Raw genomic sequence first — 71,327 nt, 5'->3', positions numbered from 1 at the left:
CATAACTTTTACATAGTCTTCAGACATAAGATGAAATTCAGTAAAGGCAGCGGTGGGCTAACGATACAGCTAAGTACATGCCCTCGGGTGCTTCAGCTAGATAAAAAAATAGAAACTAGATGGTCAAGAGAATATTCTCCAACTTTACTGTGCCTAGGAAACACAAGGCTTGCTCGTTAAGGAAAAACAGGTCTCTCTTCCTAGATTCCAGGTCAGTTGCCTGGGGTGAAGTCTAGAAATGCTTACTTTAAACATATTAAATAAACACCCGGGTCATATTGGATGCAGGTGACCCCGGAAGTCCGTTTGGAGAAACATAGACCCTACAGAAGTGCATCATTGCCAAGTCCCTTCACATCTCGCCTAACTAAGCGCTTCTCTTAGCATGCTGTACTCTTAGCAAGATCTTGTAGTCCTGGAGTTCCGAATCAGTAGTCTTCGAACGGAGATATGCATAGCCCTGACCTTGCACGGAAACTTTAGAAGCGCTTCTCCCAAGGTGGTTTTCAGACATTTGCTTACAGGTAAATCACTTTCCCTTTGTCCTCTTATCTAAAATCCTTCTGCATTGAAGGTGCGAGGCCACCAGGGGGCGTCTCACTCCCCACCCTCTCAATCCCCACTCCCTGCCAGGGCCCCCAAGCCTGTTCATTGCCCTGGAGAGCGAAACTCTCTGCGGTAACTGGCAGAAGAACAGGTTTGTGTTGGTGAATGATGGACTCCAATGTCCGGGTAACAGATGCTTTTGCAAATCAGGAGCAAAATGAAAGGAGAGATTTGTCCGCTGACAGATGATTGGCAATGATGATAGGATAGACCATGGTGAAGTTCTCCGTGTATCATTACAGAGGAATTCAAACACGTGGATAACACTTTGGTAACAACACACCTGGCATTTCCACTTACTTATGTGAATGACCTCTTTGCTTAAGTCTTTTTCTGTTTTTAAATATTTTATTTTTGAGTAATCTTATACCCAACGTGGGCTCTGACTCACCACTCAGAGATTAAGAGTCTATCCCTCTATGGACTGAGCCAGCCAGGCGTCCCTCGATGAAGTCTTTAATAAGGAAAAATAGGAAGAGATTGAATGCTGAACCTTATTTTGTTTGAACTAATTTTGATCTATGGATACACAAAGTTAGCGATAGAAGAGCCACATTCAATTAAGTGAATGATGTCCTTCCAATGCCTCTTCACTTCTTATGTTGACTATCACAATTTGAAAGATACTGATGTTGCTTTGTTTAAAATTATTGTACTACTACTTGTAAAGATAATCAATCCAAAGGAAAAGAAGCATAGCGCTTAGGGTTCTATGATGACAGGCAACAAAAAAAAATGCAATTTTCTATTTAGATATATGTATTTTGATGGCCAAGAAACATGAAGCATGGTTGAAAAAAGACGTGTGAGCTTTAAAAAGTGTTGCCAAAGGATACAATTCTGCAAGAAATGAAATGGCGTGGAGGAGAAAAATAAGTAATGTCAAATGTCTTACTATGAGAGGAGCTCATGCATATTTAAAATGAGTCGTGGTGGTTATTAAATAGCTAGAGTGCTTGGATTCTATTGAATATATTAGAAGACTGAGAATTTTATCTCTAAATGTCAGCATTTACAAATACATCAGAAATGACATCTTTAGTAGCTCCTTAACTGGGATGAGGAGATATCTGTATCAGCTTAACCAGGTGCAAGGAAGTGCCTAGTTTTTACCAGATTCTGTTTGAGAAGTGAAAAAGTTGGTCATTCTTCGAATCATGGGCAACCCTAGAGTAGGTCTCTTCCTGGGAGGGCTTGGCTACAGCCTGAGCCTGGTGGGTAAGGAGGGGGGTATGGTGGAAATCTGCATGTATTTGCATAAGAATTTTGTTTTTATGTCGCATAGTACAGATCACCAAAAAAGCATCAGTTGTCCATATCCTAAGAACAGCATTAATAATTTTATTGTAGAATTAGAGGCTCTATGGGAGTTTTTCTCACGAGGTTTCTATTGATTCATTCCAACAAATGAACATATGCTTGTTGGGGCTTGTGGCCTTCTCACTATAATGTAAGAGACATAGTTTTTGCTGGAACATTTCTCTCGTGTCTCTGCCCCTCGCTCACCTCCTGGGATGACCTCAGTAACGCTTGGTAGACCCCCTGATTCGGAGCAGGAGCAAGGAGCTACAGCAGGGGCCTCCAGAGAGCAAGTTACCGCTGCCTGCGGTCATCTGACAGATACTGATTGGTTATCGAGAATTCCACCCCGTATTGGAACTGTGTGGTTGGAGTTTAAGGAATTGTGGCTGGAGATTGCACACTCCTCCACAGGAAGGTGATCGCCGGTGTCATGGGCCGTCTGAGGTTCTCCAAACCATTCGTCTGGGCTTCGGGCTTCTCTGCCCCCATAGAAAATGGAAATTCATTTAAAAGCCTGATCTTAAGTAGGTTGTTGGGATTTTGATTTTTTTTCACACTCTCTCCTTCCTTTGTTTTTTGAAGACCATGTCCTTATTTTTTCAATTTCTGAATTCTTTTGGTTTTCAGACGTGTACCCAAGAGGGCAGTGCCTGCTGGCAGAGGAGATGTCCTACCGCCCCCTCCACCCCTTAATTCGCAGAATTATGCCTCACCATGAGCTGAAAAGATGTGAGGCGCTTTGGATTTTAATTTTGGATTTTGGAAAATGGTCTGAACTGTCTGGTACTAGAAGCTGACTATGAGGAAAACCTCTGTTTCTCTCTCCCTGGGTGCCTCTCTCACTACTCCCACACAGCCCTTCGCTTCTGAGCTTCTGACACTTCTGGCCACCGATTGTGCACGTTCCTGCCCTGCTTCCTGCCATGATTCCCTGATTCATTTACCCTTCACCTCCCCTTGTCTTCTAAAAAAACTATCTGAGGGGTCTATTTTCTTCTTTTAAAAAAAATATTGTATTTATTTATTTGAGACAGAGCATGAGCAGAGGGAGAAACAGACTCCCCACTGAGCAGGCAGCCTGACAGGGGACTCGATCCCAGGACCCTGAGACCATGACCTGAGCCGAAGGCAGAGGCTTAACCTACTGAGCCACCCAGGTGCCCTGAGAGATCTATTGTCAACACTAGTCCTGATTTTTAAAAATATATAAGCCATCAGATTTTTAATTTCCAAAGCTTTCCTTGTTCTTCGTTCTTTTTAAGGGTTTACACTCATCTCGTTTCGTCAGATGCCGCGCTGGCTTGTGTCTCTGACCATATTCAACATTTCCATGGAATTTTCTTTCACTCCCTGCATTCTCTCTCTGTTTCTTCTGAATTTCTGACTTCTACTTGTTTATTTTTGTCTTTTTTACTTCATTTTTGCTTTTATGTTAGATCTTCTCCTGAAATACTCGGAAAGTTGTGTCCGGCTGTGTATGGGAGGGACTTTTTCCTGAGCTGATTGTCAGTTGCGTGTCTTCTGAGCACAGTGTCTGGTGGGCTTTGTGGTAGCATGGCTGGGAAGGGGCCTCGATGCTTTACTGCTTCGCTGGGTGACAATACCTCCCTGGAAGGATGCACCGTCAAGCCCAGCCTCCTCAACCAGGTCTGCAGGTGGACAGACCTTGAGCAGACGGTCCAGAGCCCAGCCCCACACTTGCTCCAAAGGTCCCAGGGATCTGAGTGCTCAGTCCCTGGATTTAAGCCGGGCCATGTCTATTTCCTATGGGTCCCGCAGGCTGCTCTCTTCATGAAGCCACCTCGGTCCTTTCTGCCGCTGGGTGAGTGCGGTCCTTGGCGAGGCTGGAGCAGACTGGTGTTCCAGAGCTGAAGCAGGGTCAGAAGAGCCCCAGTCCTTGGCCTTGGCCTGGAGCAGTCTGGAGAGGAGACGCAGGGCGGCCAGTCAGCTGGCTCCTTGCAGGAGGAGGTCTGGGCTGTGCACCTCCAGGGCCCTCACACTTGGGAACCTTTGTCATTCAGAACTTTCTCATCCACAGGGCACCTGGGTGGTTCAGTGGGTTAAAGCCTCCACCTTCGGCTTGGGTCATGATCCCAGTGTCCTGGGATTGGGACCCGCATCATTCTCTCTGCTCAGCGGGGAGCCTGCTTCCTCCTCTCTCTCTCTTCTCTCTGCCTGCCTCTCTGCCTACTTGTGATCTCTATCTGTCAAATAAACAAATAAAATCTTAAAAAAAAAAAAAAACAACCAATTGAAAGAACTTTCTCATCTTGCCTCACTGCATTGTTCTTTTAGCCTGTACAGTCATTAGCGACCATCATCGTTAACCTTGATGGGGCATCTATGACAGCCAGCTGGTGCTTTGTTTGCAAAAGAGAAACAGATTGCTCAGGTCTCAGACACAAGCCCTTCCCGTGAAGTTTATCAGTTATTTTTTCTATCTGAATTCATACTTGGGCCCACACGCCATGGAGAGTCGAAACGCCATGTTAGCCAAATCAGGTTTTCTGCTGCGAATTCCAGGGTTCTCACTGCTACCCCTCACCCCCACAGCATTGCATCTAAGTTCCACAGGGGGTTCAGAGTCGAGGTGCGTGTGGGGGCATCTGGTGCCTCATCTGGCATCTTCTCCATTTGGGGGAAGGGATGCCTGGTCCTGCTGTCTCCCTGGATTCACGCAGGAGGTAAGAGAGGGGCTACTTCCAGTCTTCAGATCTTCAGCTCCTCTGGGGGCTTTTGTTATTTCAAGTCCTACGGTTAATGTGGGGACAAGGGATGTGGACTTAGAACCTCCTTCTCCTGGTCACCCTGTTGCATTCTCCTGTTTGCTTCCCTTCTGCTTCTCTCTGCCAAGCCAACGGGAGCATCTCTTCTGGGATAGAAAACTGGGTCAGCAGTATTCTTTAAAGTTTATCACTAACGTCCGTGTCTTGGCTTTTGCGAAGCACTTTGCATATATTATCTCAATTGTGAGATAATAAGGAGTTTATAATGTCTACATAGAGGCTCAGAGAGGTGAACTGGCTTGGCCAAAGCCACACAGCCTACAGGTGTGGGGCTGGGTTTGAGACTTCAGAGCCTGGGCTCTTTCCATTCCTTGAATTTCCCCTGGAATTATCAGTACTTTCTCCTTGAGGATAGGCTTTACTTTCTCAAATAACTTTTACGGATTTTAGAAACACAGGATCCAATAAATATTTACTCTGTAAAAGGGATTTAAATGAAGCTGGAGAGTTGTTACTTAGATGTAAGAAAACATCGTATCTGCCCTAAAAGGCAAAACACAGACCTGTCTGGGTTCACCTGCCTGGGGTCAACACTAAGACTTTGGTCAGGAAGATCTTTTTTTTTTCTTTTCTTTTTTTTTTTAAGATTTTATTTATTTATTTGACACAGAGAGAGCAAGAGATTACAAGCAGGCGGGGGGGGGGGGGGAGCAGGCTCCCTGCTGAGCAGAAAGCCAGATGTGGAGCTCGATCCCAGGACCCTGAGATCATGACCTGAGCTGAGGGCAGAGGCTTAACCCTCTGAGCCACCCAGGCGCCCCATGATCAGAAAGATCTTTAAGAGGAGAATAACCCAAGGTGGGGGCTTTGTCACTTGCCACAGGCAGGGTTTGAAGCAGGTGGCTTCTGCAAACTTCCAGCTGCAGGAGTGCACAGATGCTGAGCAGGTGCAAGACAACAGAAAAGCAATAGCTTTGCACACTTTATAGGTACACGCAGAAAGAAGTGTTCTCTTGACTTTTCTCCTCCCAAAGGTGTAAGGATTTATATGTCCAGGTTTGAATATAGAAACGTGGAGGAATAAATGTAATATTTGCACTATGCGTCATCCTGCTAAGTGGGGGCTATCCTGAGGCACGTGGGGCAGGGAGAAGATAGAATGAAGCCAAGCCAAGCAAAAGGCGGAAAACTGGGTGAAAGTGGAAAAAAGTAAGAAAATATAAACTCTGAAACCCATACCAATAAAAAGAAAGGTTTGTATTACCTTTGTAGTTTGGGGAAGCTATCAGACCGTTTTCATGAAGAAGGCATCTGAAGAAGGAAGTGCGGTAATGGACTGGAGACGGACGGTGGTGGATGATAGTGTACCGCGCTGCGCCCCGCCCCGCCCGCGGACCCCGCACGGCCCTGTCGGTGCAACCACCGCATTGGATCCTGGTTTGCTTTCTGGGGCCAACACAGCTCCAGGAACCTGTTGACATGAATGAACGGGGAACAGAAGGAAGGAAGGGCAGGGAGGGAAGAAGGAAGAAATGAAGGAAAAAGGAAAGAAGGAAGGAAAGAAAAAAGGGAGGGAGGGGGAGGGGAAATGGTAATGTCCTTTACCCGAGGGGCAGCTCCCGGCAGCTAGGGCAGTCACCTCAGATGGCCCTTTTACTCATCTGACATGAGTGAACTTAGCAATGTCATGCACCCAGTTGCTCCAGTTTCTTTTTAAGATTTATTTATTTATGGTGGGGGAGGGGTAGAGGGAGAGAATTTTCAAACAGACTCTGCACTGAATGAGGATGCCCTGGGGGGATTGATCTCTGCACTCCGGAGATCAGGACCTGAGCTGAAACCAAGAGTCAGACACTTAACCCACTGAGCCACCCTGGCGCCCCACCCTAGGTGTTTTGAATGGGACATTTCTCTATAGATACCATCAGGAAAATAAAATATAGAAAAGCCTCATGGGGAAAGGACATTTTTACCATTCGTGGTGGAAGGGTGGTCGTCCTGGTTGCTCAGCCATGGGGTGATCTTCCCAGGTACGTGAGCGAATCAAGCACGTCATACTATCAAGAGCTGTTGACTCTGAAACCCAAGATTTGAGTTTGAACCTGGGGCTTATCATTTACTAGTTGTATTATTTTTTTTTTGGACAGGGAACTTGATTTTTCTGAACCTTGGTTTGTTTCCTTGTTTGTAAAGAAGGGGTAAGAGGAGCCATCTGATTGTGAGGAGCAGGTGGGATGATGAACGGACGAGAGGTCTGGCTCAGAGGAAGCGGGAAATAGATGCTGGTGTTTCCTGTGAATTTTGTCATTCTTATTTCCACTGGGGGGGTCGGGGTGGGAGGGGTGTGGCCTCATCTCAACCTCTGGCTAACTCAGGAGGGGTAGTGTGGACTACGTGGAATTTCCAGGCTGAGAATGGGTGACCCTGGGAGTCTACACAGGGGTCATCTCAGGGCCTGGGAAGATGTTCCAGGTATGAATTAATTGTTCCATTTTCTCCCTGACACATAGATGTATGTCTGTAAGTCCTGGATACACACCATATTCACTGTGCAAGATGCAGCCCATACCGGTGTTTAAGGGACCATTGGGCAACTGTGAAACAGCACCAGAAGGCAAAGTGCTGTGCCCAGACTAGACTGTAGGTGGCAGCAGAAACTCAGACATGAAAAAAGGAGCCAGTCCCTAAAGCCTTCCTGGGAACTGTCCTGTAGGGGGTTCTCTACTTGCTTTTAGTAATTTATAAAAAAGACCCGGCAGCTTGTAACAGCCATAACTTTAGTAGATCTGACACACCATTTGAAGCTATCTTATCTTTTCTTCAGCATGAATGAAGATATCTGAGATCAGTAGTACAACTCCCCCAAATCATGCATTTGCGGTTCTTTATGTTAAAAAGAAAATCAGGAGGACATGAACAGACATTTCTGCAAAGAAGACATCCAGATGGCCAACAGACACATGAAAAAGTGCTCCACATCACTCAGCATCAGGGAAATATAAATCAAAACCACAATGAGATACCCCCTCATACCAGTCAGAATGGCTAAAATTAACAAGTCAGGAAATGACAGATGCTGGCGAGGATGCGGAGAAAGGGGAACCCTCCTACACTGTTGGTGGGAATGCAAGCTGGTGCAACCACTCTGGAAAACAGCATGGAGGTTCCTCAAAAAGTTGAAAATAGAGCTACCCTACGAACCAGCTATCGCACTATTGGGTATTTATCCTAAAGATACAAACATAGTGATCCAAAGGGCCACGTGCACCCAAATGTTTGTAGCAGCAACGTCCACAATAGCCAAACTATGGAAAGAACCTAGATGTCCAACCACAGATGAATATATATATATTGCAGCCATCAAAAGAAATGAACTCTTGCCATTAACATCGACATAGATGGAACTAGATGGTATTATGCTTAGCGAAATAAGCCAATCAGAGAAAGACAACTATCATATGATCTCCCTGATATGAGGAAGTGGAGATACAACATGGGGGGATTTGGGGGATAGGAAAAGAATAAATGAAACAAGATGGGATCGGGAGGAAGACAAACCATAAGAGACTCTTAATGTCACAAACCAAACTGAGGGTGGCCGGGGGGAGGGGGGTATAAAGAGGATGGTGGGGTTATGGACATTGGGGAGGGTATGTGCTATGGTGAGTGCTGTGAAGTGTGTAAACCTGGCGATTCACAGACCTGTACCCCTGGGGCTAATAATACATTATATGTTTATAAATAAATAAATAAATTTAAAAAATCAGAATGCCTTCAGCAATAGAGCATTATTAGGTTAGGTTCAACATTTAATGAGGGATCGCTTCCAAATTATGGCCTGTGGCAGCCATCATTCATGTTATTCATGGTGAGACAAGTCCTCCCTTTTTAAAAAAATATTTATTTATTTATTTTAGTGGGGGAAGGGCAGAGGGAGAGAGAAGAACTCAGGCAGACTCCGGTGCTGAGCGTGGAGACTGATGCGGGGCTTGATCACACGAACCTGAGATCAGATCTGAGCAGAAACCAAGAGCTGGTCACTTAACCAACTGAGCGCCACCACCTGGCCAGGCACCTCACAAGCTTTCACTTATGGAAATAACAGAGACCCTCTGAGGGGTAGACAGAAGATGGGGAGGTCTACAATGATTTCTCATCGCCTATAGACCCATGTGGCTCTCCTACAGGTAATCTCAAAACAATTGCCTTGGAATTTCCTTTCATCCGATATTCTCTGGTTTGCATATGTCTGATTAATATTTACCTTTCCCTTAATTTTCAAATTTTCTGTGAAAACATGTACAGTATGTGTTTCCTAGAGAGCGTAAGAGCGCCATATTGTATCTTTACGCAGCCCCAGAGTCCCTGTCGTCTGGTCCTGCACTTGCCTCCATTCCCATCTCTTGTGGTAGTTTGATTCCTTCCTTTTTACTGTATCTTTGCCATTTACTATATTTATTGTTGTTCATGCTTCTCCCCTTTTCAGATTTCTTCCAGATTAATGGGACATTGATGGAACATTCATTTTTCAAATTCTTTTCCCCATCCTCCTTTGTCTCAGGCAACACACCTGTTACTCTATAGCTCTTACGTTTTAAGTCATCTTTCAAGTTGGAAGTCCCTACCTGTGTGCTGGAACCACGGTGTCCCCTTGACGCTCTAAAGATTTAACATCATCCTTGTCTTCTTGGCCAACCATGCCTGACATCTACATTTTGTTTGTAAAATTAGAATTCATAGTTGTGGATTCTTTCTTCTAATTTTTTTTTTAAGATTTTTATTTATTTATTTGACAGAGAGAGATCACAAGCAGGCAGAGAGGCAGGCAGAGAGAGAGAGGAGGTGGGGCTTGATCCCAGGACCCTGAGATCATGATCTGAGGTGAAACCCACTGAACCACCCAGGCGCCCATCTTCTAATTTTTTTTTTTTGAAAACAATTTTACGATTGGAAAAATTGGAAAATTAGGAAAGCCGGGGGGGGGGGGGGCTGGCTGCCTTGGTTGGTGGCCCATGTGACTCTTGATCTCAGGGTTGTTCAAGCCCCACATTGGGTATAGAGATTACTGAAAAATAAAATCTTAAAAAAAAAAAAAGGAGAAGAAGAAGAAGAAAACTAGTACAAAAAGCATCTGCAATGCCCTTTGTCAGACTTCTTATTAACATTTTTACCCCAATCTCCTCTATCATTTACTTTCCTGTACACACACACACAAAGGGATATAATTATTTTTTGAGGGTAAGTTACATATATACCCTTCTATCTACTCTTTTTGTGTCCTTACTAAGAATGATAGTCTCTTACAATTTCCATGGCAATACTTATCCGTTTTGTGCATTTTGTTAAAATATTTTAATTTAATGTATAGTTAATATTCATGTTTTGCCAGTTGACTTCCGGCAGTAATGTTTTCTAGGGCATTCCCCACCCCCACCAGTGCAGGGTTAAGTATCACATTTGATTGTGCCTCTTTAGCCTCCTTTAGTCTAGAAATTTCTATAGTCTTTCTTGGTATTTTATGACATTCACAGTTTTTAAATTGAAGAGTAATTAACACACAGGGTTATAGCAGGTTTCAGGTGAACAATATAGTGATTCAACAATTCTATACATTACTCAGTTTTCTCTTAATCCTCTCACCTATCTCTCGGTGCCCCCTCCCACCCCTGCAACCATGAGATTAGTCTCTGTATTTAAGTCTGTTTTTTTGTTTCTGTTTGCTCTTTTTCCTTTGTTCATTTGTCCTTGTTCTTAAATTCCACATACGTGTGAGATTTAATGGTATTTATCTTTCTCTGATTTATTTTACTTAACATTACATCCTCTAGATATATCTGGCAAGATTTCATTCTTTTTATGTCTAAGTAGTATCCTTGTGTGCGTGTGTGTGTGTGTGTGTGTGTGTGTGTGTGTATTTACCACCTCTTCTTATCCACTTACATATAAATGGACACTTTGGTTGCTTCCAATCTGGGTATTATGAATAATGCTACAATAAACATAGGGGGGCCTATATCTTTAGGAATTAGTGTCTTCATTGTATTTGGATGAATACCCAGTAGTGGAATTACTGGATCATATGGTAATTTTATTTTTAATTTTTTGAGGAACGTCCATACTGTCTTCCACGGCAGTTGCACCCGTTGGCATTCCCACCGACAGGGCACAAGGGGTCCTTTTTATCCACATCCTCACCAACACCTGGTGTTTCTTGTATTGTTAGTTTCAGCCATCCTAACCCGCATGAGTTGATCTCTCACTGTGGTTTTGATTTGCATTTCCCCTGATGAGTGATGTCAAGCATTTTTTTAGGTGTCTGCTAGCTATCTGGATGTCTTCTTGGAAAACATTCACATTTTATAGGATCAGAGTTTCCCTTGACATTTTAAAAAATAGAAGGTTGCTTATTTTGTGCTTGTCTGAGTCTTCCGTCATGATTAATTCAGATTACACCTCCTCATCTTGCTCTCCTCAAGGGAGCTTGGGTCTCCCTTAGCTCCTCCCATCTGCCCTCACACAATGCGGACCTGGCCTCCGGAGCTGATGTGAAGTTCAATCGCCAGTGCGGACCACTGTCTTGTTTTCTGTTCTGTCCTTATGGTTTTCTTTCTCTCCCTCACCACTAATAATCAGTCAGGAGTGCTCTACCTCACTGCTATGCACCTGTCCTGCTCCTTATCAAAATCCCCCCCAGATTGATCATTCACGGATGACTCTTGCCTGATTCAGTCATTACTTCTGATGCTTGCGAAAGAGTGATTTTTCCAGCTCCGTCACCCCCTGCACACTGACCAATCAGCTCCTGGCATTCTGCTGCAAACTAGAGCCCTTATTTCGCCTCTCTATTTACCTATCAGTCTAATCAGTCTAATCTATTAGCATGGACTGATGAATCCCTCTGTTTTCAATGGAGTGTAATTCAGTACTGTGCTTCGTTATTTTGGCACTCACATTGTGTCAGATCTGGCGGTGGGAGTCATATCTGTGTGTCCCTTCTTCCGCAGTGAGAACTTGGCTCCCAATAACCAGCGCGTTTAGTCTGCTCCATTTTTGAATCCAGCTAAAGTAGTTTCAGAATTACTTTGTCCATGCCGCTAAAATAAGCAAATCACTAAAAAGAGTTCAAGATTCATCTTCAATTCTGCCTTCACCTCAATGGCCTGGAATGAGGCAATGTGGGCAAATAACCATGTTCACAAGGTACTTGGATTCCTCTCTTCCTTCCTCTCTTCCTTCCCTCCCTCCCTCCCGATACATACATACATAATAACAATTTGAGCAAAGAGATGTTTAAAAAGTAGTATTGGGAGAATCGAGACGAGAGGCGGAACTCAGGATCCGACAAGACAGCGGGGTTGCCCCCAAGGGATTATCAGGGAAACAGCATTTGCTGGCAGAACCAGTTCCTGGCATAAAAGCAGAACCAGATGAGAACCATGCCTGTTATTTTCATAGAGTCATTGTTGGACCCCCGGGGTTCCCCCTTTGAAAGAGGGACCTTTAAGCTTGAACTATTCCTACCAGAAAATTACCCGATAGCAGTCCCTAAAGTATGTTTCATGGCCAAAACTTATCATCCAGACACGTTGGGAAGAATATGCTTAGCTATGTTGAAAGATAAGTGCTCCCCGGCCCTGCAGATCCGCCCAGTTCTGCTGGCCATCCAGGCTTGGTTCAATGCTCCCAATCCAGACGATGCATTAGCAAATGATGGAGCGCAGCAGCGGGAGACCACCGAAGCCACCGCCGGAGAGCTGGAGCATGGACTAGGTTGTCTGCCGTGAATAATTTTTTTTTTAAGATTTATTTATTTATTTATTTGAGAGAGAGAGAGAGAGAGACAGTGAGAGAGCATGAGTGAGGAGAAGGTCAGAGAGAGAAGCAGACTCCCCGTGGAGCTGGGAGCCCGATGTGGGACTTGATCCCAGGACTCCAGGATCATGACCTGAGCTGAAGGCAGTCGTCCAACCAACTGAGCCACCCAGGCATCCCAATAATTTTTAAAATCGATCTGATCCTCAAGTGGGCATCACTTCTCCTGTTCTGCCAAGACGTCTTCCTTTTAACGGACACAGTTTTAGAAACATTACAGAATAAAAGCCTGGACATCCTCAGCCCTTTGGCGATTAAATGCCCATTAGCAAATCTACCTCTTGTCCTGAGTCACTGCTGGAAAGCAGGAGCAGAGGCCAGAAGTACCATCTGGACTGTGGTGAGCTGTTTAAAGGCAGTGACCCTTCTCTTTTTATTCATGTCCCCCACCCTGGTTTAAGCATAAAGCACTTCAATGAAGGTAGTTAGCTGTCAGGGTTAGTTGCCAGGGTGTGGGTGTCTTGTTTTTTTTTTTTTAGGGGAAGAGGTAGTTTTATTTTAATTTTCTGGGCTCCTTTCCCCCCTTTTTATGGTAATCTAATTGCATTGGTTAAAAGCAGCGAACCAGTTCTTTCGAATATGCTCTCCAGCGAAGTCTAACTTTATTTAGATGCTGTAGATGGACGAGCTTGATTTGAACCAAAATGGGAAACGAGACAGACCTCGTAGCCCTCACTAATAACACTGCGACTAGAATCCTTCCCTCAAGAAGAAGCTTGGGAGGCGCCTGGGTGGCTCAGTGGGTTAAAGCCTCTGCCTTCGGCTCAGGTCATGATCCCAGGGTCCTGGGATCGAGCCCCACATGGGGCTCTCTGCTTAGCGGGGAACCGGCTTCCTCCTCTCTGTGCCTGCCTCTCTGCCTACTTGTGATCTCTGTCTGTCAAATAAATAAAATCTTTAAAAAACAAACAAACAAACAAAAACCAAAAAGAAAAAGCTTGGGACCATTTTGTATGGCGTGTCTGGAAACGTCTGTAAATCTTAAGTTTTAGTAAAATTGTTTTTTGTTATTCTAAAAAGAATAAAAATAAAAAGTAGTATTGGATTAGGACAGAAGGTGTAAAGTAAGAATCCCTCAGTTCCTGTTGATATAAATACGTGCTTGAAGAAAAAAGAGAGGGAGGAAGGAGAGACGGCACAACTATATATCATTTGTGCTCATTTGCATTTAGCCTTATCGTTTTAAATTTATACATTTTATAGGAATATATATGCTTGTCACGGTTTTTTGTATTCTCGCTTTTTTTGTCATTAAGTTTTGGAATCAAATTAATTTTTTTTTTTTTTTTGAGTATTGTGTGACTTCCTTGGTAACAAAACAAAGGTGATACATTCCTGAATTCTTGAACGTCTGCAAATCTCCTTCTTCCGCTCACATCCGAATAGCACGTTCCTGTCCTCGGCTCCCAGATCCCAGGCCTGGTCTACCAGAAGTCTGCTCGGGAACCGTTTGCTCTTAGCCTAGATTCTCTTATTATGCAAGCAGTGTTTTCTCTGTCTGAAACATTGCATTTTCTCCATTCTCTGGGTTCAGAAACTTCAGTGATGTATAGCGAGATAGAAGTCTGTTCTCATTAAGTTTGCCTGGGAATTGGCAAGCACCTTCTGACAGAAAACAGTTTCTCTTCAGCTTAGGGAAATTTTCTTCTATATTTATACAAGCATTAATTTCTCCCCTTCTAGTGCTTTTTCTCCTTCAGAAACTCTATTATTCACATAATAAATCTCCAGGCGAGGCCCATTCTTATCTCTTCCTTCATTTTTTTCTATTTCTTTGTGTTTTGTTCAGTGGGCTCAGCTCTTTTTCTCCCATTTCTTCTCCCAAAATCTGAGTTCGATTCTTGACAGGGACCATTGTATTTCTCATGTCTGCTGACTTTCTAAATTCATAATCATATTTTGAACTTCTGAAAGTCTTCTATTTATTCCAATTTTATCTCCAAAGGGCTGTTTGTATGTATTTATTGAAATGTCCTTCTGTCTCGTGTGCTGATTCTACCTCAGCAGAAGCCCCCTGTTCTCGACCAGTCTGCCCACTCTTCCACACGCACCGCCTGCTCATGGGCTTGGGGCACATCTCTCAGCCCTCACCGAAGTCAGGCTGTGGAAAATCACAGCAAGGGTGAACCGGCAGGACATTTTGAATGACATGGCAGATTAGTTTGATAGTGGATGGGGGAGTTTGTGGTTTGGGGAGAAGGGAAGCCAGGCATGTTGTGTGGAAGAGTTCCAGGGAGAGGGAAAGTTTCTTCTGGAGTCAGGTGGAGAGCAGTTCACTCCTTATGGGGCTCAGCTCAGTTCTGAAGTCTTCCCTGGGACCACATGCAACAAACACGCAGAGTGCCAGAAAGATCCATCGGAATCTCTCAGGTGGGCTTTCTCAGACCACCTCAGCTTCTGCAGTCTGGATCCTGAAGCTTCTCTATGGGAGACACAAAGTTTTCTGCCTTCCACCAAGCATGTCCAAAGTCAGTCTCTGCACCTATCCAGCTCCTGGAGAATTTAACCCTCAGACGTGCTCAAGAATCCCTCAAGGGACCTACGCATGCCCAGCAGCAGCTGCCTTACCTGGGAGTTAGAAATGCAGATTCTCATGCCTCGCTAGGAGAATTCCTGAAAAGGAATGTACAAAATAACAAGACCCCTAGATCATCTGTCTCTATTTTAAAGCATTAAAAAACCGTGCCCTGGGCCATGGACCCCAGCCATGGACACCTGCTGGTACGTCAAAGTCATCTTGGTTGTTGGGTGGCCTTGGAAAGGAGGTGGGAGGCTGGAGGGTCCAGAAATGTACACTTCCCCTGACATTTTCTCAGAATTCCATCCTTACAGGTTTGCAAGAGTGTTTTTAGATGTGTGTAACAATTTGGTTTTCAATTCATAGAATAATGAAGTTTAGAAAGATCTGGAAGAGAATCGGTTTTCCATCATCTGATTTTCTACATGAAGTCCAAAGAGGCCCCAATGTTTAATAACTGTCATAGAGCAAATCAGCAGCAGAGCAAGGGGAAGAATTCAGGTTTCTTCATTTCTAGACCATAGTTTTCTTCCCTCACTTCACCACCGAGATCGTCCTGGGCGGTAATTTTTACCGATGTTCTATCAACAGATGAGTATGATCTTCAAATATTACTAGGACAAACCTAAACTAGAAGCAAATCAAGACAACAAAAACCACCACCACTTGGGGTGCCTGGGTGGCTCAGTAGGTTAAGTGTCTGCCTTCAGCTCAAGTCATGATCCCAGGGTCCTGGGGTAGAGCCCTGAGTCGGGCTTCCTGCTCAGCAGGGAGCCTACTTCTCCCTCTGCCTCTGCTGCTCTCCCTGCTTGTGCTCTCCGTGCGGTCTCTCTTACTTGCTCTTGTTCTATCTCAAATAAATAAATAAAATCTTAAAAAAAAAAAAAAGCCAAAACACCACCACCAGAAAAGATAAAAAAGAAAAGAAAAAAAGAAGGGGGAGAGAAAAGAAAAAAAAAATCCAGTTAAAAAACAAGCCACACTTCCAAAAGTCTAATAAAATCAGATAGCTGTATCTTTCTCTTAGTCACGATCTTGCAGTATTTGGTAAAAAAGAAACAGAGAAAGAAAATTTCGGAGACAGCAGGGTCTGTTTTTAATTGCATGGAAGAACGCTTATGGCCGGGTTGGAGAGCAGCCTGCGGCAGGGACGGGGCGGCTCACAAGTACTCTGGTGTCCAGCACAGACACTGAGCACAAGCCTCTGAGGACACATGAGGGACACCACAGGGGCCAGAGCTGGGGTGGGGCCAGGGGACATTGCAGGGGCGGGGAGGGGGGCGGAGGGAGAAGCCGGTAAAATAGGTAGAATTATTTGACTTCATGAATACTTGATTGAACCAGCAAGTCAACTGTTAGTAACTCACTAACAAATGCTTTTCTTCTTCTTTTTTAAGATTTTATTTATTTGAGAGATAGAGCATGAGAAAGCACAAGTGGGGTGTAGGGGTAAAGGGAGAGGGAGGAGCAGGATCCCTCCCCACCGAGCAGGAGCCCGATGCGGGGCTCGATTCTAGGACCCCAGGAATGTGATCGCAGCCAAAGGCAGACACTTAGTGGACTGAGCCCCCCAGGCACCCACGAATGCTTTTCTTGTTAGAAACTTAATATGTAAACAGAACACACTGGCACAGACACCTCGGAAGTCTTGCTATATCTGTACCTTCTGTGGTCCCTGCTTGCGATGATTCCATTCTGACAGTTGCCACTGTTTTTAAGAGAAAGACTCATAATGCTATTTAAAAAAATAAATAAATGAAATGCCAGTACGGGACTTACTATTTTTTTCTGCTCTATAACTTCAAGATCTTTTACTCTCTGTGTTTCAGGATGAGTGCCCCCCGGATGTACTCTTTGGAGAAACACAGCAAAAGGAGTTAAGAAGACTCATTTTTACCAGGGACAACAGCATTTGAAGGACTCTTTAGAAATGGGAAGTCTGACGTTATAAATGGAAATAATCCATGACACACGTTTGGGCAAGGAGTGAAATCAAAGGATCTTTAGAATGGAGAGCCCTCACCCAGGAACGCGGTTAAAGTCATTGGTGGGAAAGCAGGTCGCCGTTTTGGAAACGTCTCTTGTCACACCAGATTATATTAGCAATCTGTTTATCGGATGGCCCAGATGGACACCCGCAAGGGAGGCTGGGAAAAGGTGATTCTCTGATATTTATACTCTAACAGATGGGTGCGTCCAACGTGCTTCAGCTTCCCGCTGCTGCCAAATTAACAGCCAAGGAGATGAACACAGATCTGACTTCCTGTATAAATGATCCTCTGTAGCATGTATTTTCTTCTTTCAAAGGGCTGCTTGAATTTTACCTCTTTCATGAAATCTCTCCAGGCTAATATCTCTTGGCATGTCATCCTTTAACATTTATTCCTTTTGGCTGCTTGACTTAACGTGGACACCCACACGACTCTCTGCTACCCAGCTTTGCAGGGGAAATCAGCTCACTGACGCAGATTCAAGATGCTTAAACGTACACAAATTAGCAAATCCCACAGTTAGGAGATAAAATACGTACGACACTAAATTAATAACTTTAGTGTGAATCATTGGTATAAAGCTTTGGAGCAGCTTATCCCATCATTTTATTATTAATAAAATAAGAACAGTAATTATTATAATAAGAATCACAAGGGCCGATCTGGCCACAGCATTGGCTGAGCAATGTCTGTGGGGGCTGTAGGGAGCAGAGGGACCCCTCAGGCATTTTTACTTGACAGGCTGAGGCCAGCCCAAAATATTGGTTTAACATCTGCAAGTCGATCAATATAATCTATCATACTAGTAGGAAATAGAAGTTTAAAAAAACCACGTGACCACCTCAATAGACTAAAAAAAAAAGCACTTGACAAAATTTAACTCCTTTCATGATAAAAATACTGAACAAACTGGGAATAGAAGGAACTTTCTCAACCTGTTAAAGGGCATCTATAAAAAAAACCCATAGTGAACATCTTATATAATGGAGAAAGCATGAATGCTTTCCCTTGAGACTGGGAATGTTGCTGGCTCAAAATTCAGTCCCAGGGGAGACGAATCAGCCACGTCTGGGTCACCTACCTGCTCCCTTAGCCTACTGCGGAGGACAGAGAAAGAATCTGACTCTGGCCATTAGTGGGAGGCAGGGACGAGGCTCCCATCGAGATGCCCTCACAGCAGGGAGGAGGGAATTCCACAAATTCCATTGGCTTTGTGGAAAGTGTGGCTGTTTGGTACTATTCAGGTCTCCTCACTCCAAGTTCTTTGCTATGTCACCACATTTAAGTATATCTTTGATAGTTCAAAAAGATTTTTTTGAGATCTTAATTATGAACTTCAATGTTATTAAAGAGTCTAAAGGGGCGCCTGGGTGGCTCAGTGGGTTGAAACCTCTGCCTTTGGCTCAGGTCATGATCCCAGGGTCCTGGGATCGAGCCCTGCATCGGGCTTTCTGCTCTGCAGGGAGCCTGCTTCCCCCTCTCTCTCTGCCTGCCTCTGCCTACTTGTGATCTCTGTCTGTCAAATAAATAAATAAAATAAAATCTTTAAAAAAAAAAAAAGAATCTATGGCCAATGGATTTTGAAATAAAGGTAGTTGTCCATCCTTGCCTCCAGACCATTCCTTCCCTGGCAGATTCCATGTCTGGTGACTCTACCCTTCTCCTGGCACCAGGGGGAGGGAAGCCAGAAGTATGTGTCTGGTTTCTTACTTCTAGTTGCTGGACCAGGCATCCTCCACTTAGAACTTCTAGAATGGCTGTACCTGCAATCCCTTTACCAACATGTCCCCTCCCCACTGGATCTCCTCTTTACCTCTGGCAGCCTCAACCTGGGTCTAGTTTGACTCTCTGTACTCCTATGTGGATGTCCAGAACTTTCTACAGGTTTGCTCATCAGCCATCTCATGCTCTGGGATCCACCTGTCTGTCCAGCTTCCTTGCCTGCTACCACCTCATGAGAACCCTTCACTCCAGCAATTCTGGATTAATGGGAATTTCTTAGAACACATCTTGGCGCCTTCATATATTCTACTCTGTCTGCCTGGAATGTTCTTTATACAGATAACATGTCTTTCAAAAATTAGCTCAGCATCATGACCTCTCTGAAGCTGCCCTGATGGTGTGTCTCCCAGGTCAACCCCTGTGTCCTCTCTGCGTCCATGACATACCTGGGTGTTCCCACTGTTATATTTATACTATATTTGTATTATATTATATTATATTTATATATATTTATACTATAGTCCTTGGTAGGCTGGTAGGCTGGTGTGTTACCATTGCTGTAAGTTGTACGACACACATCCTAAATTATTTTGAATCTTCACTTCTCGGTGCTCTGTAAAATTCTGTAAGTGTCTATTGCCTGGAGCGCAGAGTTTCACTTCCTGGCATTTTTTTTTTTTTCTTTAAATCAACCAGAGCTGAGAGGGAGGGCAATTTTATTAATAACAATCAACTAAATCCATGAAGCACTTTAATTTTCATAAAACAACCCGTATTTTCTAGATTGGATCAGAAGGCTGAGGCATTAAAATACAAAGTGAAAAATAAGAAAAAAAAAAACCTTAACAGAAGAACAATCATTACGAGCAGTTCAACTTAACATTTGTCACATATATCCTGCAGGCAAGACACTGGTTAGTTACTAGGATATCGGTTCATTTTTACTAGATGTGGAACTTTGGAAAAAAGTAAAAATATGAAGTTTCAGAATACCTGTGTGCTAGATTCCAGTTGTGAGAGTTCAGCATTGCAGATTATATTGCATAATTCTTCTGTCTTGTTTTCCTTATATGGGTTGAAATTTTGGGGCATAACCATATATGCAAATCTCCTGTTAAGATATGTATAAAAATAGGAGAACCAATATAAGATTCTTCTAGACAGAATCTTGAACATGCCAAAAAAATTACCTAATAAAACTCTAGAGGCCCAGGGGTTGAAGTCTAGATTTTGGTTATATATATGGTTCAAATTTAGGGTGATATTCATTCAAATTTCATGACACTGATAGATTCATCAGGGTTCTCCAAAACAACAGAACCAATAGGATATATAAATAAAGACATTGATGTAGATACATAGATAAGAGGAGATTTATTGTGGGAATTGGCTCACATGGTTATAGGGGTTTATATATACCACGATTTGCCATCTGAAAGCGGGGGATTGGGAAGCCAGGGGGACTGCTGGTGTAAGTCCTGGAGTCCAAAGGCTGGAGAACCAGGAGTTCTGCTGTGGGAGTGCAGGAGAAGCTGAATGACCCAGATCAAGACGAATTAGAGAATTCTCAACTTCCTCCATATTTTTGTTCTGATCGGGGTCCTCAGTGAATTGGATGATGCCAGCCCGCATAGGGGAGGGTGACTCTTCTTTACTCCATGTACTGATTCAAATGCTAATCTCTTCCAGAAACATCCGCACAGACATGCCCAGAAATAATGTTTACCGGCGACCTGGGCATCGCTTAGCATCTCAAGTTAACACATGGAATTAACAATCATGACCAGTTCAGATCGCCCCTGTAGATGACTGCAGGATGTGTCTTGTAGGGTCACATCAAAAGGTAGTTAAGCATTTGACTACCAAGTTCTGGAGCATGGTTATGGAAGGACATGTCCTCAGCAGGGAACAGAACGGCCGGGTCCTCTCCTTTAAACGTCATTCACCCATGCACCAATCACAGATTCTTCTCTTATACCAAAAATGTGCTATGGCTGGTTGGTGGAGCTTAAAGATGATGAAGAAGGGCACTTGGGCCGCTCAGTTGGCTAAGCATCTGCATTCAGCTCAGGTCATGATCCCAGGGTCCTGGGATCGAGCCCCACATCTGGCTTTCTGCTCAGAGGGGAGCCTGTTTCTTGCTCTTTCTCTGCCTGCCACCCTGCCTACTTGTGATCTCTCTCTGTCAAATAAATAAAGTCTTAAAAACAATTAAAAAAGAAATTAAGGTCGGGGCACCTGGGTGGCTCAGTGGATTAAGCTGCTGCCTTCAGCTCAGGTCATGATCTCAGGGTCCTGGGATCGAGTCCCGCATCGGGCTCTCTGCTTAGCAGGGAGCCTGCTTCCCTCTCTCTCTCTCTCTGGCTGCCTCTCTGTCTACTTGTGATTTCTCTCTGTCAAATAAATAAATCTTTAAAAAAAAAAAAAAGAAATTAAGGTCTTTATATCTAGAAACATATATATCTTTGTATTCATATTAATAAGAAATATTCTAATATACTATTTTAATATTAATAGAAGTATTATGTTATATTTATCATATATTATATTTAATATTAATAAAATCTGGTAAGTTTTTATAGTTTCAATCTATGTCTTATACCTTTTATATTTCAAGTATTTTATAGATTTTATTTTTATAGATATTATTTTTTTGCATTTCCATTTCCACTGCTTTTTTGCTTCAAAGAAGGTTATATTGTTTCCACCCATGTTAGCAAATTCTCTTACGAATTTTATTTTAACTAAGGGTTTGTGAAGTTTTCTGTATATAGCACCATTGGTAAGTAAAATATTTCTTTCTTTTATAATACATTTGATCGTACTGCCTATTTTGTTTCCCTGTCTTATAGGAATAGCTGCTGAATTTCATCAAAGGGTTTGAGCATATATTTATAAAACATATGGATAATAGAACACTAATCCTTTAGTTTTTAAGATAATTAATTATATTAAAGATTTCCTAATGATAAATGAACTTTGCCTTACCAAAATAAATCATACTTGTTATTCAGTATTATATATTTTATTTTATTTTTATTTATTTATTTATTTATTTTTTTAAAAGATTTTATTTATTTATTTGACAGAGAGAAATCACAAGTAGATGGAGAGGCAGGCAGAGAGGAAGGGAAGCAGGCTCCCTGCCGAGCAGAGAGCCCGATGCGGGACTTGATCCCAGGACCCTGAGATCATGACCTGAGCCGAAGGCAGCGGCTTAACCCACTGAGCCACCCAGGCGCCCCTGTATTATATATTTTAAACAACTTGATACAATTTACTTAATTGTGTTTAGACTTTTTGCCCCCATTTTCATATGTGTCTGTTATGAATTATTATGAATCTTTAACCAGCTAAAAATTTTGGTCATTTAGCTCTTTTTTTGAAAACAAAAAGCTCTGGCCAGTTTTATTAAAGAAAACTTTTGCATGATTTGCTTTTTATTCGGCTGTTCTGGCATGCCCCCAATGATAGCAGAATCACCCAGATCAATGAGCGACAATGCACGTACCATGTATTATTTCCCACACGCTGGGCCCAATTCAATATTATTGCCACTGTTAATGGCGGACACCAGTTCTGGCCAACATGGTATAGTATTCTACCTCAGATTTCCTCAAGGTTGGATAGGCAGTTGTTGGCAAGGATGACTAGTTTTGCTTTGTCATGCTTGGTCATTTTTGGAGTCTGCTCGTACCCCAGCACATACTTTCCATGTCTCATAGTGAGGTGGAGCCTAGAGTTGATTGACCGCAGAGACTTTGGTTTTATTTGCAACCACCATCTTCCTGTGTTAACAGCCCCAACCTGGAGCAGCTGCCACGGTGGATGGGAGCAAGAAAGGAGTCAGCTGGCTTCTTATTATTGAGTTGTAAAAGTTCTTTTTATATGGTGGATATGAGGCCTTTCTGAGATGGTCTATGTATACCTGTGGGTCTGCAAAGCCTAAACTATTTTCAAAATAATATTTGCCTTTTTCATTACATTGACATTTGCCCTGATGATAAACAAACAAACACACACTAATGGTGGGTAAAACTGTTGCCCCCTTACCATGACTCAAGATGGTGGCACCAAACTGTCTTAGCCATCAGTATATTCTATACTACCATATCCTTGTAGCTTTAAAATATGCCTTAAAAAAAAAAAGTAAGAATGTACTTCATGCAGTACAAATGGTTAATTTTATTAAATTTTAGCCTGATAGTATATAGCTTTTTAATGTTCTCTGTTACTAACTGGAACATTTGCATTAAGCCCTTCCATGGCGTACCAGCGTTGGTGGAGGAAACCACCTGTACCACCGTCTGACTTGCAAGCATAATGAACCCCACTTCTCACCAAATACCATTTTTACAGGAAAGAATGACTGATAGACATCTGGTTATTCAGACTCGGGTACTTGGCAGACTCGATCCTCAAAAATGAGTGGTGCATATGCATCACTTCAAGGAAAACAACTGGCAGTATTGGTTGCCAATGATACAATTCAAGCTTTCGAGGGAAAATTATAGTTTTTGGAAACTGGAGGCCACCCTCATGAGCTTACCAGCTTTTCAACAGTCAAACCTTATCTGATGATATCAGTAAGGATGGTCGGTCACAAAGCTGACCTACAAAATATTGTAGGATAGAGACGTCAACATTTGGAATATCAGCATAACTTAGTGAACCCTTTATTTGGAAATGATCAAGGCATGATGTTACAAAGTCATGTGTGGGTGAAAGATCCACTCAAAGTACAAAATAAGTTGATGGGTTTTATTTTATTTTAAGTATTTTATTTATTTATTTGAGAGAGAGAGAGAGCGTGTGCACCTACATGGGCCAGGGGAGGGGCAGAAGGAGAGGGAGAAGGTTCTCTCCCAAGCAGGGAGCCTGATGTGAGGCTTGATCCTTGGACCGTGGGGTTCATGACCTAAGCTGAAGGCAAACGTTTAACCGACTGAGCCACCCATGTGCCCTTAAAGTGATAGATTTTAATTAGAATAGTATGAAATGCTCATTGATGTGGTTCTGGATTCCGCACTGCAGTTAACTTTTAAGAAATGATCACTTCTTCAGTTTTGGTCTTTGTATCTATGCTAATTTCATAGGAATGACATAACAAACTACCAGCAACCGGGTGACTTAAAACAGAAATGTACTGCCCACATTTCCGGAGGCCAGACGTCTGGAATCAAGGTGTCCATATTCTCTCTGGAAGCTCTAGGAGAAAGATCCTCCTGGCCTCTTCTATCTCCTGGGAGCTTCAGATGCTCCTCGGCTTGTAGAAGCATAATTCCTATCTCTGCTCCATCTTCACATGGCCTTCTCTCTGTGTCTCTTCTCTCTGTGTCTTCCTTCTGTATATATCTGCGTCCATATTTTAACGACACCAGTCACATTGGATATGGTCCCACTCTAATGCTCTCCCCTGAACTTGAGTAAATCTGCATAGACCCTTGTCCAAATAAGGTCACGTTCTGAGGTACTGGGAGTTAGGACATCAACATAGTTTTGGGGAGGCAGAAAATCAAACCAATAACAGCATCAAAGAATATCTACAGCTTAATTGGAAAGGCTGTTCCTTTTTCTGTAGCCAACACTCACCTGGGTGAGGCCAGATTTTCTTCAGGTCCTGCAACCAGAACAACAATAAATCACATTTTTTACAGGCTCTGGGGATTAGAACGTTACCTTTTTCAGGTGGCAGTAGTGGTAGGACATTATTCTGCTCACCACGGGCTGACAGGCGATTAAAAACGCAAAATGGGGGGACAGACCCAGGAGAGGACAACACATCACTAAGAATGAGTCAGAATATAAGGATTTAAGGATTTATAAGGATATAAGTCAGAATACAAAGTATTGTATTTAGCAAATACAAATGTTACTGAAATTCTTACTTATAACACGCATATCTGTGGCTTTTTTCAGTTGGTGTAGGTTATTAAGAGCTGACATGGGCTGTTCATAACAATATAGCTGCCATTTGTGTCCACACGTCACTTCATTTAGCTGAGACTGAACCCAGGTCTCCCACACTTCAATTCCAGGAACTCAGCCCTAGCCTCAGAGCCTTTCTGGGAGGAAAACTAGTCTATATTCTTAAAACTCTGAGTGCTCTCTTATGTCACTCAAGACCATTAAGCATCTGAAATAATCTGGTTCTAAAGCAACAACCTTTCAGCAGAAATCAATATGATACACCAGGAGATTTTTGTTAAAAGCGGAGGGGTCCTTTTAAGTGGCTTATGCAATCAGAGCATACAACGAATTTAAAGAAAACTTCAGAACATATGGCATTCTGATATCTTCAAAGTGTGGTTTGATGGGACCAGCAGTGAACATGAAGAGGAGGTATGATTTAAAGAAAGCTGTTGGAGTACTGTGTTGCAAATAAATTCTAAGAAGGCACTTTGCAATTCAGTTTTCTGTTTCTATTTTTTTTTCCCTAGTGTTTTATTGCTGCCTTGCACTCCCAAACACTATAAATGTTCCTTGCCAGTTTTACATTCTAAAATTCTAACTCAGTCGCGTTCTCTCCAAGAATCTGACACTCACGTCTCCCAGTGTACTGGAAAGAAGGAATGCCACAGCTTAGCTAAATAAGGGTAGGGGAGGGTAGTCTATGTCCTTGGTAATGTGTCACCAACTCTCATTTTTATCCATCATCTCATCCCAGAATGTCAGTTTTTGCATAAAATGACCTTCAAATTCTTTCAGTCCCCGAAGTCTGAGACCCTCCGGGGATTAGGTTTGACTCTGGTTTAGACCCTCCAAATGGGCTCCGCGTCCTTGTTTATGAGAGCATCTCATTCCTGCGACCCAGACCGAAAGAGGAATGGTGTTTCTCAGGGCTTTTCATACTGTTTGTATTTACAGTATGGGGGCCCGGACAAAGAGCACTGAGGCCTCAGAGTCATCCGCCCAGACCCAGGTCAGGAAGGCCAGCTGCTGCCAAGGTCGCTGGGAAGAGGCAGAGAGGGGCACCTGGCGTCCCAGTGCTGCCCTAGTTTGGAAGCTGTTAAGCCCTGGCGTTTCCGTGTGAGGTCTGAGGGCCAGCAACAAAGGCATTAAGCGATGATGATTTTGTTAGAGACCCTCAGGCCCCGCTTCAGACTTCCAGGATCAGAGTCTGCCTATTAAGGAGAGTTCCAGGCGATTCCTGTGCTCATTTAAGTTTGGGAATCCTTTGGTTAAGCATGGCTGAGCGCTCCCGCTCTGCCCCTCGGCGTGGCAACGGCCGAGTTAGGCGACGGTGTTCTATCCCAGGGCTTGTGGGGAGACTAGCGGAGGGGCGGGCGCGGTGCTCCCCGCAGCCTGGCTGGATTTCGGGCAGCGCCGCCCGGGGAGCGGGAGGCGCAGGTGCTCCCACGCCCCGCCCACGGCCCCAGCCAGACCCAATGAGCGGCGCGAGCGGAGGAAAGCCCGCCCCCGGCAGCGCCCGCGCTCCTCCCGCCAGCGCAACGCCGGCCGCGGGCGCACAGTCGGTTCCCCGCCATGGGGCGCCGGGCGCTCCTTCTGCTCTTGCCGCGGGTGCTGGCAGCGCTGGGCGGGCTCGCGGGCTCCGGGACCGGTGAGTGGGGCCGCGGGCGGGACGCCCGGGAAGGGACCGCAGCCCGCCTCGCGAGGTGCAGGGGTGGCGGGCTGGGGTTGGGGGGCGCTGCACAGGGCGGGAAGGGAGCTTGGGGCATCCTGGCTGGCGAGCGCGACGCCCCCCACCCCGCCTTCTGGAGTGACTTTCCATAGAGGGGAGTGACATCGGGCCTTCTGGGGGGCCGCCAGATGAGTCGCGTGGTCCCCTGCTTCTTTGCACTTGACTCCCCGTCCTGCTCAGTGGGTGGAAAGGTAGGTGGGCTCAGCGGACACCCTTGGGGTCTTTCCTTCATCCTTCCCCTAGCGTGTGGGAGGGAGCTCTCTGCACCCCTGAGGGCAGGTGCACTCTCTTTGTTCCCCCAACGGCCTGGCCTAGTGGGATTCGCTTTCTAGCCCTGGTCTCCGAGGGGACCTCCAGCTCAGGGTTCCCCAGAGAGCAGATTTACCCTGGGTGGAGGCTGGGGGCCTCCGGAAGACGTGCCCTCACTCCGGAAACAGCACGGGGAAATGGGGCTTGGGTCAGAGGTGCAGTTGGGAAGCAACTCTCTGTGGCACTTGTTGATAACACTCAGGTTTAGGCAGACTCCAGGGCAGAGGAGAGCTGAGTTGATGCCCCAGAGTGACCAAGACATCCACATTTCCCAAGTGGTGGGTGGCTGGTTGGCGGCTTAGCCATGTCTAGGAGGTGCCTAGCATTGGTCAAGCTGGCCTGCAGTCTGTCCCCACAGGTGTTGTCAGTGGCCCTCATAGATTGAAATCTGGTTTTAAATAATTTTCACTTAGCAGATTCTTGGTCAAGGGGGTGTTAACTAGGTCGGAGGATGTGCCGCTTAATTGAGTTGTTCGTTTTCCAGGGGGAATTCTAACCCACAGGATTTTTGCCACAGACGGTGGGGCATCTCTGCCGTGATGAGAAGTCCTTGCTCTGTGTGGTCTTTTTGCATCACTCCTGAAGCATCTTTACAGTTGCTTGCATTTTTTATTAAGCAGTGGTTACCAAAGCTTTCTGGCATGTAGCCCTCTTTCGGATGCCCTTTCTAGAATAGCATGTGATCACCCTACTTTGCATATTAACAGACTCTGAGAAAGCTACCTTATACTTAACATTTAAGTAAATATGTTAATACATTTCTTATTTATTCACAGCAAGCATCTACATAAGTGAAAAATAATGGTTTGAGATCCACCTGCAGACGTGTAGAATCTGTATGCACACTTGGTCTCCAGACCAAGAATCAGCAGGGCAAAATATTATTCAAGGTGTGACTCACCTGGAAGTGTGAGTCTTTGGGGGCCGACTGGACCCCTAATTGGGATCCTTCTGGAAGGATCTGCTGGAAGTGGTAGCAAAAGAGTTAATGCTTTACGAAGATTTATATGGTGGGTATAGGGCACCAGGTGGCTTTGTGCCCATTTATTCTTTGAATCTTTCTCTTCTGATCACTTATTTATTAGTCTCATTTTATAGACAGAAAACTGAGATCCCGAGAGAGGAAGTAACTCTCCCAAGGTCACATTGTTAGTAAGGGGTCTCACTAAAATGGCAACCTACGCAGCCTGACAGTTAAGTCTGTGCTTCCGTATTAGTGGCTGGTAACATCACCTGCTCTCCGTGGTTTTGGTCAAGCTAAGTGAGACTGCTTGGATGGCATGTGAGTAGATGGAGAGTCGTTAGGTACCCATTAGTCACCAATACTTTTTGCATATTTAAAATGTTTTTTATACACCAGCCTCAAAAAAAAAAAAAAAATCAAACCTTGAGTAGCTAAGCTAAAATATTATCTTAGAAGGATACAAGTAAGACTAAGAAATGGTCTCTTAGCAAATCAGGTGTGGTTTACACAATGGCCTTCCATTATCAACTTCCATTACACAACTTTGCATCGCGCCTTCCATTCCATGTACAGATTGTTCCTGGGAGTAGGACTGTGGGGTGGGGGGAAGTCTTTACTGGATCTTGCAGAGACTCCAGTACAGGCCATGTGGTTTATCTTTTCTAGGAACTAAAGATTGGCTTTTTCTCTTTGAAAGTTAGGACAGTATAGTAAATTTGCTATAGTCAGGCCTTCCTGGTGCTTCCTTCTGAGGAGCACATTCCAAAACAGGCTTAATTTTGACCATTAATCATTCAAGGCTGATAAATAGAAGTTCATGACTTGAATAAGACACAGTAAATCAATCTTAGGCAAATCACTGAGCACTTAAATATTTATAACCAACCTATTAGAGGCATTCTTACGAAGATCGTGTGTAGGATCTAAAATCCAAATCTAATTTTTAGATGTGTCTGCACATGCTTAAAAGTAAACTAGAGTCCAGACATTGAGCTTAGACTTCTAAACGTGCAACTGTTTGGAGTCTTTAAAATCAAACCAGAAGAAGTCGCTGGGTCTCTTGGAGCGCAGTGCACGATGGTCCCATTCCAATGGGAAAACGGTGGCGAATGGTGATTTCCCAACCCCACACCACCAGAAAGAACAGTATCCAAGGATCATTAGTGCAGAAGTCCATTGGATCTTTATGGTCCTGAATCCCCCTAATGTTCTCCTGGGTATTAGTTGAAGGACCTCCCTCTGAATAATCTTTTCAGTACAGCTTCTCCTGAAAAGGTGCTCCCATGGATTTGCTTTTTGTTCATCCAATGCAGATGAAGCAAGGTGTAACATGACAAGGCAAGCTGCGTGTGGGGACAGGTGCATTCCCGTGGCCTGGCTCTGCGATGGACAGCAAGAGTGCCCTGATGGGACCGACGAGCAGTGTGGTGAGCACTCCTCGCCGTTTCGTGTCCTCATCCACGAACAGCTGTGTGCCCGGCTGACAGCGTCAGGTCCTGTGGTTTTCACTCATAGCGGGTATTCAGAAATAGGACGTGTTCTGGCTGGTGGCAGGCTTTCAGCTCGTAAGTCTAGGGATGTGGGTGTTGGTAGCACTGTTGTCAACACAAGTGTGGAAGGCTAGTTGGGATAGAAAATCCAGGACGAGTCTGGCTTCTCGCCTTCAAGTCTAGCTTCAACACATGGTGGGTACTGAAACTGGACTAACACAAGATTGCTCCATGGGCAGCCCTCACTGACCACAGCACACACTTGTAAATAGATACACTCAACTACTTTAGCTTTACTTCGAGCTTTTGTACAATGAGAAGACAATTTTTCAAATGGAGGACCAAAGAAAACTATAAGACAAATAGAAGCCAAGTTAGCCATTTGGTAGATGTCTTCCTGAAATCCAGCTCAAACACCTCCATGCTAAGAGTGCTCCCAGCCTCAGAAGGGACACCTGACCCCAGGAGATGAGGAAAGCCTTTTAACCCATGATTCACATCCTTGAGCGGTGAATATGGAAGAAGAAAATTCCTGAGTAAAAGAGGAACCCCCCCCCCCAAAAAAAAACTTGAGGAGTGCCCCATTCCTTTTCTCTACCCTGTTTGCACACTCCTGGGCTGGCCATTTACTGTAACTAATTTAATATGAAAACTTTGATATTAAAACCTGTACTATTACAGGTTCAAATTACATTTTATACTTGCAGAAGTGCCTTGTGCTCTGCTCCCCCCATACTTCCTCCCAGCTGTCCAGGTTTACTTGCATCTGCCAGGAGGCGTACTTAGGTGGAAATATTCGAAGGTCCCATTAGACCCCAGACTGACAGCACCCAGACTGTGTTCGCTCTCAATATGGTCTCAAATGCCAAAGGGGTTCCAAGAAGTGACACTATACGGCTGTACTGGCCCATACAGTAGCCTTTAGCCACATGTGAAGATTTACATGTATTTAAATAATAAATATAGCTCTTTTACCCTACTAACCATGCTTTAGAGCTCAGTAGCCCCACGTGACTAGTGACAGCCCCTTTGGACAATGCCTCCATTGTCACAGAAGATTTTATTGGACAACTTCATCATTCTAGCAGCGTGACTGGGAGTGTAAGCGATGTTGGGCTGCTAGGTGATTGGCCCTGAGGCAGGGTATGGTGTGTGGTTAGGGTGGCACGGACCCTGTGGCAGACGGGGAGCTCATTGTTGTTCTGCTAATGAAAATGCTTCATACAAAACCCCAGCTGAAAAGTTATCAGTGCCCTGGCAAACCGCTCTTCCTCTCTGCCCCTCGAACATTCCCCTTGGCCCGCAGAGGAAGCGTGTCACGGACATCCACAGGCCTGGCAGTGTGACGACGGGAAGTGTATTTCTAGTAGCCGGCTTTGTGACGGTACCGGGGACTGCCTGGACGGCTCCGATGAGGTTAACTGCGGTAGGTACAACCTACTTTTTCTTCGGACATGACATGTCAAGTTAGCTGCCTTGATGAATGAACCTCCACGGTATTAAGTGACACCAGCAAGTCCCTAGGTAGCCTTCTGCTGGACGGGGGCTAAATGCCCGTGTTCAGTTGTCGCTGGGATGACAGGTGACCTTTTATCCACCACTGCATTTTGCAAAATCACCTAAAAGATTCTCGCTTCTGTTGGCTTTTTATACTCCTTTGGGCTGACACTTTGGGGTGCCAAATTGGGGCCATATGTCCAGTGGCTGGCCTCCTGCTCAGTTCTTGTAATTCTGGAGACCAAAGCGTGAGCAAACCGTGAATACCCAAGGGCACAAGCTGGCAGATCAGGCCTTCCACCTCACTGGGCCAACGCCTGCCTTTTACAGAGACTGCTGTGGTGTGCCCTGGCCAGAAAATCCAGTGTCCGGGACAGTCTCAGTGTCGCGAGCCTTGGGAACTCTGTGACGTCCCCCGGGACTGTGAAGATGGGCTCGATGAAGCACGCTGCTCCCCGAACCACTGCCTGGCGGGCCAGTGGCTGTGCAGGAACGAGCTGTGTGTCCCGGAGAGCTGGAGGTGCAACGGGGTCAACGACTGCGGGGACTCCTCAGACGAGGCCGCCTGTGGTGAGTGCCCCTCCCCCACCCCTCCTGGCCTGGCTTGGAAAGCGGAAGGTTGTACCATGTGGGCTGCTTTCTGCAGGTTGCCTTTTAATTCCTACGGCTGAGACGCCATCCTATATCTAAAAACAGGATGTCTCCTAGCAGTAACCAAGATGTAGTTACCCATGGAAACATCTAGCAGTGCTCGAATAGTAACTCTGTGCTGGACACTCAAGGCAATGTGGCCACGGCACAGAACACTGCAGTGTCCGTATCTGAAGGAGCCTCCTAACGGTACCTCATGTCCTTGTGGGGTCCTTGATGGGGAAATTCCTCATTCAAAGAGGATCCCCTGCTCCGCTCCCCCAAGCCCTGCAACGAACTCATTGAGTAAAGTGTTCCTTTTCTTGACCCCACATACACAGTGCAGTGGAGCCTCCAGCTTGTCAGTAAACCACAATTCCACTCGATCTTTGTAGAATTAAATCTCCACTATTCAGATTCTAACATTATTATCATGTATAAACTGGTTTCTTTTCTTTTTTTTTTTTTTAAAGATTTTATTTATTTATCTGACAGACGGAGATCACAAGCAGGCAGAGAGGCAGGCAGAGAGTGAGAGAGAGGAAGCAGGCTCCCTGCTGAGCAGAGAGCCCGATGCGGGGCTCGATCCCAGAACCCTGGGATCATGACCTGAGCTGAAGGCAGAGGCTTTAACCCACTGAGCCACCTAGGTGCCCCTATAAACCGGTTTCTTAAGAGGGTCTTCTTTTAGGGCTCATGTTCACTGACTTTAACACCAGCTCAGTTAGAACTACTTAATACTAATTCAATTTGATCAATATTATTTCAACCGAGTGCCCACATGGCTTGCCTGACTTCATCATTATCAAGTCTTAACTCCCAATTCCCTGAAAACTCTGCTTAAAATGATAAAACTTTCTTTCCTACCTCAACTTGCCTTGGGTTCTGGAAACCCTGCCACCTTATTGTAATCAATAAGGGTCTGTTTTGACTCCCCCTTCCCCCATGTGCTGTTGGAAAAGAAAGCTCTCCTTCCTACGCAGCCTCCTGTCCAGAAGGCACGGTGAAATGTGAGGAAGGGAAATGCATCCTGGAATCCCTGATGTGTAACGGGGAACTTGACTGCGTCGATGGTGCTGATGAACCAGCTACGTGTGGTGAGGACCCAACTGCCAGGCGTCACGTGGCAGAATCCGTTACATTAGCCAATGCCTCAGTTATCACGGGGGTCTACACTCTCAGAGAATGCTCAGACCAGACCCCTCTGTCAGCAGTCATCCTTCCGTGGTGGGTCCCCCACGTCTTACAAGTTCCGAGCCTTGGCTCTGGTCTCCCAAGTGTGTGCAGAGCTTACCTGAGTTGGAAAACTCGGTGAGCTCGCCTCACACTGTGGCTCTAAGAAAATAGACTAAATGCCTCAAACCACACTGCTCCGAAAATTCTGGAATAAAGAACAGACTATGGCACTGAGAAGCGAATCCTGTGTTCAAGACCGTATGGTGAATTCTCTAAGGATTTAACTGAGGAAGGACTGAGGAAGACTATTTCCTGGTGAGGAGGGAGCTCCTGAGCAAGGGTCTGAAAATTTAAAACCTTGTGATTCTCACTCTAAAAATCACTGTTGGTTCTGGTTGCGGAGGTTGGGGATGGGGCAGGTCTCCCCAGGTCACTTTGTCATCTGTCTCGATTACTCTTTAAATCTGGGCTTAGATGTGTATGACGAGACCTTTGTTAGTGCTAAGGGCTGTACAGGCCACTTTCTTTTATTTATTTATTTGACAGAGAGAGATCACAAGTAGGCAGAGAGGCAGCGCAGAGGGAGAAGGGGAAGCAGGCTCCCTGCTGAGCAGAGAGCCTGATGCGGGGCTCGATCCCAGGACCCTGGGATCATGACCTGAGCCGAAGGCAGAAGCTTTAACCCACTGAGCCACCCAGGCGCCCCTGAAGGCCACTTTCTACTGAGGGAACACATAAGACACAGGAAGCATGAACAGTAGGACAACACACAGGTTTCTGGTGCTGTAGAGGTAATTCACTGGGATTAAGAAATTACTATATCACTTCCTGGGGCAAGGGTCCTGGCCCCTCAAATTTTCTAGAGGAAATAGGGAAGAGGTTGCTGGGCCTTCTGCGGGTGAGCAATACACCAGCATTTGAAATTGTTCAGACTATCTGCCTAGAAAAGTCCTTTCCCCTGCTCCATGATTCTTCACTTTCCCTGTTCTGTGGTCTTTCCCTGAAGCATCCACATTCCTAGGTCACAGGACAGGGTCAAAGGTTATTCTTCAGAAGCCTCTATAGCCCTCACAGCAAGCAGGGGCTTAGAAAACGTTTGATCTGGGCACCTGGGTGGCTCAGTGGGTTAAGCCGCTGCCTTCGGCTCAGGTCATGATCTCGCGTCCCGGGATCGAGTCCCGCATTGGGCTCTCTGCTCGGCAGGGAGCCTGCTTCCTCCTCTCTCTCTCTCTGCCTGCCTCTCTGCCTACTTGTGAACTCTCTCTGTCAAATAAATAAATAAAATCTTAAAAAAAAAAAAAAAAAAAAAGAAAATGTTTGATCTGTACCTTGTTCAACTCCTGACCGCTGCCCTGTCTTTACCAGGGAGGAACTGCTCCGTGGCCAACGGGGGCTGTGAGGGACAGTGCAGTGACACCGCCTGGGGAGTCCAGTGTTCGTGTGGAGCTGGGTGGCAGTTACAGCAGGACGGCCAGAGCTGTGCAGGTCAGAGTTCATCGGGCGCATCTTCCGAAGCTTTCACGGCAGTGGGATAGACATGTCACACAGCTTACCATGTTAATTACTTTAAGGATGTAATTCAGTGGCCTCCACCACATTCACGACGCGTGTGAACATCACCACGATCCATCTCCAGAACTCTCTTATCCTCCCCGACAGAAACTCTGTCCCATTAAACAAGAACCCTGTCCCCAGTCCCCAAGAAACCCCATCCACTTCCTCTCTGAATTTGCCTGTTCTGGTCTTGCCTCTAAGTGCAGTCCTGTGGGATCTGTCCCTCTGGGCCAGGCTTTTTCACTTAGCCTGTCATTAAGTTTCATCCATGTCATAGCAAGGTCAGACTCTCCCTCCCTTTCTACGGCCAAATACCTCATTGCATACATATGCCCCATTTTATTTATCCGTGGATGGGCATTTGGGTCGTTTCCACGTTTTGGCTCTCATGGGCGATGCTATGAGCAACTGGTGTACACATGCCCGAATCCCAGCTTTCCACACTCTGGGGTGTACACCAGACATGGGATTGTCGTATCCTGCAGCAGCGTCTACGTTTAACTTGAGAAAACTTCAAGCTGTTTTCCACGGCGGCTGCCCCGCTTGACATTCCCCCAGCAGGGCACAAGTGTTTCTGGTTCTCCACGTCTTACCATTCATTCCAAATCAGCAATGCCCCCGAGTGTTGCTGGGGTAACCTCCACCTGGATTCCGTGCCAGCCGCATGTCTGGGGCCTCCACACTGACGTTCCTGCTGAATTGCTTGTAGGGCAACTCCACAGAGGCAGGGACTGTCTGTGCCAGCACCACCACAGGGATTTCCACATAGTACGTGTCCAGCGAGCGTACTATGAAAGGGGGGCCCAATGACCCAGAAATACTCAGGAGATGGCTCCGTGGTCGTCTCTGATTTCCGGCTCTCTGTCATCAGATATAGATGAGTGTTCCCAGGCCTACAGTCCCTGTGGCCAGCTGTGCCGTAATGTCCCGGGCTCCTACTCTTGTGCGTGTGTTCAAGGTCACCAGCTCTACAATGGGACCAGTTGTCGAGTTACAGGTGAGATTCACGACCCTGAGCAAAGCCTAGCCCTGGCTCTGTCCTTAGTGGTCATTACAGATAGAAGTGTTGTCCATGGTTCACTTTAGGGTCTGGTATGAGAGTGACATTATTCTTTCCTTTAAAGAAGGTGCTATTAACAACATTCCTTGGCCAAATCAAGTATCAGTTGCTATTAGGTGTCTTTATGTTTCTTTAAGTTTATCTGTTAAATCTACACCCAACATGGTCTTAGATCTTAACGACCCTAAGATCAAGAGTTGCATGCTTTCCTGACTGAGCCAACCGGGCGCCCCTATTAAGTAAAATGAGTTAGCTGTCCTGCAGGCTGTACACCTGGGTGCTCCGGAGACCACACTAACGTAGTGTTAACTTGGCCTGTGCTGCTTTAACAAGGGAGCGGTGAATTCCATTCGGCTGCTGGGTATGAGGCAGGGAGAGGAGCTCTATCTAGGTGAGGGGAAGGGCAGCATCTGAAATCAAACAGGCCCAGAGTTCCAAAAATGAGTTGGAATGTGCTGGAGTTCAGAAGAGGAATTGGTGCTTAGGGTGGTTGGCTAGATTGACTCTGGACACGCCTCAGTCCAGACCTGAGCCGTCGGCAGATTTCAGCACGGGAGATGGGACAGCATCTTTGGTGAAAGAGAATGGTATGAGAGAAAGTGTCCAAGGAGTGTGTCACTGTTCCTTTTCCCCCTTTATTGCAGATGATGCTGTTAAAATTCTTATAGCGGCAGAGAGAGAACTTGGGGTCCTGGATCGGAGAACAGGCATCTATGAGCCTCTGGTTCCTGTAAACTCGAGGCCGACTTCTGTCGCCTATGATCTCGACAGAAGCATGTACTTTTGGGTGGATGAAGCCTTACACGTGTTTGTCCTTGGGAAGCCAAACCCGGTTCCTCTCTATCCAGGTATATTTCTTGACGTCCAGAGCCCTGGCTTCTTAAAGCGCCTTCAGCAGAGTATAAGCGGCCTGTGTATTCATATGGACGTCGTCTGGGACTCTCTTGTTGTGACTCCCCAGTGCAACCCTGATTTGAGATAAGGCCATGTAATTTGGCTCAACAGGAGCTTTGCTGGAGCATAACCGGCGAACGAGGTTGCTCTAAAGAGGTACAGAAAGTTGGGCATGTGGGCTCAGGCCAGGGCTGATCTCCACTTCATCCCTGGGTTTGTGACTTAGAGCAAGTCGTTAACTGCGCTCAGTAAGACAGAAGGGATAGCCCTTGTCTCACTGGGTAAGCGAGGGTAAGGTAGGGGAGATTCAAGAAGAACGGTCCATGGGAGGAAGTGCTTAGTTGTCCTGGGCACGTAGAAACCCTCTGTTAGCCACTCCCCTGAGACTTCTGTAACAGATGCTGCCCCAGACTGAGGCTGCATTCTCTTAGATTTCTTGGTTCTGCTTCTGCTAAGGTCCTTCTCTTTTCCTGCCGCCCACAGTATATTGCACAGTGCTCCTCTCTGGCTCTCCTTCCCTGTGTCCCACTGGCTGCCTTGTACAGCTTGAAATCAGAAGATGTAGAAAAGTTTAGTCCAGATCTCTTTTTCAAGGTAAGAAGAAGGTAGGAGAATACAGGAGCATAGTAATACTGTCTCGTGTATCCCCAGAACTTCAGGCCGTGGACAGTATCTCTTTGGACTGGCTCACGGGGCTGCTGTATTGGGCTAGCAGCTTCGCAAGGGTCATCGGTGCTGGCTTGAGTGATGGCAGAGGCTATGTCAAAATCTTGGAGAAGGATCTGGTACCAGAGCAGCTCATCGTGTTTCCCCCGAAGAAGTAAGTAGCATTTCTTTGAGAATATATCCCAAATCACTGGTTATCTTAGACATTTAAGTTGATAAGAGGACCTTTCCACGTTTTCAACATAGGTCTTCATTTGCTTCAAAAATATCTTCTAAATTGAATCCTAGGAAGAGCCCCTTTTCAGTCCACGGAGTCTGAGGGCAGAGATCTGCATTCTCAGCTGCGCAATGACCGGGGGCCTGAACAAGAACGCTCCCGGGGTCTGGCTGTTCAGAAGAACATGTGTTCAGGGTGGTGGTTGGGGGGATGGTTAACACTGTGCTTTTGCTTCCCTCAGGTCATTGTATTGGGTAAATCGTGGTAAGAAAGGCAGGAGAACTCTCGAGGCTGCAGGGATGGACGGCTCAGATCGGAAGGTGCTCGCAGCCGTCCACATGGAGGAGCCTGTGGGACTGGCGCTTGACCCCGTGGCCGGCCGCCTCTACTGGATCAGCGAGTATAAAGAGGTACTGGAGAGAGGTCAGGAAGGAAAGCGTTTGAGTGGGGGCTTGCTAGGCCCATGGGTAACTGCAGACACCTCCCTAAATCTCGCATCAACCCCGCACGTGGTCTTCTGGCCACGAGGACCTCGGAGAGCGAGCTGGGCTGGGCCAGGGTCTTGAGGAGAGCCCGACCAGGTCAACACAGGCTGAGAGGCTTCGTGTGTGACTTTCTCCAGCACCGCGGTCACATCTAGCCCTGGAATTTTCTGGTAGTATGGGTCATACTGTATGTTGTACCTAAAACATAAAACCATAAAACCATGTGTGAGCATGCATGGGAGGAGGGGAGAGGGAGATGCAGACTCCCCGCTGCACAGGGAGCCCTACTCCGTCCCAGGGTCCTAGGATCATGACTTGAGCTGAAGGCAGATGCTTAACCGACTGAGCCAGCCAGGCACTTTTTTTAAAGTCATCTTTGCACACCCAATGTGAGGCTCAAACTCACAGCCCTGAGATCGGGCATTGCCTACTCTACTAGCTGAGCCAGCCAGGGGCCCTGGGAGTCGTATTTTTAAGTCTGTTACTTCAGCTGTGACTTTGACAATTTATAGCCCCTCTTTGAACTCCCATCACCCTCTGTGAAGAGAGATGGATCATTCACCTCAGAAAGCAGCTGGAGAACGTAGGGAAAGACTTGGTACCACATCTGGAAGCAGACAGTAAGTTAGGGTAGCTACTTGTGCAATGTACCTCTGACCCCAGTTTGTGCAAGAAGCAGTCCAACCACTGGCTTTGGCATTAGCCTCCATGAATTCTAAGGCACTCTCCTCTTTATCAAGTTGATAGCGCTTGAAGATGTTTAATCAGTGTCCACGCAAGAGGTGTCCTGATGCCAGAGTCTCATGCTAATGGCGACCAACTCTCATGACTCTACCCTTCAGTCCATAGAGACAGTCAACGTGGATGGCAGTGGGAGGCACACATTTCCTGAGATCTTCTTGGAAGACGACAACCCAATAGGACTAGCTATATTCGAGAACTCCTTCTTCTGGGCAAATAAAATACATCTGTATCATACTTCACCCCACACCCCCAAGGAGAGAGCGGTGTTGCTCAATGCTTCCATGTCTGCTTTCTCCATCCTCCACAAATCCCAGCAGCCCAAGGGTATGTCCCTGACATGTTCATTGTTAATTGCGGTTGATGTTAATTTTTCTGCTCTTCACAGAAAACTGAAGAAAGCCCAACGTCCTGTTTATAGGAGGAAGCCAAATATTCATTGACTAGGAATTAAAGGCTTTTGTTAACCAGAAACTATATGTCAGATTCAACTCAGCTTAAGTGGGTCGGAGAAACTCCCCAGAGTAGAGAGCTGTGACCACTACTTACTTCTAAAGGAGTCTTCTTGTCAGCAAGCCAGGGAGTCTTTTTGCCTTAACTCTAGGGCCGAAGATGCTGTTGGTTGAAGACTTACTGGCCTGAGCTTAATATGGATAAGTAATTGCTACTATCTGAAAGGGGGTCATGAGAGTTTAACCTAGAAGGTAACGAGGATCCTGGGATTCCTCTTAAGGCAAAACCAACTGAACTCCCTTGAGTATTAAGTTTGGAACTGATATGGAGATCTCTGAAATCGTACCTAACCTATTTCTATTTGAAAACAGGCAGACCGCCAGCATGTGCTCCAGGCTCATGCAGCCACCTCTGTCTCCTGTCCCCCGTCCATCCCAAGGGCTATAAGTGTGTTTGCCCGGAGGGAATGTTCCTTTTGCCTTCCGGTACATGTAGCGGTGAGTATGCTGAGGCAAATGGACTTGGCTCAGGGAGACTCATTCCATTTTGGGATCAATCACGTGTATGCGGACAACCTTACCTTGTTAAGTTTTGTTATCCAAAGATCTTAAGTTCTTTTATTATTGTGTTGAAAGTATAGAACATAAAGCTTAGTATTTTAACCACTTTCAAGCCTGTAGTAGCATTGAGTGCATCCACGTTTTTATGCAACTATCGCTACCATCCATCTCCAGAACTTTTTCTTTTTTTAAAGAAAGATCTTTGTTTAGAGTGAGAGCAAGAGCAGGAGGGAGGAAGAGGGGGAGGGAGAGAGTGCCAAGCAGGGTCCACACTGAGCGCAGAGCCTGACTCGGAGCTTGGTCTCATGATGCTGAGCTCACACCCTGAGCCGAGGTCAAGAGTTGGCCTTCTAACTGACTGAGTCACTCAGGCTTCCCTCTCCAGAACGTTTTCATCTTCCTAAACTGAAATTTTGTACCCACTAAACAATAACTCCCCATTCCTCTCCCCCCAGCCCCGGCCCTAGACCACCATTCTACTTTCTATATGAACGTGACAACTCTAGGAACGTCATAGGAGTGGAATCCTCCAGTGTTTGTCCTTCGGCTGCTGGCTTAGTTTCCTTTACTGTCTTTAAGGTTCATGTTGTAATATGTGTCAGAACTGCCTTCCTTGAATAAGCATTTAATTTATATTTTGGTTTCTCCATTCATCTGTTAATGAATACTAGGGCTTGTTTGATTTTAAAGCAGGAATAATAGGTTTACACCAGTCAGTTTTACCCCAAAATTAAGTTGGTACAAGAAAGAAATGCTCCGTAGTCTTATGCTTGCGTACTCTGACCTAGGTTTGTAAGCAGGGTCTATTGCAGTATGGTTAACATAAATTCTTGTTGTTTTGCTTTGAAATATTAAGGCCTACAAGCTCCTTTGAACATCTCTATCCAAATTACTTTTTTGGGGGAAAGATTTTATTTATTTATTTTAGAGAGAGCGCGTGCACAGAGGTACAGAAGTGAGAGGAGGGGTAAAAGGAGAGAGAGAGAGAATCTCAAGCAGAGCCCTCTGAGTGCGGAACCCAGTGCAGGGCTTGATCTTACAATCCTGAGATTATAACCTGAACTGAAACTGAGAGTTTAAAGCTTAACCAACTGAGCCACTCAGGTGCCTCCCACATTACTTTTTTGCTAAAGAACACTCAGGTTTTAAGAAGGATAAAGATATAAATATCTTCATGCTCTAACCACCTTTAAAAAACATAATTCTCAGGGGTAGATGCCTGATGCGATCACGGTGCACGTAATACGCTGTTGTGCCGAACTCAGGACTTCACTTTGACTTGTATCTTGAGGGGCACCTGGGTGGCTCAGTGAGTTCAGCATCTGCCTTCGGCTCAGGTCATGATCCTGGGGTCCTGGGATCCAGCCCTGTGTCAGGCTCCCTGCTCAGCCGGGGGTTTGCTTCTCCCTCTACCCCTCCCCCTGCTCATGCGCTCTTCCTCTCTCAAATAAATTAATAAATCTTTTAAAAAATTTTAAAAATTGTATCTTGAACATTACATATACAGCTAAATACCCGAGTAACTTTTCTTTAAATAGGCAATCGAATTTAAAATTCTTTCTACTGAGACTTGTGCACCATGAGCAAGGGTTTGAGGGCATGAATGAAACAGATGGGGCACTGCCCAGCCCTAATCCTTGTGGCTCTCTGTTAACCTTCCAGCAGAAATTTGAAAGTTTTAGTGATTTGGGAAAGCAGAGCAATACTTCATTTGCCCAAATGACTCCCTTCTCCAAGGAGGCTCAGGCTTTCGTGCTGTATTCATGCCTCAGAAGCGAACTTGCTAAGACCCCTTTCTACGTGTTCCTCAGCTGGAGAGTTTACTCAAGAAGGGAGCAGGGGGCTTATCTGACAAATGGCCAAATGGTAAATCTCTCATTTCTCTTGGTAGAGTTAAAGATAGTATTTTCGTCTGGCAAACGTCTCTACTTGTTGAAAGTTGGTTTTATGGGAACTGCTATAGAGAGAACCCTAGTTCAAGAGCATTCGAGAAACATCTATTTACTGGATATTGACTGGAAAAGAAACCTCGTCTACTGGACAAATGCCGGGGGACAGCTGTTCTGCTCAGCTGGCTATTCAGGAGAAAAGCAAGAGATTTGGACAGAGCACACAGGTAAGCTGGATGGCTATTTTGGATTTTTCCCCTTTATTTCCTGGCTTTAAAATTAACTAAAACAAAACAAAACAAAACAAAAACAAAACAAAACAAAAACAAAACCCATACCCAAAAAACAACAAAAAAACCTTACCTGATCTGAATCAACCTTAATGCCAAAGGATGGTTTTAAGGTAATTTAAACATGGACTGTCTGACTTAACCTTATATTTTTAAGAGGAATACAGGCTGTTAAAAGACTACTGTGATTTGGGAAATCCTAGGGTCAGTAGTAAGTTTTTTGAAATTCTATTTTTCTGGCCTTAAGTTTGGGTAGGATAGAAATAGACCTTAAATATTTCAGTTTTGCATTGCAGATTTTTCTTGCACTAATTTAGAAGTCGTTTGCAATGCAGATTTCTGAGACAACTAGAGAGATATTTTCTTAATGTGGCAATAGATCCTTTCTCTCCTCTCTCACACTGCTGAATGGCACGGCCCATCCTTAGCGCTGTGTACTCTACCTAAAGGCAAACATCTACCTTGTAAAAGAGATCTGGGGCTAGAGCTCTAGGGTGAGCAATTTGATTTCTGAATATCTGGGCCCCTGTTACTCTAAGCACCAATGATAGGCTTTACTACAGGAAGCGCCATATTGAAATGCATGTTCCTCCAACACGCTTCTGAGCAGTAGGTTCTGCTGAGTCCTGTGGGCAAGCACAACGCCTGGCACCTAGGAACTTCCGGTACCTGCCCCAGAGAACTTTCAGGAAAGAGTGGAATGGACCGCATTCTTGAAACACAACTGGTGGCTGTCTGAGGAAAGTCGTGATCTTGAATTTCTTCCTATTTCTCCCCACTAATTAAAATGCCACTTTCACTCCACTGGCTAATCTTAGCTAGTAGGGTTCTGTGTTACAATGATCACATTGAGGGTTTGTAAGGGACTGGCAGTTTCATTTGAGCTGGCTTCTAGTGTGGAATGTGGAATCCCTGTGGTACGTGGCTCTGAAATAAAAGAAAATATATATGTCTCTGTCCCCTGCTTACTAGCACAGAGTTCTTAAGACCTTCGTAACTTCCTGAGTGAATGCACCAGACACAGAGCTCCCTCCCCTAAGCTGTTTGGAATTTTTGAGGTCATAGGAAGAGCTTAGTTAGAATGAGCCAAGTTTGGCGGAGTCTGCAGTGCAATGTAGCATTGAATTTAAGGTCCATTTCTACATTACCCAGACTTAAGGTCAGAAAAATTTAAAAACCTTACCACCAACCCTGGGAAGCTGTTTACCAGAAAGATCAAGCCGTAACTGGAAGCTTAGAACTTTCAGCTCCACTTCCTGTTCTCTGGAGAGGGTAGAGGGGCTAGGGGCTGGAAATGGAATCGGGGATCCATCACGCCTATGTAATGAAGCTGCCATGAAATCCCCAAAGCGGGGGCTTCAGTAGAGCTTCCGGGTTGGTGAACACGTCTGTGTGCCGGGAGGGTGGTGCAGCCCATCTCCACGGGAACAGAAGCTCCTACTTCCGGGCCCTTTGGATGTGGCTCTGTGGCTCTCTTTGTCCAGCCGTTCATCTGTATCTCTTACGAAATAAACCAATAAATTTGTTTCCCTCAGTTCTGTGAGCAGCAGATTACCAAACCCAAGGAGGTTGTGGGAACCCTGATTTAGAGCCAGTGGCTCAGAGTGCTGGTGGGACCCGAGACTTGTGACTGGCTTCAGAAGCAGGGGCAGTCTTGGCACAGAGCCCTTAACCTGTGGGCTTTGATGCCAACTCCAGGAGGACAGGGTCAGCACTGGGTTGTAGGGTATTCGGCTAGTGTTGCAGAATTGCTTGGTATGGGGAACCCCCCGGGACCCCCCACATCTGGTGTCAGAAGTGTTGGAGGTGTAAACGCCACACAGGTGCGTTTCTTCCTACAAAGTGAGTGAAAGCATGACAAAGCCAGGCAGACCCTTCAGAGCGGGGATCAGGCTGGTTACTACCTACGGGGACCTGTTTGCAGAGCCCAGGGTCTCCTTACGACCCCGGTGAGCATGCAGCTTTCAGCTTCCCCTTGCATCAGAGCGTGCTAATATCAGTGTTGTCTCTCTCTCTCTCTCTCTTTTTTAGAAGATTTATTTGAGAATGGGAAAGAGAGCACATGGTGGGGAGGGCCAGAGGGAGAAAGATGCTTAAACACACTCATACTGAGTGTCGAGCCCAATGTGGGGCTTGATCTGTTGACCCTGAGATCACGACCCCAGCCAAAATCATGAGTCAGATGCTTAACTGGCTCTCATTCAGGTGCCCCAGTGTTTTCTCTTGAATGAGTGAATCTTGTCCTCATTGAAAAATGTAGGCTAGGGAATACAGAGGAGATTACTTTAGGAAAAACAAAAAAATGGGAGGGCTCCAGAATTCTGTTTTAGGCAAGAGTGCCTAAAGAAACCTGTATAGAATTGCTCAAAGAACCTTCTGTGGCCCTGGCAACCGTGCAAACAGCACCAGTTAAAGCTAATACCAGACAGAACGTGTCTTCTGTGCAGAAGGCAGAGCCCATAGGAGAAGAGAGAAGTTGATCTGGGTGTGGCTAGTCTCTTACTAACTGGCCGGCCTTAAGTCCCTTCTTTCCTGGGGTGACTTAAGGAATGTGGGGGACAACTCTGTGCAAGTTCCTCCACGTGAAAACACGGGGAATAGTAAAACCTCCCATCCTCACAGCCAGGAAGTGGGAAGAACTAGAACTCAGGAACCCTGTGTGTACAGGCTTCTCCCTTCTGCTACCCACGCCCAGCTTCGTGCCTCATCTGTTTGTCAGTCTCCCTCGTAGTTAACATTTGAGCTCTTTTTTTTTTTTTTAAAGCTTTTATTTATTTATTTGACAGAGAGAGAGTGAGAGGAGGAACACAAGCAGGGAGAGTGGGAGAGAGAAAAGCAGGCTTCCCGCTGAGCAGGGAGCCCAGAGCGGGGCTCATTCCAGGACCCTGGGATCATGACCTGAGCCAAAGGCAGATGCTTCACGACTAAGCCACCCAGGCGCACCAACCTTGGAGTTCTGAAACATTCCGGCACACCACAGAGTGTTCTACTAAGACCCAGCTCTGTGAGGTGGTGGGGGCGTGGGGAATGTGCACATAGATGCATTATATAGGTTTGCCTATATAAATGTTGTAGCACAATTTACAAATAACAAACTATACAACATTCTTTGTTGTAAATTTCATGTAGGTACATGATTTTCAGATTGGTTACAGATCCAAGAATTCAGAATAAAAAAAGCAGTTTATAGCTGCAGTTCAATCAGAATTTAACAAAATCCAACTATGAATAAATGCTCGACTGCGATCCAATTTGGCACAGAGTCGCTGCCATCAGAGCAAATACAGTCCTACTCTAACGTAATTTGACAGTTGCTTCTGTAAACTAGTGGGAAGTGTAGCAGTGAAGACTAATTGAAATTACTTTATTGACCAAAGGGACTGATTTGTGGATTTGGAAAATAGTTTTCAAAATCTAGGAAAATGTTTTCCCAACTTCTGTGGTCTCTAAAATGTCGTGGGCATAGGTGTGACGCATGTAAGTTTAATTGGCAATATGAACACTTTCCTCTGCCACGTAAGTCCAGACCAGGGTTGTCAGCCTCCTTCTATAAAAGGCCAGACAGCAACTATTTCAGGCTGGTCGGGCACTGTGCTGTTCTGTCTGCAAAGGAGCCGACCACCGTATGTGCGTTAGGGACCATGGTGTGTTCCCCTGGAATTTACAAAAACACGCCAAAGGTTGGAATTGGCCCCAGGGCCATTCTTTGTCAGTTCCTGGTCTAGAAAATGAAACTGAAAACAAATCAAGCCCTGATTTGGAGGGTTTGCCAATGCCTCTGGTGGAAAATACTCCCACAGTGGCAGGTTTCAGGCTCACAATGTAAGGTGACTTATCACAGAGTTTGGAAGGAGCGTGGAGTAGCAAAGTGCAGGAATGCAAGGACCAGAGTATTTTTGTTTCAAGTGCAGTTAAGTTGATGTGATTTAATTTTAAAAATGACTATATTGGACAGCAAGCTTGCGGTGTTCCTGAATTCAACAACTGGCCATTCCAAACTTGTGCAAAGAACAGATGCTCTCCTATGCTTTTCATAGGTACCGACTCGAATCCTCAAAACTGGGAGAAGCCCTGTCCCTATCACACATTTGCAGGAACTGAGCCACAGTAATTAGCTGACACCTTATCTTGGAATGTGCTTCAAAAATGGCAGTCTGACTTCCAGCCCAATACTGCTCTTAACTTTAAAGCTGTACTCACCCTAGGGTAGGTACTGCCTAGCTGAGATCCACTTACGTGGGTCTAGTGGGCAGAATGGGAGTAGGGAGTGCTTGGTGGGCTAGTGCCCACATCTGTTATGCTTAAAAGCTACCACTTTGTGGCTTTTATATACTTGGTCCCTGTCCTATCTCTGTCCTCAAGCTCTAGGTCTCCTCACTCCCCGCCCACTCTACGGGTGACCTTCCATACCACTGCTGTGGTGACACTTCCCCCAGGCTCTGCCTTCCCGTAGCCATTTCAGTTCCAGGCACTTGGCATGTAATTGATTGATTGTCCTACGTAACCGACGAAGAGGGAGGTGAAAGCAGAGTTGCATGTCTGCGTTCAAACATAAGTGTTGCAGCTTAGATATACAACTCTTAAAAGGCAGTGGCTGTCTCTCTTACCAGCAGGTTGTGAGGATCACATGAGCTCGTATGACAGATAAGGGCCTAGAACCAGAGTAGGTCTGATGGGACTCCTCATGTGAACGAGGTATGTGGGCTCGTTAGGGACCAGGCTTCGCATCCCTCTGAGTGTCTCCCTTCCAAAACGTTAAGGGCGTGCACGAATGTATTTGAATGTCCTAATGGGAGTTCCTTTCCCGCCCTCACAGTCTGCTCAGCAAAGGTGGACATATCCACGGGGAACTTGTACTGGCTGCCATGTGACCGACGTGCTATCCAGAAGACTGGACTCCCTGGCCCAGACACCTGGACCCTCTACACAACAGGCCGCATTATACTGCATCTTCTTCTCGACTGGCCAGAGAGAGTGCTCTACTGGGTGGAGAGTGGGAAGCACTTGCAAAGTATGACCCTCGATGGCAAAACCAGACGGCAAGTCTGGACGGGCACCTGGACGGCAGACACCCACATGACCTTGGACCTCGGCGCGTCTAGCATCCTCTGGACGGCCAAAGGGTCAGGTAAGTGCCACGCAGAGCAGTGGTTGGTAGAAGCCGGGGAGCGGTGGTGGTAAGGCTCGTTACTGCGTGAGGAATGAGCTCATTCCGAGAACTAGCTAGACCTGGGCTTGAATTAGGTTCTCATAGTTACGGCTTGGGCACGCGTCCCTCAGCTCAGACTTAGTTTCCTTGGTAGGTCTAGATTTTTGACTTGAAAGGCAGAAAACTGCAGAGCTAACATGCTTAGTCGCTTTGGGTTCGGAATGGGTCTCTGCCTTCATGAGCAGACGTAACAAACCCAAACCTGCCTTGCAAATGAAGCAGAGGTGCTCGGTCCGCTGGGTCCCAGATACAACTTCTGCCTGGCTGCCGGCTCCGACCGTCTTCTCCACCAGGAGCTGCCCCCGAGGGCTGGTGGCTTCGTGGGGGCAACTGAGTGTGTTTGCATGCTGCCTGAAGATAGGATAGGGCTTGCCTGACGCTCACAGGTGGCAGATCTCCAGTTCCTAGAGCTTTAAACACTTTCCGGGACTATCTTTAACTGCAAAACTAAAACCTACAAAACTCAATAGGAAGAGTCTGGGCTTTTCAATGGGGCTCGTTGACTCTCAATCAAGGGCTACCCATGCGTCTGTCCCTACCCCCCACCCCAACACAGGTTACTCTCCGCCAGCCTATAAGCACTTGACTCTTCCTTAGGTTTGCAAAGTCTGAGTCTCCTAAAAAACAGAACATACGCTTTGAACAAGATCTGGAGTGACGGCATTCTTGCGGCTCACGAGCCCTACCTGGTGACCGTGCACAGGGGAGCCCTCCTGCTGTGGGACAGGAGGACACTGGAGCCCTTCACCTTGTCCAAAGAGCCATATGTGAGGACCCTGATCATCCTGGCTGAAAACCAACAAGTCCCAGGCGAGTCTTCCTCTGTGGGGTTCTTCTTTGAAATCACTTTCTTTGCCTCTGGTCTGTGTGTTTGCGGAGGGTAAAATCCTGGTGGGGGGGGGGTCTTTGTATTGGCTGTTGTCGGTACTCACAGTGCCACAGGCCTTCCCCCTCACTCGGCCTTATCCTGGAGGATTAAGAGTCACACACACACACACATGTTTCTCAAAGTTGCTACATTGACATGACCCCCAGCAAAACTTCCACAAGTTTGCCCACCATAACCCCTTTGGGGAGTCCTCTCATATGTTAGCATCTTAAACCTCTTCATCTGGAGGTAAAGAGATCCATTTAATTTGTTCAGAAGCACTTTCCCGAACAGATTTTACCAAGTTACCCCCTTCCCCCAGCAGCAGCATCTTGCAGAGGACCCTTTGAGGAACCATCCAGGGGCTGTGGACATGGGGGCAGGTTCTCCTGGCTGTTGGAGCTGCTCCGATAGTTCAGATTACCCTGCTGATGGCTGCTTTTTCCCTCTTCACATAAGCCTTTGGCCCAGAGCCAAAAAGTTAGTTTCTGGACCTTGAGGCAGACAAAGCCGAAATCCTATCACAGGAGGTGGGGTGGGCGGCTGCGGCTTGGTTATAGGGCTGTAGCAGGGAGTGAACCAGAACCAGGCCCTGTCTACAGAAACTTGATTTTTTTTTTTTAAGATTTTATTTATTTGACAGAGAGAGACACAGTGAGAGAGGGAACCCAAATAGGGGGAGTGGGAGAGGGAGAAGCAGGCTTCTTACCAAGCAGGGAGCCCTATGGGGGCCCCAGTCCTAAGATCCCGGGATCATGACCTGAGCCAAAAGCAGACTGAGGCTTAAAAACTGAGCCCCCCAGGTGCCCGAAATTTTATTTTTCAATCCTAGCAGTTAGTATCAGGCAGGAGAAGAAGTTATTAGGCGTGAAGGAGAAAACGATTTGCCCAAATGTAAAGCCGTTAGATGATGATGGGCCAATGGATCACGTCTGACCGAAGGATCTAGGCTTTGAGGCCATTTCACTGTTTTCTTCTTACGAGGGAGGCACACGTAGCTGCCGGGCCCCAACCTGGCTCTGGGAGGAGGGGGCCGCAGAAGCAAGTCTCCGGTGCCCGGAGCCCAGGGCCAGCCTTGCCGATGCCACTGTTTATTGCAGATCCTGAGCTTGAAGGGGTGGCCGCAGATGGTCCTTCCGCGCTTCCTCTTGCACCCCCATTGCTCTGTACCCCGTCTTCTGTCCCCTGTCGGAACGGGGAGGAATGCGTTTCTCGGGAGTACCTCTGCGATGGCAAGCCGGACTGTCAGGACAGCTCGGACGAAGGGGACTGTGCCCGGTTCTGCAGCAGACCAGGTCTGTCTCTGTGTCAGGAGGAATGCCACATGGTAGGAGTGACCAGCGTTGATCACAAGTACCCTTGCCTCCCCTCGGTAAAGTGTCGTAGCTAAAGGTCCTAGTCTGTCAGAATACGGATGCTGCCAGTGTCCGTTTTATCACGTTAAGTTGGACGTTTTACCGGGTGTAATTTTTAACTATTGCTTCCTTGCCTCCTTAAATTTGCTTAAGTGTTCCAGGGTTTGCCTTTATAAAGGCTGAGCCATAAGCCGACCAGAATGGACCACTTAGAACAGATTTGGCAGTGATTTTCTGTAAGTTGTTTAAGTACCCAAACCAATAGGAGTCCTTATTACTGAAACAGCCTCGTTCAGCTGGTTAATTTAACTGACCTGAGCACTTTATTAAAGCTTGCTTAGGGATTAGATAAGCTATAGAGCTTGATCAGATAGGATGTAGTCTACCCCTTAAGCCCCAGAGTGAGGGGGCGTTCATCTAACTTTCAGCCTTCAGTAGGACTGAGCAGACGGTGCAAACCCCCGGTCCTTCCCGTCGTAGGGATCTTCCGGTGTCTGAACGGAAACCAGTGCATTGAGGAGACCTTCCGCTGTGATGGGGCTCAGCAGTGCTCCGATGGGTCTGACGAGCTGGGCTGCTGGAAGCCCACTGAAGATTGTTCTCTGCGTTGTGACAACGCGACTCGCTGTGTCCCCAAGAGCTGGCTGTGTGACGGCCACCCCGACTGTTCTGACAGGAGCGATGAACAAGGATGCGGTAAGTGCCGTGCAGCTCACGTCGGGGACCTTGTGTTCTACGAGGTTGCCACCGACCCCGAATGCACAGACCCCACATCACTGCCCATAGAAGAGACACAGGGCAACATTTCTGAGACTCTCTCGTGACAGTACTTGGGTCGACTGACCAACATAAAACCTTACTTTAGTGCAGGCTGTTTAGAGACTACTTGATATGCACATTGTCAGCTCATTGACACTGAAGCCGCGACCCCAGCACGATAACACCTGCCCCAACAAAGCTTGACACAGCGTTTGCTCCGCGAGGCGGCTCTCGACGTCTCGCACTAGGAGCGCCAGACCACATTTCCGCTCTGCCCTTGGGGGGAGCTTTTCAACAGCAGAATTCCCCCAGAGTACAAACATGTGGGAACTATGGCTCTAAAGAGACTTTGGAAAGGACACTTGTTTCCAGTGTGAGGACAGAAGCTAGAAGGCAGAGCGTCGCCTTGTTCCACCTCAGCTGGAAACGCGTGCTAGGGGACACAAGTGTTTTTCTGCTTTGTGTAGGCGTATCTTCAGATGACCATGAAAGCGTGGGAGCATGGATTTGAGGGTGGGGGTATGAATTTTGGCAAGTAGGTGAATGTGTAAATAAAGAATCTGCAAATAGCGAAGAGGGACAGTACTTACCACAAAGTTAGCAGACTGGATGAAAGGATCTGAGTTGGATGTTGGAGATCGTGGTACAACACTTCTCTCTTTGTGACAAGATTCCCATTAGTGGAAAACTAGTCTACTCTTTGCAATGTTTCTTGAGCAAGAATCGACCATCTTGAAGATTTTAATTTTGATCCTAGGTCTTCTCGTGTGGTCGGCCATCCTTATCTTTAGGTGTGATTGCTTTCCCCTCTTTTCGTTAGGATACGCCATCTTTCTTTTTAGTCTTCCCGGTGGCCTGTTTCAAGGCCCTTAATCACATTGTGGGAATAGGGTAGGAGAGAGAATTTGGAGAATTGAAATGGGAAGAAGAGGAAGCTGGGTGAGGTATCATGACAGATTTGAATGCAGAGGCCATGGAGTAGCTGGACAGTATCCGTGCAGTTGGGTTTATGAGAAGAACATCAGGAGAGGCAGGAAGGAACACTGGGTATAATTTCCTTTTCAATGCATATTTATGGTTTTGCATAGGACCTAAGCTTTTTTCTTGAGCCAAGTCAAGCAACTTCTATCTGTAGGAACTGAGCCCAAGAACATAACATGTAGGGTATGTTGGATGTCATGAGAGACTTTCTCTCCTCATGGATGACAGTAAGGTCCCAGAGAGGAGTCCTACTCCTCAGCTCTCCCAGTGTCCTTCCATGTGTGCCCCCTGCCTGTCCCCCAGCCCTCATTCTCCGAGACAGGGTTCTTCTGGGCTATTTAGTAGGACTTCTCTATCCTAAGACTATTTAACCACCTCGAGGGCTGCGGTTTAGTTCCCCAGGTGACAGCAGAAAACTGGAAAGTCTTCAAATCCTCCACGTGCCCTCAAATGGCTTCCACATCTGGCTGACTTCTTACCCAAAGCCTTGTTTTCTAGTTCAGGTGAAGTGCAGCGCCTTTGAATTTCAGTGCGAGAACGGCCAATGCATCTCGCACTTTCTGCGCTGCGACGGGAACCGAGACTGCCTGGACCACTCGGATGAGGACGGCTGCTCTGTGGCCTGGCCGCTGCGGTGTCCGTCGGGGGAGGTGAAGTGCCGGGGCAGCGGAGAGTGTGTGCCCGTGGCGTGGCTCTGTGACCGTGACTTTGACTGTGAAGACGGGATGGATGAGAAGGTAGGGAGGGCACCCTTCTCCAGAAAAACCGATTTCCCCTCACAGCCGGATCATGTGTCTTCCCGTGGAAAGTGTGAGAAAACCCAAGAACAGAGAAGGAAGGCTTCTCATCCCTCCTGCCCAGAGAGCCACTCATCATGACATCAGGGTGTCTGGAGTGAGAAGATCTCTTGTCAAAAGGCAAATGTTTAAGTGACTTTTTATTGCAGGTTTGCAAGTGTTGGGTCTTCATGGCTCTGGTATAAATGTCCCCCCAGAGACCTGCTCCAAAGCTCTGCCTCCCCGTCACTGAGCAGCCACGACCCTGCCACGTTGTGGGAGGTGCAGTCTGGCTTGAATCCTGCTGCTTGCGTTTGACCCAAAGAAAACACTTACTCCCTCATGTTCTACTTTCTCATCTGTCAAATGGGTAGGAGATAGGCCCCATGGCGCCTGAGGGGGTGAGAATGCCTGTAAAAGTTCAGGGCTGTTAGCAGGGGGACAGGTGTCCCCTCCCCTTCTCTAGCATGTGCTGCCCCCAAGCACAGTGTCCACGTCAGGGGAGGTGCAAGGGAGGCCAGAATGTCAATGGGCTAGGGGTGGTTTTGGAAATGGCAAAGGAATAATTCTTCTTTTTTTTTTTCTTAAAGATTTTATTTATTTATTTGAGAGCGAGAGCAGGGGAAAAGGGAGAGGCAGAGGGAGAAGCAGACTCGCCACTGAGCAGGGAGCATGAAGCGGGCCTTGGTCCCAGGACCCTGAGATCAGGATCTGAGCTGAAGGGAGACGCTTCACCAGCTGAGCCACCCAGGTGACCCCAAATGGCAAAGGAATTCTAAAGAAAAGTTTCTAGAGCACATTCTTATCATTCTTATTCCTAGATTTCTTTTCTTTCTTTCTTTCTTCTTCTTCTTCTTCTTCTTCTTTTTTTTTTTTTTTTGAAAGATTTTGTTTATTTATTTGGCAGAGAGCAAGAGAGATCACAAGTAGGCAGAGAGGCAGGCAGAGGGAGAGGGGGAAGCAAGCTCCCTGCTGAGCAGAGAGCCCAATTCGGGGCTCGATCCCAGGACCCTGACAACATGACCTGAGCTGAAGGTAGAGGCTTAACCCACTGAGCCACCCAGGCGTCCTTATTCTTAGATTTCTTATATGAAGATGCCCCAATTGGACAAAATAAGACCTTTCTTTTCTCTTCATGGCCAGGTTCGCTTTACCTACACCTCTTCCCTTAAATACCTGCTGAAAATGTTTTTCTGAGTCTTGGGGCTTCTCTGGCCCCCTTGCAAAAGGGACTCGAGCATTATCTTGTAAGCCAGGCTCTTTCTCCCTCCAAGAACCCCATCCTGGGCTCTGAGTGCTGGTTTCGCTGCTGACTGAGTTACTGTCCGCTCAGGACTGTGAACCCGAGAAGCTTCGCTGTGGCTCCAGGCAGTGGTCCTGTGCCGGCGGAGACCAATGCGTGCCTGACGTGTGGCGCTGTGACGGGCAGAGAGATTGTGAGGACGGCAGCGACGAGGCTGGGTGTAAGTGTGCGGGCTCCCCCTGAGGGAGGGGCTTCCGGGGGCACCGGCTGCTTGCTTCCTCTTGGCACGAGAAGCCAGCTCAGCCGGCAGGTGCCACTGGCCCTGACAGGACGGGGGTGTCTTGATTGCACATCCTTGCCGTGGAAGGGGTGTTCAGGGCGGCAGGGAACAGATGCTGTAACAGTAGATAATCATCCTCTCGAGGCCGCCCCGAGAAGTGCCCGAGCTCTGAGTTCCAGTGCCGCTCCCTCGGCTGCCTCGACCTCCGCCTGCTGTGTGACGGGAAGGAGGACTGTGCGGACGGCTCCGATGAAGGTGGAATGTGCCTGTCGTCAGCATGCAGCGGGGCGCGGTGTTCCCACGCCTGCTACCGGTCCCCGCACGGGCCTGTGAGTTCACGCCGCTACTGCTTGCCGGTGGCCGTAAACTGAGTCTAGGGATGGGGGGAACTCGTCGGTCGGTCCTTACTGCTCGTGAAACCCTCCGTCTTCCGTGGCTGAGCTCTCCTGACCTGTCCTCTCGTGTCCGCTGAGCCCCTCCTGGCTCTTGTGGAGTCCTGTCAGGTTCCTCCCCTGGGTCGTGTCTCCTAGAACGTGACCACCCAGTCTCCAGAAACTCTGCTGTGGGTGTAACTCTGTAGCTCTAAGCTTGGGGCGACATTTGGGACTAAGCCTGATGTTTTTATGGACTTGTCTTCCATATGTGTATTTGGAATGTGATCTGCCCTTAAATCGAGGACTGCCCATGTTCTGGTCTAACATTATCAACTGACTGAACATCGTGACCTTGACTCTGATGGGCAAGTAGAAGAATATAGTGTTCTGATGTTTGATCATGGTAACCTCTCCCTTGGCAGGCAGCCCATTCAGTTCAGTCTCTATGCCTCTTACTGGTTCTGCTGGGATTCTCGGTGTCCTGGCCTGAACTTGGACCCCTACATTAACTCAGGACCCACTGTGGTAGCAAGGGTGTGAGGTGTGCAGTGGCATTGATAAGACTGAAAGAATGACAATTTAAAGCAAAATTGGTTTTCAGAACTTTTCATTTCGAGCTGCTGAAATCAAGTACATCACCATGTGCTTTTAATAGCAAAGTCAGGTGTTTTCATCAGGGTTATGTGTCAGTGTCTTTAGGAAGTCTCAATGTTCTTGAAATCCCTTCAGGTATGTGCTTGTGAGCAAGGCTTCGAGCTGGGGAGCAGTGGCCAGGTCTGCAAGGATGTGGACGAGTGCCAGAAGCCAGGTGGTCAGCCTTGCAGTCAGACCTGTGTCAACACCCAGGGCTCCTACCGCTGTACCTGTCACCCTGGCTACTCACTGGAGCCTGATGGCCACACCTGTAAAGCAGCAGGTAAGCCGGAACCTTGATGTCTCCTGAGCCCTGGGTCAGGAACTTCCAAGTCCTGACTCTCCAGGAATACAAAGGCAGACCTTCTTTCTCAAGTCTTAAACGCTCCTGCCTGCTTGTGCCTGCCGAGCAAGCCTAGAACATTTTCCAGATCCCCTTTTTAAATGCAGTATTTCAGATGGAATTAGATCTAGGAAGGTGTCTACAGATAAGCTGTCGTGATGACGGCTCGGGTCCCTCTAGCCACAGGTCAGCCTTACCTCAAGTTAAAATAAGTGTCAAAAGTCTTGACAAGCCCTTCTTTCCTGCCCACCCGAGCCTAAATACTTAGTTAGAAATGTCTTTTTTCCTAGTTTATGCTAATCATGACTTTATTCTAAGTATCTTTAAATGGTGGGTATTAGCAGAAGCAGCACATCGAGGGGTGAACTACCGGGCTACCCCCAGCCCTGGCAGCGAGAAGGCAAAGGCTACTTTGCTTTCTGGTTCCTTAGCCAGTGCTGAGCTCAGCGTTCAGGCTCCATAAGGCCACACGCTGAACGCAGTTCTTATCTGGCAGGTACCGAACCCATCCTGCTGGTGGCGATTCAGTTCAACCTTCTCCTCTACGGCTTGAGGAGCTTGAAGGAGGACATTCTGACAACTGTGGACAAGAATGTGATGATCTTCTCCATTGACTATGACTTAGTGGGGCAGAAGGTCTTCTGGATAGATCCTGGTGCAGAAAGCATTAAGTGGATTAGTATGGACACAAAGATGAAAGGGACCGTGGTGAAGGGTATGTCCCATGCAGGCTTCATCCTGCCCTTACGAACTACATATAGCACGCAGAATGAAATGGTCGTTAACAGTCTAAACGTTGATTCAGTGAAATCTTCTCCACTAAAAGGGACCGAGGCCTGCTAGTGGGCTAGAGATGGAAAGCTGCTTTGTCACCTCAGTAGACCATGCGAGTCAGCCAGTGGCCTCTATTTCTAATGGTCGTCCTCCTCTGCAAATAGAAATTGCTCTGATGGAGACGCGTGCACCAGTTGTAGGATGACTTAACATGGTTTTCGAGTCTGATGCCTAAATCTGAAACCTAGCAAGAACCGTGACTCAGCCTGGATTCACATGCAGCATGGTTTCCACTCTCTCTTCAGGGATGAAGTCAGAATGTGTGGCGGTCGACTGGATTGGGAGGAACCTCTACTGGGTGGATGGGGCGGCAGGCCAGATTTTGGCCATTCAGCTGACGGCTGTGTGGAGAGGAAGATGCGAGCACACGATTGTCCTGGGCGATGACTTGGCTCAGCCACGGTCTTTGGCTTTAGATCCGCTAAATGGGTGAGTCCAGGGTTCAGAATGCCAGTCAAGTTGCTCAAGTGCATTATTCCTCTTTAGTTCTACTTTGGAGCTGTTCACTCAACACAGAAGGACTAAAAAACATATCTGACTTGACTTTAAATCTTATGGTGATGTGGGTCAACCATACATATTCTGATAAAAGTTCTTTATTTCAGTGAAGTTTGGTATAGGTGTTTGCACTTGGTGGCTCACCTAAACTTTCTTCTGTGAACATAATTCTCCCTTCAGAGGTATATTTTTTTTATGGCTTTAAATGGCAGGAGGAAAAAGAATGGAATTAGGGATGGTGTTTATTTATTTATTTTTCAAGATTTATTTATTTATTTGCGAGAGGGAGAGAGAGAGAAAGGGCAAGCAGGAGAAGGGCAGAGAGAGAATCCTCAAGCAGACTCCCCACAGAGTGCAGAGCCCGACATGGGGCTCGATCCCAGGACCTGGGGATCATGACCTGAGCTGAAATCAAAAGTCAGATGCCTAACTGAATGAGCCACCCAGGCACCCAAGAGAAGTGTTTAATTTACATGAATGGGCTTGGTAGTAGTGGGGAAAATAATTGCGTGTGAGGGTGAATCAAGGTTCTTCCATCCAGAGTCCTTTCTCTCTGGAGAAGTCCAGAAACTTGGAAACAACATTTTCTAACTGTCAGAGCCCAGCCGTCATTGCGGTGGCCATGCGTGTCCTAAATGTAAGAGCAAGATGGAGCAAAACTTAGGACTGGAAGGTGATCCGGACTGGGTACCCTCTATCCCCTTTTCAATACCTTCTACCAGGAATCTGTTACCATGGTCGTCAGGAAACTGGCAATAGTTACTGAGGCGTCTATTGGCCTTGACTGTGACCAGTGAAGTCCGAGGTACACCTTTCCCATAGAGTCAGCCTGCTCTCCAGCCCAGGAGAAAAAGACAGGTTCCCTATTTTCCAGGTCCAGGAGCTACTATGTTCCTTGGCTGCTTATAACCATCATGATATTTTATCCCCACGTGATGACGAATGTGCACCCTAAGATTTCCAGGGAAACTCTCTTTTACTTCACAGTTTCACTTACGGCATAGACCAATTTTGAGGAAAAAATAATTGGGCTAGAAATCAGCGTTTCAAGGAATGTATTGATATTGTCTGTGAAGTAACACTTTACAGCTGACTTTTGTCCACACAGGTTAATGTACTGGTCTGAAATCGGAGGAGAACCTCAAATAGAACAAGCAGGGATGGACGGTAGCGGCAGGAAAGTCCTCATCAGTCAAGGTCTCGGCTGGCCAACCAGCATAGCTCTCGACCGGTTGAGCTGGAAGATATTCTGGTCTGATGACCAGTTTCACTGTATTGGCTCTGCTAATCTGGATGGTACTGGTGTTAGCGTAAGTATTCCTTGGTATCAGGCTGTGTGAGATGTCTCATGCTTTGTATAAAACTCCTCCCAGAAACCTCATCACCCCCATTTTAGATGTTGCAGCTAACACAAATCAGGAGCCCCTTTTCGGTCGCTGTGTTTGAAGATGAAGTCTTCTGGTCTGACATGAAGACGAGAACAGTACAGCGCGTGAAGAAGACAACAGGCAAGAGCAGGGCTGTTCTCATCAAACGTTCCCAGCAGCCTCATGGACTCAAGGTCTCCAGTGTACTCTTCAGATATATTCCCCTAGGGGCACCCTTAAGTGTCAGCCCTTAAGCATCTGCCTTCGGCTCAGGTCATGATCCCAGGGTGTTGGGATCGAGCCCCACATTGGCCTCCCTGCTCAGCGGGAAGCCTGCTTCTCCCTTTCCCACTCCCCCTGCTTGTGTTCCCTCTCTCGCTGTGTCTTTCTCTGTCAAATACATAAATAAAATATTAAAAAAAAAATCCCCCAGTTCTCCCCAAAAAGGCTACCTATATGACCTTCCCAAGTACAGACTGTAGTGACCTCCTTCTATCATGATTAAAAAGCAAGGGTTATTCACTTGCTGTTTGTGAGGATTCAACAAGGCCCGGTGACATCCAGCTACTCTCTTACAGATAATGCACGAAGTACTCCAGCCCAAGGCTCCTAATCCCTGTCTGGACGCCCGCTGTTCTCACTTGTGCCTTCTGAGCCCGCGATCCAAGGCAAGCTGTCATTGTCCAGTTGGCCTCCTGCTTGCGGACGGTGGCACCACCTGCGTTCCGCTCGAGGATTCTGCATTTCTGTTCCTCGCGTTGCCCACAGCTATCATGCAGGTACTGGTCTGCAGCCTCACTCACATGTCTGTGCCTGGGTCGTGGTCTGTTTCAGACTGACTAATTCGAATTCTCCAGGCAACAGTTGTAATAGTAGGGGTCCTGGTCCTTGGAATACTCTTTTGTAAATTATTTTTATTTTTTAAGTAATCTCTACAACCAATGTAGGGTTCAAACTCACGACCCTAAGATCAAGAGTTTTATAGTCTACTGACCAAACCAGCCAGCCCCACTTTCCCTTGGAATATTCTGCACATACAACTTAAATTTTAGTATTCACTGTGTCCTGGGAGCTATCACGACCAAAAATGAAGTGGCTATGAAATGCGGACACTCCTTGAGAACTAGTATACCAGCACACAGGGTAGGGCTCTGAGAGTGTGGTGTGTCTGGCATAGTTGTCCAGGCATCTTGCTGATGATATAGAGTAATTCTAGTCCCAGCAGCTCAGCTGGGTTTTAGCCTGGTGAGGGGGAAGTACAAGTTACAGGGGAACTTTTCTTAAGTCCTAGGAGACACCAACAAATAAGTTATTTCTAATAACTTCTACCACATTTACAACTTGGGCACTTTAAAAGGACAAATGTTGGGACGGAGGGTTGACTTCAGTTTCAGTAAGATATCAATAGCAGAGACTCATTTAAAGGGGAGGGTCTTTCATATACAAATGTATCCAAGCAACACATTGTACACCTTCGAAAAACTTAGTAAACTAGACAAACCTGGTAAACTTAGACAAATGTTGTATGTCAATTATAGCTCAAACATTTACCAAATAAAGGGGAGGACATTTAACAAAAGGGTCGCTTTTTGAAACACGTGGATTCAAGGACATTTAAATGCTTAAAGCTCCAGGAAGGAAAAGAAATAATGACTATCTGTTTTTAGATGATAAGTTCAGATTTCCCTAGATTCTCAATATTGTGACATTATTGCAAATCAAGACGGAGAATTACACTAGATTCAGCTGGTACCATCCACCTAATTTTTTTCCCATAGATTTATCTGAAAAATCTAGAAGCTTTACTAGGACAACCAGCTTTACCAGAACATAGGATACTTCCCTTTACCAATGCGAACCAGCTTGCATCCCTGGATTACATAGTCCAGGAAAAGGCTCTCTACCTTTCAGAGTTGGATAATGGTGATATCAGGCTACTGAGGCTCAAAGAATCTGGAAAACTCTCTTGGAGGAAAATCCTAACTGTGGAGGGAACAGTGACTGACCTTGCTGTGGACTGGTTGAGTGGAAACATATATTGGATTGACAGTGAGAATCCTCACATCAACGTGGCTTCCTCAAAAGGCCAGTATCCCACTGTGCTGGTCCGTGAAAATCTCTACCAGCCAGCCTCGGTTGTGCTCCACCCGCCCTCTGCAGTCATGTGCTTTGTGGACCTGGGTGCCCAGGACGACGGCAGGCGCGGGTCCAGCATTGAATGTGCCTCCATGGATGGCCGCAGGAGGAAGGTGCTGTGGCAGAAATCCCAGGTCCCTGCGGGCCTGACCTTCTCGGATTCGGGAACCCGAGTTTACTGGGCTGATACTGGTAAGCAATTATAACACACCCTAACACCCTGCCTGAAGGACTTCAGCCAGAGAGAAAGAGTGATGTTCTGCTTTCTGCTCTTCAGCCATGACTCCAAACAGTTTTAGGCCTGAGTTTACGTATTCTGCACCATCCTCCAGACAAACCCATTCTGAGTAGGACGTAAGCCCACAGAGTCACGCAGTTGTCCCTTTGTGAAGGCATAAAATCGAGAACTTAACCAATGTGCGTGAGCCAATCTTTGGTGTATCACTGTTAGAGTAGAGTAATTGAAGAACTGTCCTTCAGAAAATGCAGGGTGGACAGTGCCCTCCTGGTGGGAGGCAAGACAAGACGCAAAGAGCTGCAGGATGGAGTGGAGCTGGGCGGGCTACGTGAGATGAACCGAGTCTTTCTCTGCAGGGCGAGGCCTCATAGAGAGTATTCAACAAGATGGCTCTGGGTACAGAGTAGACCGCAGAGGCATTGAGGGCCTTACCCTCTTTACCATTGGCCAAGGCGTGATGTTCTGGGTGACAACTGAGGATGGTATGTCTTATTCAATGTCTGATTGTCTTTGTGATCTGAATCTATTCCTGGGTCTCTAAAGCAAATCTGCCAATGTCTCGCACTGATCTTTGGCAAAGTCTTTCTTCTGGAAGGATTAATTTAGCAACTTCCCTAATTGAACATGTATGTGTAACAGGGATTCTATGACTTGGGGAAGCTTTGACTTACTCGGTCATTCTTTATATGTGAAGATGCTTAATTCTGTTCTGCCTGACATTGCTGGCTTTGATCTGAGGCTCTCGACTTTTGAGGGCCTTCTGATATAGTACAGAGAGAACTGGGCCAGGAATTGGAATCAGATGACTGCTCAGTCAGTTAGTAGCTAGAATACCTTGCCTATAAAATGAGTATGTTTCTCACTTGACTCATACACAGGAAAGTACGAGGTGAACTACAGAATATTCTGTCCTTGCAGGGTATTACTGGTATTTAAAGCAGTTTTTCCTAAACAACAGTGTTCTAGTATGTTGTTTCTGGCTAGAGTCTAGATTTGGTTAAACTGGAAAACTCTATTTAAAATCTATCTCTTTAGTGTTTCCAAATGCTGGTCCATTAACCAGTTGGGCTGGTCATGTTACAATCGCAAAAACAGGTTGGATAGATCTTACCCTCCAGAGGTGATAATTTATTAGCTATGTGATGAGACCTTTGCTCTCTTGATCTCAAAGGATCTCCTTTGAGATCCACTGGTGACACTTATTGCAGAAAGCCATTTTCAGATATGTTCTAGAACAATGTTTAAAATCATTACCCATCATTTGCATGGACTACATTTAAGTGTCTCATATCCTAATTATCTATCTTTGTATTTCTGGACGTATATGAATGCTCAACATAACTTACACTTGAGTTTATTCTGGAGGAAAGCATAGAACTATTTTTATCTGTCTTGAAATTTCTTTCCAGAAAAAAAAAAATTTAGAAAAACACATGTCTCTTCTGTAAAACTCTTGTTATTCAACTAGAGTTTATGCAGATGGGTGACGGTTTTCACAGTGAGCAATTATCTTTGCACAAGAAGTTGTCTTAAAATTAAAATTTGCTTCTCTCACAAGAATTTAAAATTTGCTTTTCTTAATGATTGTTCACTGGCTTTTGTTTCAGCACAAATCACTAAAGTTTGGTACGGCAAGGCAGAACTTTCAGAAGACCAGTGGTTCCAAATAGACCAGAAGATTGTGGATTTAAAAGTTTACAGTAAACTTAGTCAACAGGGTAAGCAACTTTGCAGCAATGAGAACACAGAAGCCTGTTGAATTTCCCTTTGAAGGGGATCCTCTGCCCTGCAGTATCTCCTTGAAATGGCTTTGTGTTTCCCACTAAGTTACTTCTCTGGCAAGTTCTCATAGATCTGCATAGCTCTCTTGTCTTCATGCAGTTATATATAGTATAGTTCTGGTATAAAACTAGTCCCGTTACTTTTCTAGGAGACAAAATAGTAGTATATATATTGGGCTCGAGTTTAGTATGATTTTATGTTCTCTTGTAGGTGGAATTACAACTGTGGTATAATTGAAATTATCTTTAACTCTGCACTAGAACTCATCTTTGTTCTACTTGTTGTCATGTGTATCTGCTTGTGATGTTGACTCATCCTTGAAAGTCCAACTTGGGGGTGCTCAGTTGATTTTCTCCAGTGTTTGAGTGGAGCGATGAAGGGCTTAGTTAAAGTAGTCATAGATACAGTCTTTTCCTAGGCGAGAGGAACACCAACAATGTGAGCTCAAATGGTTTACCACACCTACCACTACCAGGGATGTTGACTACATTGGTCTTAAGCGAACGCTACTCCATTGCTTTGTTCTGGAAAGCTAAACTCTATAAACTAATGTTAGTCAAGCTTAAACTTCTGAAGTCTTGGCTTTGCAGAGAGAACCTTCTTAGAATTCTCCAGTGTGATTCATGGTGAAGAATCACTGATCACTTGGCACCTGGTTGGCCAAGCAGAGTTAAACTGAAAAGCTGTCCACTCTGGAAAAAACATCTGGGTCCTATAACATCTGATAGTGTATTTGTAGAATGTTGGCAGAAGACCCTTATGAAACCATCTAAATCAAAGTGGTTTATGGGGGGGGTGGTCCACAGGTAGTAACAGCTGCTCCAAAGACAACGGAGGGTGCAGCCATATGTGTCTACCAAACCCTGAAGGAGCGACTTGTAAATGCCCCAGTGGGCACTTCTTGGCTAACGAAAGCAAATGTGTTGAAGCTGTCCCGTGCTCTGAGCCGTCCCAGGCCTGTGAGGATGGTCAGGAGTGCATTTCCCCGGAGCAAGTTTGTGATGGTCGTGCTGACTGTCTGGATGGATCTGATGAGATGCGCTGTGAGTAATTCCTATCTAGGACCCCACTGTTCATCACCATATGTGACATACTTTGGATATTTAATAAAATAATCCTTAATATCTCAACCTAATTCTTAATATCTAATTCTATAGTATCCCTGAAGGTTTTATCATCTCAATCACTGCCTTTTATCACTGGCGCTTTTAAACTGAACAATGTAAAACTTCTAACTATGGGCAGTTGGACGCCTTCTGGAAAGTTTTAGTATGGGCGATGGGCTCCATAGGGCTCAACAGTTTGTATGCTGTCTGAAAGAACACTATTTAACTACATCTGATTCTGTCCATTTAAATGGATCACATTGTGAGCTGGTCCAGGAGGAGGTGAGGTAAATGATTTAACCTTAGTTTGGGTACCCCCTTTTAATGTGGAAGTAGCACTTTCTGCCTCAAAGTGTTACGGAATACAAGAGTGTGTGACTAAAGTTACCATGTGAGTACATACCATTGTCAGGTTACTTCTTAAACTCTAGCTAGTAGATGGTTGTTACAGAAATCTTACTGCCAAATACGACCTTCATGGAAAGGTGTTGTCATGTCCAGTCGGCTGAGCAACTATGGTAGCTAATTCTGTGGTGGCCGCTAAGCTCAAATTCTACAGCACTCCAGTGGTAGCCAAGTCATGGCAGCTGTAGAGCTGAAGCAACAGTGGGCTCAGCACTGAAACTTGTCCTAACTAGTATGAGAACAAACTGGAAAAGGAATCTTAGAGTGAAGAGTTCTTACTGACCTTGCAATTTCAATCTTAAATAGAAAAGTTAATAGATTTTGATTCCCAGAGTTGATTCTATGGTCTCACGAATGAGGGCGGTTTTCTCAAAAACCTCACTTTACAGCGACTCTAGGAGGCAGGTCAGTGAGCAAGAAATGGATTGTCTTCCCCATCTGGTTTGAGAACTACACCAGAAGCCTAACGTTCCTTCACTTGCTCTCAACCTGACGACCAGGAATTGGCTCCACTCCTCAACAAGTATCTCATGCTGATTTGTACACGGAACGATGTTTGTGCCAACAATGATGGAGGATAAGGTGAAATGCCTTACAGGCAAACCTGACTTTCAGATTGGTGTTAGAAATACCCTGTTGCCTACTCCCTCCTGCCCACTACTGCCACCAAATCTGGTCCAAGTTTTGCAGTTTGCAGATCTTGCAAAACCAACAGTTCACTTGGACCAAAAAAAAAAAAAAAAAATTGTATTTACAGATAAACATATATCTTAAAAATCTTTCTAGATATTTACCACTTAGATCTACCATACTATTCTTTATAGAATAAAACCTTTTTGTAATTGAGGAAATCTGCCTTGACTAAAACTGGGCATACCATCCTTTAAAAATAGATTGGTATGATATACTAGTCCTGGAACCAAACAGTTTAAGTGCCTTAGGATATGCAGTTTTTTATATGTTTTTAATTGTTTTTTGGTTGGCCAAAAGGTAATGGTAATGATTTGATGACTTCACAGATTCAAACTTACCTGGTTAAGTGTTCTAGAATTCTTCTTCTGAAATCCTTTCTGACAAATATGTGTATATACCCACACTCACACCTGTTTTTGTAGGTACGTATCCAGATAAAACCCATTCAACACCAACATCTAAAAATGCAGAGGCTGGAAAAAGGTTGACTCCAGAAGCTTCCCTACCTTTCCAAGCTCCCAAGTCCACCAAGGCTAGATATCCGGGTCCAGAGGGGATGAGTTACCCTGTCAGAAAAACACTAATCCCTCCAGTTTCTGCTAGAGAAAGCAAGAACTCAGAAACCAAGGAAAAAGGCGAACTTGTCCAGCCCAAGAACTTACAGAGAGCAAAACATTTGCCCTGTAGCACAGATTTCTGTAGCGGAAGGGGAATCTGTACAATGGTAGGCCCGCTGAGAAAGTGCCGCTGTCCGGTGGAATATGGCGGAGAGTTCTGTGAAGAGCCAGCACGTGGACCTGCCCCTGGCTACATCACCCTCAGCTTAACCATTGTCTTAGCAGTTGCACTAGTTGCTCTGGGAGCACTTGTCTGTCTCAGAAGAGAACACAAATTCAAAAGGTGAGCAGCTCTCAAATGTCCTCATGGGAGAGTTCATTCCAAAGAAGGCTTATAGGACTCACGGGGTTAGAGGTGTGGCTCCTTCCCTAAGAATTTATCCTCTGAGGAAGGATCTCGGGGGATGAGGCAGCCCTCACTTGTTAGATGACCTGGAGAGACAACAGAGGTCACCTCTTTGGGACCTGAGGCAAATGATATTGTAAGGGGGGGGGAGGCATTCATGCAGCTAGAATCTGCCTCAGCCCCAGAGGCACAATCTCAGGGATGAAGTGATGAGGTTCTTTGCCAACAAGGCCGAGTTCATGCCAATGGCTGGAGAAAAAAGGCAGGGATGGGGGCACCTGGGTGGCTCAGCGGGTTAAAGCCTCTGCCTTCAGCTGAGGTCATGATCCCAGGGTCCTGGGATCGAGCCCCGCATCGGGCTTTCTGCTCAGATGGGAGTCTGCTTCCCTTCCTCTCTCTCTCTCTCTGCGTGCTTCTCTGCCTACTTGTGATCTCTGTCTATCAGATAAATAAATAAAATCTTAAAAAAGAAGAAGAAGAAGAAAACCCAGACATACTGAATGAGTCAGGAATTCAGATTTCAACATGGCTCCCAGTTGGTTCACGTAAAAAAAAAAAAAAAAAAAAAGCAGGGATGGGTTAGTTCGCCGGGGCTGCTATAACAAAGACCACAGACTGAAGACACTGATTAGATCACATGTGCTTGTTAGGGTTCACTTATATGCTGGAAGGGACATTAAGCAGCCTATCTATCAAGAAATACAGAGATAAGGAAGTTATGTCTCTGTCCAGCACTCACAGACTAAAGAAAAGGCCAGGAGAGAGAAATGGTGTATCTTTGCCCAAGGGAACCCTGGTTAACAGATTACTAATGTTAAGACTGACTGAAATGCTACCCGTGGGGTTTTGATGGTCACCACAGGTCTTTTTAACCACATGAATCTGCTTTCTTAGCGCACCTGCCTCCAATATCCACTAACCACTAACTTGTCCTTGGATTCTGTTCTGCTTGACCCCAATTAGTAGAGTCCCCCAATTGAGAAGCTGTATTCTTTTGGAAGTTGAGTGAATGCCTATTAACAAATCATAATTGACTCAAGTATCACCCATTCTGGGTCATTTGATTGGTTCTAAAGACAAAACAACATAGTCCCCATAACGATAGCCTTTGATAGGGGATGAGCCAGCCCTTCCCAACTATTGACTCATCCCAGCTTCAACCTCAAGGAACAACTCTTTTGACTCTGTTTTTTTTTTTTTTTGATTCTTAGAAATAGTGCAGCAGCATCAAGAAATTCGACCCTCCATAAAGACAATGCCCAAGAAGAGGAGAATCTAATGAACAGTGAGACTTTTGTCAACGAGGCCTACGATGAGCAGGTATGCCTGGGAAGTGTCTTTGCGGAGAACAGATTGTGAGATACAGCTGAAGAATGCCCCTTCTGAAAAGTCCAAGCTGGGTGAGAGTAGGCAGTGTTAACTTACAGCGCTTTTCGTGGTTTGTGAATGATGCTATTATGTGTCTCCAAGGAGTGTTCAGTAACTTGTTTATCTGTAGTCTCTGTTCAATCTCTAGTTCAGACCAAAGTGAAATGTGCATGAAATAGTAATCAAGACATTCAGCTTTAGGTGAACTTCCACCAGGGGCTCAGTCCTATGGGGGGGTGGGATGTTATGAGTGCTAGTTGGAGTTACCCCTAAAATTATGTCCCTCTGCGATCTCTCCTAACCTCTCAGTCACTCAGCCACCTCTGTGTTTTGCTTTGTTTTAACGTAGTGTGTATTCATGGGTGCCTACATCAGTCAGTGAAGCGTGCAACTCCTGATCTCGGAGTCATAAGTTCAAGGCCCACATTTGGGCATAGAGCTTACTTTAAAGAAAAAAAAACAATAAATAAAAATTTAAAAAATAAATACATATGTGTATATATATTAAGGGTCACCTGGCTGGCTCAGTCAGTGGAGCGTGGGACTTTGATCTAGAGTATGTGAGTTTGAGCCTCAAGTTGGGTGTAGAGATTACTTAAAAATAAAATCTTTAAAAACAAAACAAACCAAGAAAAAACTATCATAGTGTATATTCTCTAACTTCAGGTCTCTTTTCCTACAGGAACTGTTAACTTTACAAAGTGACTAACCTGCTGAAAAAGGAGCTGAAACATCTCCGTAAAAATTGTTTAGACACTGCACTGTGTACTGTTTTAACGTCTATAAGTAACGAACTGTAACTAGGTGCGAAGATGGTAACTTATTAACATAACTGCTTTTTAAATTGGAGGATTGGTTTTGTTGGCGGAGGTTGGGGGACAGCAGAGTCACAGGCCAGGTCGGATTTCTGCACAAGCTCCATGTGGTTTAGGTGAGGGCTCGTCTGCAGAGACTGTCTGATCCCCAGCGGGAGTGGCCCAGTGCTGGTCAGAGGTTCTGGATTTGAATCTTAGTCCCGTCACTAACTTTGATGGGTACTTAATTGCTCCGAACTGGCTTTTTCATCTTACAGAAGGGAAGGATCTCTTAAATCTTTACCTCCCAGGTAAAGGTCAAGTTTCTGCAGTGTAGCAAGTGTTCAAGTATTAGTTCTTTATCAGTCCCTCTCAGATGTTTTACTACAAAGTTAGTACGCGCTTTTGTTGAAAATTTATAAAAGATGTTGTTTAATGCTCTCATTTGATTCTAAAACTAAGTACAGTGGACCCTTGAGCAACACAGGTTTGAACTGCACCGGCCCACTTACGTGCAGGTGGTTTCCATCAGTACGTATACTGTGAATGCATTTTCTCATGATTTTCTTAGTAATATTTTCTTTTCTCTAGCTTTATTGTCAGAATACAGCATATAATACATATAATATACAAAATATGTGTTAAGTGACTGTTATGGGTAAGGCTTCTCATCAACAGTAGGCTGTTAAGTTTTGGGGGAGTCAAGGCGTGTGTGGATTTTCTACCGCAGTGGGTGGGTGTCCCAACCCCTGTCTGCTCCAGGATCAGCTGTGCAGGTGGATTTACTCTACTGATGTAGAAGCTCAGACAGTGATTTGTCTAAGGCTTGAAGTAAAGTAGGTAGACACTGGGGGCCTCAACATAGCGTTACCGGTGTGGACTGGGACTCATCTTGATGAGCTCTAGCCTGCTGGGAAACTCACAGATGCTACTTAGATCCCGGACTCCCTTTGGCCCTCCAGATGGTATCTTCCTTTACACTCTTACGTAAGGAATCAAGGGCACTGAATCTGTGACGGGAGATGGATAACAGGAGCATTGTCAACATTCAGTAGCAACCTTGGGCTGATCACTTAATCATGAAACTGTTTCTCCAATGATAACAAGAGGGTTAAGAGAACCTACATCAGCCAATGAATCATCACATGAAGATATAAAAATATGTGCACTGCTTAGTGCGTAGTACCAGAGGCTGAGAACCCAAGTCCAAATGATAGTCATGACTTGTCTTGGAAGTCTTTCCTTGCTTGGCTGTTTGTCTAGGCTATTTATAAAGTTCGTTTCTTGTAGCATGCGTTTGTGTAGGCTTCAAGGCGTAAGAGCGGTCCTAAGCTTATAGCTGTGGGTATGGAATATAAAATTGACTGTGCTTTGCAGTCAAGTATAAAAATTTCCAAGTACAGATCAACTTGACAGGAAAAACAAAAGCTGGGGGTTCCACCCTTCCTGAGGCTGGAAGACACCCGCAGCAGCATTCAGTTTCCTGGGGGCGCTTAGCTGTATTTGAGAGAAACCATTTCCGCACTGAAGCGCACGAGACCCCTCGCCACAGAGTGATTCTTCGGTTTCTCTTGCCACCGCTTCCAAGAACCGTCTCCCTGCCAAGTTGGCCCTTGGCAAGGCTCTGCCTCCATCTGTGGAAAAGTGAGTAAAAAACGCTGGAAAACGTGCATGAATGACATGCAGCGGCATTATCACTTTGTCTGGACACACTTTAGCTGTCGCCCTCACCTCCTGCAGACCCTAAGCGTCCAGCAGACTTCCAAGACTAGAGTTCTAGCCAGCTCCCTTGACCTTGGACTTCCGCAGGCTGTGCCTTCAACTCCACAGGCCCCGCCTTCTATTCCACAAGCTCCGCCTCCTGTCTAGACCCCAACCGCTCCACCATTTCCTTTTCCAGGTGAAAGGGTGGCTGACAGCAGCCCAATCTGTGTGTCACGCAGGTATCCCTTACCTCTACCTCCTGCCCGGGCTTAGTCATGTCTCCTCCTATCTGGTTTCCTATGAACTGTGCCTAAGTATTATCCCGGCTTGAATGCAGTTTAATGCATCGTTATGCATCCCCAATTCAAGAATTTACAGGACACCTCTGAACTCCTTTTCACTGACAGACTAAGTATAAATGTTAAGTACCCATTCATAGGATTAACAATCCCTAACCACTGCTGTGCCCAACACTGGCTTTCATATGTCAGTTACCTAAACTTAGCTGTTTGGAGCAAAGGCATATTAACTGTAAGAACCTTCTTTTGTGATGATCTCAGTATTAGGTGTTAATTTCTTAATTTCTCTCCACCTAAATAGATGAAGTAGTAAACTCCATAGCAGATGTGAAATTTAAATTTCCTTTTTTTTTTTTTTAAAGATTTCATTTATTTGACAGAGATCACAAGTAGGCAGAGAGGCAGGCAGAGAGAGAGGAGGAAGCAAGCTCCCCGCCGAGCAGAGAGCCTGATATAGGGCTTGATCCCAGGACCCTGGGACCATGACTTGAGCTGAAGGCAGAGGCTTAGCCCACTGAGACACCCAGGTGCCCCCAAATTTAAATTTCTTTGTAGAAACTCAACATCTGTAACCTGGTGGTAGCTTTGGGTTTCCTTCTGGAGAGGGACAAGGAGCTTTAGAAAAGCTCATAGTTTCATGCGATAGGTTCAGAGAGCCCTGTGGAAAACTTGACCTTTTAGGTCTCTAGCTAGCAATTCAGTTAAACTCTTGCTACTTACTTGTTTTAGGAAACCAATGGGGGAGAGATCATTGATGTTGGAAGCGATGCAGCAGGTTCCTACTCTTTTAACCGCTGGAAGGCTTTTGAAATCCAGAGAAACCAGGAGCTAGAACATGGAGTTGGTCGCCATCACTTACCAGATGTACCGATCAGTCTGCTTCCTCGGCCTTCACCGTTCACATTTACTTCTCTCCTCTCAGCCTCACCTAATTCTTAAGCTTCACTCTCAAGACAGCGCATTTGGAAAGGCTGTGCGGACCCTAGGCTGGTTTGTGAGCACGGCTCCGCCCACCTGCCTGTCAGAGGGAGGAGGTGCTCCACAGCGCAGTGGGACCCGAGGGAGGGTGGTCCAGTTGTCTTGACTGTTTGTTTCAAGCCCTGCTCCCCACATGGGAACCCTGGAGAAGCAAGCCCTCTCGTCAGCATTGTCTCCCCCACGCCTTGTCTTGTGTTTTCCTTGATTCCGACAAAGGCCCTTGTTTTCCAGTGTTCGGTCCTCTGTAATGGAGATTTGCTGGAGGGGGTCATTGAACTGCGGGCAGTGAGGAGAGAGGGGAATGTACGCGGGGGTCACGGGGAAGATTGGATGAGAATTGCACACAAGTTTGTGGTTTTTTTCCCCTCCCTGGCCCCTCACACAAGTTTGTATTTGAAGTTGTGATGTTGTCCCTTATTTTGTTCCCCTCACATTGAGAAAATCTCATCCATGACATGTTGGGACCAGAGGAGGCACCGGTTGTGTTGGCCTGGTCCTTGCAAGCCGATGGTAACCCAGTTCGCAAAGTTGGTCCCGTGACCCATTCCCCGCCAGCGTCCGTGCCCCTCCACACTCTGTGGGCCTGTGGCCTCGGGTCACAAATGACTGTACAAGACAAGTTGTGTATAAGGCAAAGAGGCACTTAGGGTACAGAAACAGATTTTAGAGGTAACTTATTAAATTTCTAACAGTTCCCAAACAAGTGTTAACACCGGTTCTGGGACTACAAATATACATAGAAACCATCATACCCTTACTTTCAATTTAGAGGTAAAACAGGAAAGTACATCAAGAAAATGACATGCTTGAACATGTGAGTGATGTGTCCAACAGGACGCCTCGAAGCTGTTGTGGGAAAGTTGCCATTTAGGGTGTGTGGGGGCTGGTGATAACATAGGCCCTGGCCAAGCCATGAATGGAGTTGAAGCCGAGAAAGGATAACACCTAAGGAAGATCCCAGGGCTTTTAAAGACATGATTGACTGAGTTTGTGCCAGACCAGACTGTATTCCCTCCTCAAGCTCTTAGCCTGACAAAGGGCAGAGGGCAAGATTTTCCCAGCCTCCCTCAAAGACACCTCCAGCTTCTTCCTGTCCTTAGCAGCCAGTTCTAGAGCCAAATGGAAGCGAAACACACTGGTGCCACGCCCACTGCGCCATCACGGTTCTCTCTTCTTTCCGTTCTCTGCTCAAGCATCACCTCCTTCCTGACCACCTTCCCTAAAATACCACCCTCTCCTCAAGCCCTTGTCGCTGGTCTGTTTCTCCTCATTTTCCTAGTGCGTGTCTCTCAGGCTTTGCTAGATTGTGTAAGTTCCCCAAAGGCAGAGCCTGGAGTGGTCTTCCAAGGTGCCCACAGATGTGCCGACGAAACGACAGGTGCCCCCGCACCTACTGGTTGGATGGTCTATGCAATGAAGAAGAGCATGGTCTAGAAGCATCTTGACAGCGCCTCCTACAGCATCTGCAAATGTTGAACAGCTTCTGTGCTGAGATCTTCACCCCTCCTCACAGAAGGCATGCTGCTAGGTCAGAGCCAGCCTGGCCAACAGGCAGAGCAGGAGCCCTGTGAACAGTGTCTGCTCTACGTTCACACATTCCTCGGTCCCTGCAGGCAGGCACAAGCTGAGTAATCTCGAGAAGACTTCGCCCATTAATTGGGGACACATACTTTATATGTGATCAGGTTCATGAAGAACAGGTCGTGATGGCGCAAGGGGGGTGGCGGGGGTGGGTATGAGGCAAGGGGGCAGTGCTGTTCCCCAGCAGTGTCTTCCCTGTGGGGAGGTTGCCTGGCTCATGGGTTTTCAGTTTAGGCCAAGTTCACGCCCACAGCAGCAGCTCCGGAGGCTCCTGCCTGGTCCAGGGTCTTGAGTGTCAGAGCCATTGTCTCTGGGTGCTGCTGTGGCACAGAATGACCCGTGTGCCCACAACAGATCCCAGCCTGACTCAGGAGCGCCTTTCCATGCTGTCTTGACTTTTTTCACAGCAAAAAGCAGTTTGCATTTTTTTTTAAAAGGGAGTTTCGGTTTCATTTCTGTTGCTAGGGCCAAAACAGAGCCCTCATTCCTGACAACAAATCCTTAAT

The 71,327-nt window shown here is 46.1% G+C and overlaps 1 protein-coding gene across 1 annotated transcript; it reads left to right on the top strand.

Moving 5' to 3' along the window:
• The first annotated feature begins 26,213 nt into the window (after positions 1-26,213).
• LOC309855313 (low-density lipoprotein receptor-related protein 2-like) lies at positions 26,214-65,857 on the top strand. The gene is made up of 34 exons (XM_082715480.1): positions 26,214-26,298; positions 28,966-29,079; positions 30,449-30,568; positions 30,970-31,209; positions 32,253-32,366; positions 33,811-33,930; positions 34,871-34,996; positions 35,704-35,907; positions 36,605-36,773; positions 37,078-37,246; positions 38,164-38,389; positions 38,887-39,012; positions 40,967-41,191; positions 46,071-46,382; positions 47,061-47,343; positions 48,316-48,626; positions 49,167-49,382; positions 50,925-51,163; positions 51,793-51,953; positions 52,401-52,449; positions 52,536-52,665; positions 52,870-53,054; positions 53,829-54,015; positions 54,572-54,790; positions 55,155-55,338; positions 56,516-56,717; positions 56,804-56,968; positions 57,353-57,553; positions 58,553-59,102; positions 59,505-59,630; positions 60,756-60,866; positions 61,737-61,973; positions 63,557-64,034; positions 65,309-65,857. The coding sequence occupies exons 1-34, from the start codon at positions 26,223-26,225 to the stop codon at positions 65,454-65,456; spliced, it is 6,723 nt and encodes a 2,240-aa protein (XP_082571606.1). The 5' UTR covers positions 26,214-26,222; the 3' UTR covers positions 65,457-65,857.
• Positions 65,858-71,327: the final 5,470 nt, after the last annotated feature.

The sequence above is a fragment of the Mustela nivalis genome, assembly GCF_964662115.1.
Source record: "Mustela nivalis genome assembly, chromosome: 20".
Taxonomy (NCBI): domain Eukaryota; kingdom Metazoa; phylum Chordata; class Mammalia; order Carnivora; family Mustelidae; genus Mustela; species Mustela nivalis.
Note: the sequence above shows the minus strand (reverse complement) of the source record. Positions and strands in the feature narration are given on the sequence as shown.

Excerpts from the sequence above, each read along its gene's own strand:
- LOC309855313 (XM_082715480.1), top strand. The coding sequence starts at position 26,223 with ATGGGGCGCCGGGCGCTCCTTCTGCTCTTGCCGCGGGTGCTGGCAGCG. Across the intron at positions 31,210-32,252 it reads CTCAGACGAGGCCGCCTGTG|CCTCCTGTCCAGAAGGCACG; the intron begins GTGAGTGCCCCT and ends CTTCCTACGCAG. Across the intron at positions 59,631-60,755 it reads CTGGGTGACAACTGAGGATG|CACAAATCACTAAAGTTTGG; the intron begins GTATGTCTTATT and ends CTTTTGTTTCAG.